The sequence below is a fragment of the Mustelus asterias genome, chromosome 5 (assembly GCF_964213995.1).
Source record: "Mustelus asterias chromosome 5, sMusAst1.hap1.1, whole genome shotgun sequence".
Classification (NCBI taxonomy): Eukaryota; Metazoa; Chordata; class Chondrichthyes; order Carcharhiniformes; family Triakidae; genus Mustelus; species Mustelus asterias.
The window spans coordinates 48787539-48859627 of NC_135805.1; positions in this window are offsets into that span (position 1 = coordinate 48787539).

The window sequence follows — 72089 nt, forward strand, 5'->3', positions numbered from 1 at the left end:
AAGGCGGCGGCTAAGAGGGGATCTTATTGAAACATATAAGATGATTAGAGGTTTAGATAGGGTGGATAGTGATAGCCTTTTTCCTCTGATGGAGAAATCCAGCACGAGGGGGCATGGCTTTAAATTGAGGGGGGGTAGTTATAGAACCGATGTCAGGGGTAGGTTCTTTACCCAGAGGGTGGTGAGGGATTGGAATGCCCTGCCAGCATCAGTTGTAAATGCGCCTAGTTTGGGGGCGTTTAAGAGATCCGTAGATAGGTTCATGGACGAAAAGAAATTGGTTTAGGTTGGAGGGTCACAGTTTTTTTTTTTAACTGGTCGGTGCAACATCGTGGGCCGAAGGGCCTGTTCTGCGCTGTAATGTTCTATGTTCTATGTTCTAAAACACTAAGGTGCTTACAGTCCTCTCTAACTCGTGCAGTCCTTCACCCGGGCCATCTCAGAGCAACTATAACTTCCTCATCTTACGCTGCCTCACACTACGCCTCAGTGACTCCTCAGAATGTACATCGGAGGTGGAGGGGGCCAGCTGCCGGCCTCGCCCCGTGGCCTGCAATGCGCATGGCGGGCGTCCTCTGGGGGCCCTGGACCTTGAGGGCCCTGGCCGGCTTCCAGGTGTTTGGGATATTTCCATGACGGCACGGTAGCACAGTGGTTAGCACTGCTGCTTCACAGCTCCAGGGACCTGGGTTCGATTCCCGGCTTGGGTCACTGTCTGTGTGGAGTTTGCACATTCTCCTCGTGTCTGCGTGGGTTTCCTCCGGGTGCTCCGGTTTCCTCCCACAGTCCAAAGATGTGCGGGTTAGGTCGATTGGCCATGTTAAAATTGCCCCTTAGTGTCCTGAGATGCGTAGGTTAGAGGGATTAGCAGTTAAATATGTAGGGATATGGGGGTAGGGCCTGGGTGGGATTGTGGTCAGTGCAGACTCGATGGGCCCAATGGCCTCTTTCTGCACTGTAGGGTTTCTATGATTCTATGATTCTATGATGACACCCGCTTCATCCCACTGCCCCTGAGATGCCCCAGTGTCAGGAAGGGGGGAGTCGGAAGGTTGCCATAGCCACAGTCTCCTGGCTGGAAGGCCCCGGCGTGGGCTCGCGCCCTTCCTCCTCCCTTGGGGTCCCTTTTGGCCCCTGGGTCACTCCATGGTTCACTGGTGCCACTTCAGTGACCTCCAGAAGCTCCGGCATCACCTGGCACTGCCAGTCCTGGAGGACCACCTGCATCCTACCCATGGCGGTCGACCCCTCCGTGGTGGCCACTTGAGTCGTGTGCCATCTCTCAATGGCCGCAGCATGTGCCCTCTGAGAGAGGGCCATGCTCTGGAAGCCCTCGGTTATGGCCCTCTGAGACTGGGCCACCTTCTCAAGGGTTGCTGCTATTGCCCGCTGTGTCTCAGCGCTGTCCCGCTGGGTCTCCTGCAAGCTCTCGAGCCTCTCAGCCACGGGCCGCAGAATATCAAGAAGCCTGCTCAGTCCCTCCGCTGTTGCCTGCTGTGACTCGGCCATTGCTTGGAGTCTGCCACCCATGGTGAGGATCCCCTGCCCCAGGCTTTCCACTGCAGACCCCACCCTTGCAGTGTTGGCCTGGGAAGCACCCATGACAGGCAATAGCTGGTCCACCTGGAAGCTTTGGGACTCCTCCCAGCGGCCTCGCAGTTGGTCCAGTGTGGCCGTCAGCCCCTCCTGCATTCCCTGGCTCTGTTGCTGCATCTCCAGCCGCTGAGGGAGATGTGATCTCAGAGGCCCAGCATGTAGCCTGGGGCCAGCTGAATCCTCGCCATGGATTCAGCTGGCCCCCGCATACCAGAGGCCTCGGACGTTCCCTCCTCCACCCGATGTACATCAGCAGATGTGTCATGCTCACCGGAGAGTGACCCAGAAGCCTCAACACTAACTGGACCCACTGACGTGTCTGTTTCTGTGATGGTGAGTTGTGAGGTAGAAGCTGACGGATAAACGGTGCCACCCTCGGAGGTCCCTTCACCCATATCCTCCGAGGACTCGTCCGAGCTCCTGTTCTCGGGGTCGATGGTAGCTGTAGCCGGGGCCTGCGGTCCAGAAGGCCCTGGGTCATCAGGACCTGCCCCTGAAACACAGGACACAAGGTTAAGTGCAAGGGAGGGAGAGGAATCCGGGATGACAAACACATGAATCACACGGCTCCCTGGAACATAGAACACTGAACCCAGACAGTTACATCACAGGGACAGGCCCTTCGGACATCCAACCCTGTAGTGACCAGGCTGCCCATCTGATTTTTCTGCCCCCATATGCCTCTGTTCCCATCCCATCCAGATAGCTGTAGACATGCCCCTTAAATGTCCCTATAGTTTCCGCTTCCACGACCTCCCCGGGCAGTGAGTTCCAAGCACCCACTATCCTCTCAGTGCAAATAAAATGCCTCATACACCTCCTTTACACCTTGCCCCTTGCACCCGAAACCCGTGCCCCCAAAGGTTTGCCTCGACGTGAGTGTCGGAATGACAGGTGCTCACGTCTGGATGGCAGACCGACCATGCTGTCGCTGGCAGCCCGCGTCTCCGCTTCCTTTGCGAGCTCCAGCACCCGCTCCTCGTACGGGGTGAGGACCCGGAGGTCTGCCTCACCACACCCTGTCTGCGACCTCACCCGAGTGTTGTGCTCGGTCTTCCTCTGTGGAGACATAAGGAACCATGAAATAAATGGTGGCGTGACTCATGCAGAGAATCAGGTGGTGACCCTTAGAGGGCAGACACAGTGAGGCTCATTGGGGGGAAAGGAAGGAGGTGCCTGGGGGCTGGGAGCATGCAGGGTGCTGGAAATAGGAGGACCTGGGGGAGATATGGGGAAGCATGCTGTATGGGGTTCAGTACCCACCCTTGCTGCACGGATGAGGTCATTGAGTTTCTTCCGGCACTGCCTCACGGTTCGGGGGGGCCAGTGTCCTGGCACTGACCGCGGCGGCGACTGCCTCCCAGGCCGCACAGCCATCAGCCCCCCCTGGTTCTGCGTCCTCCTGGGAGGAAGAGGGTGGCCCGCCTCACCACTGCTGCATCCAGCAGCCTCCCCAGGTCGTCATCGGAAAATCGGGGGGCTGGTCGTCCGCTCATGATCCCGTGCTGCCTGCCTGTCCATTCTGGGGCTTCTTATGGAGCTGCCCTTCGTTAGGGCAGATCAGCTGCAGGCGGTTTGACAGAGCATTCCATCAAGCTCCATGCAGTTTGCTTGTTAGCACTGAGGGGAAAGCAAGTGAGCACTTGCAGGTGCGCTGCTGGGGAGGGGGGAGGGTGGGCGGGGGGGGGGGGGGGGGGGGGGGGGGGCGGGGGGGGTGTGCGGCGGGGGGCGCCTTCAGCAGTATAGACTGCAAAAGTGAAAATGATGCAATTCAAATATCCAAGCTTTTGAATATCCTAGAGGTTTATGAGTTGACACCAGGTATATTTTACGAAGGGGATCCTTCTGATTTATATATATATATCTCGATACTTAATGAAGGTTTTAACCAGTACTGGGTCAACTGGGCTAAAGGCAGGATTTAGACATCTCCTTCGAAGATATTTGTTTATGAGACTCGTAACTGGTAATAGCAGGCACAAAGGTAATGTCATCATGTGGAGCATTATATGTGGAACATTGAAGATGAGTTTGAAGCTGAAGAGAGATACGTGAACAGTTGAAGTGTGAGACACTGCAGGAACACCACTGGAAGCAGTGCAGTGAGATTAGTTTTGGATTGGTTTAGCAAATAACTGGCGGACAGGATGGGGGGAATGTTCTCTGTCTGTACTTTTAGTGCCTGTGGTTCTGAGAGTTAGTGATAATTTTAACTGACGATATCAGACAATACTCCGAGCCAGCACTCTCGATGGTATCAAACAATTGTGGAATTGGGAACATTAAGACGTTCTCAAAAGGTGGATTATTTCGACCTTATCTCTGAGGGTTTAATACTGTTCTGCTTTCCCATCCTCCTGGTTTTGTCTCAAACCAACTACCCCAGAGGGCTCCTTCCGAGTTATCTTTTCTTCCTCACGTTTACTTTGTAGATCTGGTGATCACAGCTCGTTTTCATTCAAAATGTCTTTATTTATCACAGAAAAAAAGGAACAACTTTAACCAGAAAGAAAAGCCCAGTACAAATATACGTTTAAACAATGATTTTAGTCGATCGGGTGCGATAGGAGGAATGTGCAGCCGGCAGTGGGTTTGAGTGAGGCAGCATCAGCGGACTGCCTTGTCCACTTCTCCGCTTTTTTTTTCCTTCCCGCCCGGGCGCGCTGCTTCAGATTTTTTATCGAACTGCGCGCTGGAAAGAGGATTCTAGGCGCAGATCTATTTGACGCTCAGATTCGCCACTTAGACTCAAAATGGTAAAATCAGGCCCATAGAGTCATAGAGGTTTACAGCATGGAAACAGGCCCTTCGGCCCAACTTGTCCATGCCGCCCTTTTTTATTTTAACCCCCTAAACTAATCCCAATTGCCCGAATTTGGCCCCGATTCCTCTATACCCATCTTACCCATGTAGCTGTCTAAATGCTTTTTAAAAGACAAAATTATACTCGCCTCTAGTACTACATCTGGCAGCTTGTTCCAGACACTCACCACCCTCTGTGTGAAAGAATTACCCCTCTGGACACTTTTGTATCTCTCCCCTCTCACCTTAAACCTATGCCCTCTAGTTTTAGACTCCCCTACCTTTGGGAAAATATATTGACTATCTAGCTGAACTGTGCCCCTCATTATTTTATAGACCTCTATAAGATCACCCCTCAGCCTTCTATGCTCCAGAGAAAAAAGTCCCAGTCTATCCAGCCTCTTCTTATAACTCAAACCGTCCTGGTAGCATCCTAGTAAATCTTTTCTGCACTCTTTCTAGTTTAATAATATCCTTTCTATAATAGGGTGACCAGAACTGGACTCAGTATTCCAAGTGCGGCCTTACCAATGTCTTGTACAACTTCAACAAAACGTCCCAACTCCTGTATTCAATGTTCTGACCGATGAAACCAAGCATGCTGAATGCCTTCTTCACCACTCTGTCCACCTGTGACTCCACTTTCAAGTAGCTATGAACATGTACCTCTAAGTCACTTTGTTCTGTGACTCTCCCCAACGCCCTACCATTAACTGAGTAAGTCCTGCCCTGGTTCAATCTACCAAAATGCATCACCTCGCATTTATCTAAATTAAACTCCATCTGCCATTTGTCAGCCCACTGGCCCAATTGATCAAGATCCTGTTGCAATCGGAGATAACTTTCTTCACTGTCCACTATGCCACCAATCTTGGTATCATCTGCAAACTTACTAACCATGCCTCCTATATTCTCATCCAAATCATTAATATAAATGACAAATAACAGTGGACCCAGCACTGATCCCTGAGGCACACCGCTGGTCACAAGCTTCCAGTTTGAAAAACAACCCTCTGCAACCACCCTTTGGCTTCTGTCAAGAAGCCAATTTTGTATCCATTTAGATACCTCACCCTGGATTCCGTGAGATTTAACTTTATGCAACAACCTACTATGCGGTACCTTGTCAAAGACCTTGCTAAAGTCCATGTAGACAACATCAACTGCACTGCCCTCATCTACCTTCTTGGTTACCCCTTCAAAAAACTCAATTAAATTTGTGAGACATGATTTTCCACTCACAAAGCCATGCTGACTGTCCCTAATCGTTCCTTGCCTCTCTAAATGCCTGTAGATCCTGTCTCTCAAAATGCCTTCCAACAATTTACCCACCACAAATGTGAGGCTAACTGGCCTGTAGTTCCCAGGCTTTTCCCCGCGCCCTTTTTAAACAAAGGCACAACACTTGCCACTCTCCAATCTTCAGGCACCTCACCCGTGACTATCAATGATTGAAATATCTCGGCGAGGGGACCCGCAATTTCCTCCCTAGCCTCCCACAATGTTCTGGGATACACTTCATCAGGTCCCGGGGATTTATGTACCTTGATGCGCTTTAAGACTTCCAGCACCTCTTTCTCTTTAATATGTACACTCCTCAAGACGTCACTATTTATTTCCCCAAGTTCCCTAACATCCATGCTTTTCTCAAAAGTAAATACTGATGAGAAATATTAATTTAGGATCACACCAATCCCTTGTGGATCCACACATAGATTACCTTGTTGATCCTTAAGAGGCCCTACTCTCTACCTTGTTACTCTTTTGCCCTTTATGTATTTGTAGAAGCTCTTTGGATTCTCCTTTGCCTTATCTGCCAAAACAATCTTGTGTCCCCTTTTTGCCCGCCTGATTTCTCTCTTAATTCTACTCCTACACCTCCTATGCTCTTCCAGGGATTCACTTGATCCCAGCTGCCTATGCATGTCATGTGCCTCTTTCTTCTTCTTGACCAGGCCTCAATATCTTGAGTCATCCAGGGTTCCCTACTTCTGCCAGCCTTGCCCTTCACTCTAAGAGGAATGTGCTTAACCCTGAACCCTGGTTAACACACTTTTGAAATTGCCATTTACCAGACGTCCCTTTGCCTTCCCACAGACTCCCCCAATTAACTTTTGAAAGTTCCTGCCTGATACCATCAAAATTGGCCTTGCCCCAATTCAGAATTTTAACTTTTGGGCCAGACCTATCATTCTCCATAGCTATCTTAAAACTAATAGAATTATGGTCACTGGTTCCAAAGTAATCTCTCACTAACACTTCTGTCACCTGCCCTTCCTTATTTCCCAAGAGGAGGTCTATAGTTTTGTCCCCTCTCTAGTTGGGCCATCCACATACTGAATGAGAAATTCCTCCTGAGTACACTCAATAAATTTCTCTCCATCCAACCCTCTCGTACTATGGCTGTCCCAGTCAATGTTGGGAAAGTTAAAATTTTTTACTATTACCACCCTATTTTTCTTGGAGCTATCTGTGATCTCTTTACATATTTGCTCCTCAATTTCCCTCCGACTATTTGGGGGCTTATAGTACAACCCTATCAAAGTGATTTCCCCCTTCTTATTTCTTAGTTCTATCCATATAGACTCACTGGCTGAATCCTCGGATATATCCCCTCTCAGTATGGCCGTGATGTTTTCCCTAATCAAAAGTGCAACTCCCCTTCCTCTCTTACCTCCTGTTCTATCTTTCCGATAGCATCTGTACCCTGGAACATTGAGCTGCCAGTCCTGTCCCTCCCTTAGCCATGTTTCAGTAATTGTTATAATATCCCAGTCCCACATACCCATCCATGCCCTGAGTTCATCTGCCTTGTCCGTCAAGTCTCTTGCATTGAAATAAATGCAGTTTAATCTGGACTTTCCTTGCTCTCTGTCTTGATTTTGCCTGATCACATTCATCTACCTAATCTTCCTATTCCTACTCTCACTAGCACGTAGCACCGGTAGTAGTCCTGAAATTACTACCTTCGAGGTCCTGCATTTTAGTCTTCTGCCTAACTCTCTGTATTCACACTTCAGGACTCTCATCCCTTTTCCTACCTATGTCGTTGGTACCAATATGTACAACGATCCCTGGCTGCTCACCCTCCCCCTTAAGAATGTCCTGCAATCGCTCAGAGACGTCCTTGACCCTGGCAGGGAGGCAACACACCATCCTGGAGTCTCGATTGCGGAAATCGAGGCACCGTGACTGCACCTATGCAAATGTTACCTGCAACCACCAATCACCTTTGCCGCTCTGCTGTCCTCACCTGGACACTTGCCTCCACTCGAAGTGGGAAGGTGTCTCTTGGAAATCCACCTTCTGGTCACAATGACTGCACCTATGCAAATGTTACCTGCATATAACCATCAACACAGTTGGAAGCTTCCATCTTAGCCAGGATGATAAAGATAAATTTCACTCTTCATTAGATTACCAAAGCAAAGGTGACTGTGTATTTCTTGTCCTAGCTCCTTTCAAACAACAGTCACCTACATGCCTCAACAAACAAAATAATTTAAGAATGTATAAATTACTTAAATTAATTACGAATATTCAAAACATAAGTGGAAACTTTAAACACATTCAGCTTCCTTCAGGTGAGTTGAAGGTTTAATGTGAACTTTCTGCAATCGGGAGCTGGAAGAAGCTGGTTTCCAGTATCAAAAAATTCTTTCAATTATTTGTAATCTTTAACCATTCTTTTTCAGGCTAATGGAATTTTGTTTATATGATAATTATTTTAATCCAATTATTTGTTTTAATAACATGACATGACAAGACATTCCCTTATTAATCTCCATGAATCCCTTTGGAGTATACGTAATAGGCTCTGACTGTCATATTTTCTGAACTGTCACCATAAGTACAACATTACAATCACATGGACACATGGGTTGACTTCTGGACAGGCTTATTCTGGATAGAACCAAACTCCAGATCTATTATTAATGTATTATCCCACCAGCGCTGGAAAATAAAAGTGAGTGGAAAGTATTATTCTGATGTGTGTTACCCTAACTTTTGATGCAGATGTTCCTAGTGTTTTAAGCAGTTACCATGGAAACAATAGGAAAGGCATAACTTGGCTGTCATCAATCAGTTTATGGAAATAATGATTTATTTGGCATTAGCTGGCTGTCAGGCATTTCTTATTTGCGTATGGTGCGTCTGCTAGACTGGTGGATCGAAAATGTCACAAGGATGCATTGTATTTCTAATAATTTCTGGTCAGAGAAACGCACTCTTCCATCGTATCAAGTTGCATTACAATTGAGGAACATTTGTACAGTCTGTTGTTACAAAGCTGGAAGGAAGTTCAATCCACTAAATTAAGTAATGTAAATTGTCTGTACAGTGAAGAGGCTGCTGAGAGAATGGAATTTGTTCTCTCTATTGCTTCTCAATGACATTTGAATCCCATGTTCTACATGACCATTGAACTGAAGTGTGCAACTTTTTGTTAATCTCTGGGTAGAATTATGTTTTGACAATTAGATTCTGTTTTGCAGAATGTGTAAAGATTATGTGCTGCTGGCGAGAAATCCAATCTTGGAATTTTGTCACTTTTCAAAAGTCGAATTACTTTCCTTTGAACGACTCTTAACGACACAGAGACAGGCATGTTATCCCAATCCCCCAAACTCGGTAAATCGTAGAATCATAGAGTGATACCGCACAGAAGGAGGTACCAGCTCTTTGAAAGAACTACCCAACCAGTCCCCCACTCCTGCTTTTCTTCTACAGCCCTGAAACATATTCCCACTTCAGTTATTTATCCAATTCCCTTTTGAGAGGTGTTTAAATGAATTTGCTGCCACTGCTTTTTATAGCTGTGCATTCCAGATCATAATAACTCACTGAGTGAATAAGTGTCTCCTCTGACCTGTGGTTCTTTTGCTGGTTAATTTAAATCTAAGCCCTCTGGTTACTTCTACTCTTATCAAAACCATTCATCATTTTGAATACCTCTATCAAATTCCATGTTTAAACCTCTCTGCTATGAGAACAAGCCCCGATTTCCCCATTCTCTCCCAGGTAAGTGAAATCTTCATCCATGGTACCCTGGTAAATCTCCACCGTATCCTCTCCAAGAATTTGACATCCTCCTGGAAGTGAACATAATACTCCAGTTGGAATGAAACAGTGATCTATAAAGTCCACAGATGTGCAGGTTAGGTGGATTGGCCAAGCTAAATACGTAGGGTTACAGGGATAAGCGTGGGCCTCGGTAAGATGCTCTTTTGGAGAGTCATCACATGCTTGATGGGCCAAATGGCCTTTTTCTGCACTGTAGCGATTCTATAGTATTCTATTCAATGGTATAAAGGTTTAGTGTATAGCTTTCTTGTTAATAGCCTTCTCAACTTGTTCTTTGAAGCCTTGTGTAGCCACACTCCCAGATTTCCCTGTCACTGCATTCATTTTAAACATGGATGTAATTCTGTGTGTGTGTATGTGTGTGTGTGTGTATGTGGGGGGGTGGGGGTGAAGGGGGGGAGGGGGGGGTGGATTTGGTGGCAGGTGGGGAGGGTAGAGACCAAAAGGATCTCAGACTCCAAATACATCCACCAGTAAAGTTGTGTCATGGGTTAACAAACCAAGCACTCAACTTTATTTCAAGAGGAATAGAATTGAAAAGTAAGGAAGTTATGCTGGACCTGTATCAAATCTTGATTGGACCACATGTAACAGTACTCCATGTTGTACTGGTCCCACATTATAAAAAGGGTATAGGTGTACTGGGGATAGTGCAGAGAAGATTTTCAGGAATTTATGCATATACATATCAACAAGAGATTGACTAGTTGGATTTCTTCTGTCTTTTTTTTAGAATGAACTAATAGGGATCTTTAAAATTATGAAAGGTTTTGACTGAGTGGATACAGAGAGAATGAGGTGGGAAGAATGAAACCATGACAGTGTATCTGGAGTAACTGGGGAAAAGCACCGGAAGACAAGGGTATGCAGATAAGGAGACCAAAGATCCAATATATGGATTGTTAGTTTGCGCTTAGGAAGAGGATCAGAATGCATGTGTAGAGATTGTGGGTGAAGAGTTGGGGCAAGTAAATAGTTTCAGGTATATGGAGTCAATGGTGGCAGAAGATGGAAGTACAGAAATGGAAATTGAGCAATGTATTAGCTCTGGATGGATTAATTGGAAGAAGCGCAGTGGAGTGTTATGTGATAAAAAAGTATCTTTTAAACTGAGAGGGAGGAACAGTTATGAGACCGGCTTTGTTATATTGTGCAGAAACTCAGGCACACCAAGAAAAGAGTATCAATGACTTGATAATAATGAGGCATGGATGCTGAGATGGATGTGTGGTTTAATGAGAAAGGACAAGATCAGGAACCAGCACATCAGGGAGTCAATAAAGATTGTGATGAAAGAAAGTAGCTGAGAAGAGATTGAAATGTAATGATCATTTGTTATAGAGATAGAGAGTAAATGAGATGAGATGAGATGATATGAGTGATGGACAAAGGGCTGCCAGGAAGAAGGAGAAAAGGAAGGTTTAGGACCAGATGAAAAGATGTGGCAGTGAAAAACTTAAGCAGGATTGGAAGAGAAAAAAGTAACTGACAGGAGAAGATGGAGAAGCACCCAACATTGTGGTGATCCCAAGTAAAATAGAAGAAGCCGAAAGAAGAAGATACAGAGAATATGTTTCCTTCTGTGGAGAAAGACAGAACTAGAAGCCATCAAGATAGTCACCGAGAAATCCAGTAGGAATTCACAAATAACTTCCTTACCCAAAGAGTGATGAGAATGTGAAACTTGCTGATGCAGAGAGTGGTTGATGTGAATAGTATTAGATGCACTTAAGGGAAAGCTGGACAATCATATAAGCCTCCCATCCATAATCTGCTTTATAGTATTGTTGATCCATTGACACTGTCTATACTTCCCGAAGCTTTGGAAAAAGAGCCAGCATAATTAAGGACCCGATGCACCCCGGACATTCTCTCTTCCACCTTCTTCTGTCGGGAAAAAGATATAAAAGTCTGACGTCACATAACAACTGGCTCAAGAACAGCTTCTTCCCTGCTGCCTTTTGAATGGACCAACCTCGCATTAAGTTGATCTTTCTCTACACCCTTGCTATGAATGTAACACTACATTCTGCACCCTCCTTTCCGTTTCTACGTACGGTATGCTTTGTATAGCACACAAGAAACAATACTTTTCACTGTATATTAATGCATGTGACAATAATAAATCAAATCAAAAAAACATAATTTACTTCCCACCAATCTGAAAATAATTAGAAACATAGAAACATAGAAAAACTACAGTACAAACAGGCCCTTCGGCCCCACAAGTTGTGCCGAACATATCCCTACCTTTTAGGCCTACCTATAACCCTCCATCCTATTAAGTCCCATGTACTCATCCAGGAGTCTCTTAAAAGACCCTATTGAGTTTGCCTCCACCACCACTGATGGCAGCCGATTTCATTCGCCCACCAACCTTTGTGTGAAAAACTTCACCCTAACATTTCCCCTGTACCTACCCCCCAGCACCTTAAACCTGTGTCCTCTCGTAGCAGCCATTTCCACCCTGGGAAAAAGCCTCTGAGAGTCCACCCGATCTATGCCTCTCAACATCTTATATACCTCTATTAGGTCTCCTCTCATCCTTCGTCTCTCCAAGGAGAAAAGACCAAGCTCCCTCAGCCTATCCTCATAAGGCATGCCACTCAATCCAGGCAACATCCTTGTAAATCTCTTCTGCACGCTTTCAATCTTTTCCACATCCTTCCTGTAATGAGGTGACCAGAACTGAGCACAGTACTCCAAGTGGGGTCTGACAAGGGTCTTATATAGCTGCATCATTATCCCCGGACTCCGAAACTCAATCCCTCGATTGATAAAGGCCAGCACACCATACGCCTTCTTAACCATCTCCTCCACCTGCGGGGCCGATTTTAGAGTCCTATGGACCTGGACCCCAAGGTCCTTCTGATCCTCTACAGTACTAAGAATCTTTCCCTTTATATTGTACTCCTTCATCCCATTTGACCTGCCAAAATGGACCACTATGCATTTTTCTGGGTTGAAGTCCATCTGCCACTTCTCCGCCCAGTCTTGCATCCTATCAATGTCCCTCTGTAACTTCTGACATCCCTCCAGACTATCCACAACCCCACCAACCTTTGTGTCGTCGGCAAACTTACCAACCCATCCCTCCACTTCCTCCTCCAAGTCATTTATGAAAATGACAAACAGCAAGGGTCCCAGAACAGATCCCTGGGGCACACCACTGGTGACCGACCTCCATTTAGAAAAAGACCCATCTGTACCCACTCTCTGCCTCCTTTGGGCAAGCCAGTTCTGGATCCACAGGGCAGCAGCCCCTTGGATCCCATGCCCTCTCACTCTTTCTAGAAGTCTTGCATGGGGGACCTTATCGAACGCCTTGCTAAAATCCATATAAACCACATCTACCTCTTTCCCTTTGTCAATGTGTTTAGTCACATTTTCGAAGAATTCCACCAGGCTCGTAAGGCACGATCTGCTTTTGACAAAGCCATGCTGAGTATTCTTGAGCATACTAAACCTCTCTAAATGCTCATAAGTCTTGTCCCTCAGGATCTTCTCCATCAGCTTACCAACCACTGAGGTTAGACTCACCGGTCGGTAATTTCCTGGGCTATCCCTGTTCCCCTTCTTGAAAATAGGAACCACATCTGCAATCCTCCAATCCTCCGGCACCTCTCCCGTCTCCATCGACGACGCAAAGATCATTGCCAGAGGCTCTGCAATCTCTTCCCTCGCCTCCCACAGTAACCTGGGGTACATCCCATCCGGACGCGGCGTCTTATCTATCTTGATACCATTTAAAGATTCCAGCACAACCTCTTTGTTAAAGTCCACATACTCAATCTTTTCAGTCCACTGCAAGCCTGCAGTACATCCACCCAGGTCCTTCTCCTCTGTGAAAACCGAGGCAAAATACTCATTAAGCACCTCTGCCATTTCTACTGGTTCCGTACAGGCTTTCCCACCTTCACCTTTTATAGGCCCTCTTCCTTCACGTCTCATCCTTTTACTCTTCACTTGTTCGACATTACAATCTACTTTCTGTCCCTTATCCAGTTTCATATCCATATTAACAATATGGGGAAAATTTTCCTGTCCTGCCCACCATAGGAATTGTACTGGGCGGGGAACACACCATGCAAAGGTCCATTGACCTCAGGCAGGATTTTCCGGTTTTGGCTGGAAAATCCCACCCAATACCTTCAATTACATAGGTTTACAATTTTGCTAAAAGTCTATTCCCAATTCCTAATCATTTGAACTCCTTTCGCTACAGGGCCAAATTTCAAAATTTGTGGATGATACGAAACTTGTGAGTAACATGAACCCTGAGGAGGATAGTGTAGAACTTCCAAAGGATATAGACAAGTTGGTGGAAAGGGCGGATGAGTGGCCAATGAAATTTAATGCAGAGAAATGTGAAGTGATTCATTTTGGTAAGAGGAATGCAGGAAAACAAATAAAATAAGGGGTATAATTCTAAAGGGGGAGCAGGAACAAAAGTACCTGGGTGTATATGTGCATAAATCATTGAGCATGACAGGATAGAGAGAGTGAGTGGTTAATAAAGCATAAAACATCCTATGCTTTATCAATTGGGATATAGAGTACAGAAAAAGCAACTTATGTTCACCCTGTAGAAAACACTGGTTAAGCTTCAACTATAGTATTGCATTCAGTTCTTTGAATTACTTCCAATGCATTCACATCCTTCCTTAAATAACATGACCAATTCTGCACATAATACTCCAGATGTGGTTTCACTAGTGTCCTGTATAACTGAAGCATTACCTACTTTTGTTTTCAATTCCCCTCACAATAAACAAAAACATTCTATTATCTTTCCTCATCAATTGCTTTACATGCACACTAGCCTTTTATGATTCGTGCACAAAGACATCCAGGTCCCTCTGCATCCCAAAACTCTGCAACCTCTAATTAGTTTAATAATATGTTTTTCTTTCATTCTTCCTTTCATATTTTCCCACATTATACTCCATTTGTCAGATCTTTGCCCACTCACTTAACCTATCTATATCTTTTTGTAGCCTCCTTACATATTCTTCACAACTTACTTTCTTACCTCTCTTTGTGTCATCAGCAAATTTGGCGACCATCCCTGCTTCCAAATCATTTATATAGATTGTAAACAGTTGAGGTCCTAACACTGATCCCTTTGGCACACCACTCGTTACATTTTGCCAACCTGAAAAAGACCCATTCATGCCTACTCTCTGCTTTCTGATAGCTAGCCAATCTTCTGTTTATGTCAATATGTCACCCCCTATAACATGAGCTTTTATTTTCTGCAATAACCTCTGAAGTGGCACCTTATCAAATGTCTTCTGTTAATTTAAGTACAATACATCCACTGGTTTCCCTTTATCCATAGCACATGTTACTCCTTCAAAGAACCCCAATAACTTAGCTAAACATGATTTACCTTTTATAAAACCATGTTGATTCTTCCCAATTATCTTGAGTTTTCTATCTCGCTATAGCCTCTTTAATGATTGATTCTGGCACCTTCCCCATGACAAGCTAACTGGTCTATAGTTTCCTGTTTTCTGCCTCCCTCCCTTCTTGAATAGAAGTGTGAATAGACTCCATCCACTCCCCCTACTGGCGAGAATCACCCTGTGCCTCATTTTTTTCTCGAAGTGGCATAAGATCATGTCCGAGAGCTCGTCCAAAAAATGGGCGTGATTCTCTTCCATTTTTACGCTCATTTGGCACTTAGAATCTTTTTTTGGTAAGATCATAGTCTTCTAGCTCTAGCCACTGACCATCCCTCTGCCCAACCACAGTTTGAGGCTGAACTGATGAGGGCAATTCTAACCCCAAAACTGGGAGAATTTGGGTCAGGTCTAAATCTTTTAAAAACTCACCACAACCCTGGAGAGTTCCAGCCTTAATGGAGGTGGGACAAGAGATGGATGACTAACTCACTCCCAAGAAGAGGGTCACTAATTTAAATACTTAATGAGTCAGCATGACTCAGATTTTTCCTCAGATCCAGGTTTAACTCTGGCTAGGCATGTTTAGATTAACTCCTGATCCAGCCAGGCTTTACTTTTCAACATCTTTTAAATCATCCATGGCCTCATCTTGCTCCTCCAGTTCTGGCCTCTTGCCCATTCTTGGTTTTCTCCACTCTGCAATTGGCAGCCTGTATTCAGCTGCCCAGGCCCTAATAAGCCCTGACTTCCCTCCTTTAGCCTCTTCACTTCTCTAGCTCTCTCTCCTCTTTTAAGTCACTCCTTAAAACATGATGTGGAGATGCTGGTGTTGGACTGGGGTGGGCACAGTAAGAAGTCTCACAACATCAGGTTAAAGTCCAACAGGTTTATTTGGAATCAGCCAAATTTGCCGATTCCAATTAAACCTGTTGGACTTTAACCTGGTGTTGTGAGACTTCTTACTGTACTCCTTAAAACCTACTTGTTTGACTGAATCTTTTGTTGCCAGTCCTGATATCTCCTTATGTGGCTCGTTATCAACCTTTTCTTGATAATCACTTTTCCAAAGCACTTTGCAAAATTTTACTGGATTGAAGATGCTCTATAAATGCAAGTTGTTGTATTTTTACCATTTACCTTTTGAAAATCCACATACTTAATATTAGCTGCATTACTCTCCCTGATACTTCATCAAAAAAACAAATCAAATTAGTCAAACATGATCTCCCTTTCACAAATCCATGGTGGTTGTTATTTATTAACCTGTTTTTTTCAAGTGACAATTAATTTTACCTCAAATTATTGTCCCTAAATGTTTCCCAATCACCAATATTAGGCAGATTGACCTGTAGTTTAGGGTATAACTCACCCCTGTTTTGAGCAGCTCTATAATACTTGCAGTTCTCCAGTCCTCATGCACCAGTCCATATTTAAAAAGGATTGGAAGATTGTGGCCGCAGTGCCTCAGTTATCTCCGCCCTCTTTTCCCTCAGCAACCTAGGATGCATCCCATTCAACTGGATGCCTTTTCTAGTTTGAGTGCTGCTAATCTTTTAACCTTTTATGATGTATGTATTAACAAGAGACATTATGATTCCCTTTTGCATTACTCATTAATCTATTCTTTTGCGCTGTCTTTTCTTCTCGTTTTTTTTCAGTTTGAATTGTACCTTTTGTATCTATCTTGATTCCTACTGTATCATGAGCCTTGAATTTATCATGTCCCCTTGTTCTGTTTACTTATAACCTTAGTCATCCAGGGAGCTCTAGTGTAGGATGCCTTATCTTCCCCTTCTTGGAGTGAATCCAAACTCTCACCTCTTTGAATGCTTCTTATTTCTTATTTACGTTTTTTAACCTGCCAATCTTTGATTCTGGTCCATCTGAGCCAGATCCCATTTTAATTCATTGAAATGAGTCCTTCTCCTGTTGTGTAATTTCGCTTTTGATTCTTTTCTGTAACTACTCTAAATTCAATGATATCGTGGTCTCTGCTTTCTCAATGCTCTCCACCTCCCATTCCCAACATGTTCCACTTGCCCTATTTCATTTCCCCAAACCAAATCCAGCAGTGTTTCCCTCCATGTTCAACTGGAAAAGTACTGAGCAACAAAATTCCTTTGTCAACTTTTCAGGAATTCCTGCCACCCATCCACAACCCATCACCGTTGTCCCTCATTATTATTTTCCCAGTCTATACTGAGCTAATTCATGTCCCTCATTATCACTGCACTATAATTCTTGTATCAAAAATGGAAAAGGTAGTGAAAAAATATAGGATTAAAACGCCGAATAACTACAATACAGTGTTTTAAATAGTTATAAAATACAGAGCACGTGGTACTCGGCTGCTGGTATTCTGCCCCATTGTGGTGAACCATCGTTGGTTCCCACTAGATAGTACCGAGCCAGGGTCTGGCCAGTACTACAAGTATGTATATATGTTGCTGGTGGGGTTAGGGATGGGTTGTTCTACTTGTTGCTGTTGGGGTTAGGGTTGGGCTGTTACACCTTGTATTATAGCTATTGTGGTACATCCTAGTCGGGCTCCGCCTCCTGGGAGAGGTATAAAGGTCTCTGCTCTGTCTGGGACCCCTCAGTCTGGGATCGTGTATATAATTAGTAGCTGCCTTGTTACATCAAATAAAAGCCTTTATTTCCTGAGCATCAAGCCTCGTGTGTGATAACGCGCATCACCCATGCAGAAATGTGAAGGTGAATTCCAGCCTCAACAAAACCAAGGAATATTAATCATTTACTTAAAAGTTCAATCCATTTTCGGCAAATATTTATTAAAGGAGAAAGTAACTCTCGGCATAAATGTTGTCATCAATAGGCACTTACGCAAAATAGCTGTTTTATTTAACTTCTGTTTTAAGTTGGCTGTAAAACATTGCAGTGGGATCTATGGGTAAGATCAACACTTTAGACCAATGCACTTCACTTTGGAGCAGTTTTACCGGGATCATTGACTGTAGTGAAATCTTCAGGTCAGCAAGAAGATGCTGTCTGTGTAGTTATGTTACAAACACAGCTGCACACTGTTTAGAGCAGTCAACATGTAAGTCTATTTGTGACGAAAATGCCCTGTGAAATGTGTTGTTTACACACTGATCGACATTCCCTTTAAATGGAATCTTGTTTAAGTGTAAACATTTCTTGTTTGTGCAACATTTCTTGGGTTAACGTTTCTTATTATTTTATTTTGCTTGGACCAATGGAATGGCTACAGAACTGATACACTTGCTTGTATATAACACTGCCTTCTATCCATCGAAATATAATAGAAATATTTATCTTGGGATATTTATGTCCATCACCATGTGAACTTAATAGATCTCCATAGGCTAAAAATTCAATAGAGTTGGTTTTTGGGCAAGGGGATTGTACTGTGGGCGATACGGTGGCACAGTGGTTAGCACTGCTGCCTCACAGCACTGGGGACCCGGGTTCAATTCCGGCCTTGGGTCACTGTCTGTGCAGAGTTTGCACAGTCAGAGTTTTAACAACACCAGGTTAAAGTCCAACAGGTTTATTTGGTAGCAAATACCATTAGCTTTCGGAGCGCTGCTCCTTCGTCAGATGGAGCGGAAATCTGCTCTCAAACAGTGCACAGAGACACAAAATCAAGTTACAGAATACTGATTAGAATGTGAATCCCCACAGCCAACCAGATCTTAAAGATACAGGCAATGTGAGTGGAGGGAGCATTAAGCACAGGTTAAAGAGATGTGTATTGTCTCCAGACAGGACAGCCAGCAAGTCCAGGAGGCAAACTGTGGGGGTTACTGATAATGTGACATAAATCCAACATCCCTGTTTAGGCCGTCCTCATGTGTGCGGAACTTGGCTATCAGTTTCTGCTCAGCGACTCTGCGTTGTCGTGTGTCGTGAAGGCCGCCTTGGAGAACGCTTACCCGAAGATCAGAGGCTGAATGCCCGTGACCGTGCGGAGTTTGCACATTCTCCCCGTGTTTGCGTGAGTTTCCTCTGGGTGCTCCGGTTTCCTCCCACACTCCAAAGATGTGCAGGTTAGGTTGAGTGGCCATGCTAACTTTACCCTAGTGTCAGGGGATTAACAGGGTAAATGCATGAGGTTATGGGGATAGGGCCTGGGTGGGATTGTGGTCGGTGCAGACTTGATGGGCTGAATGACCTCCTTCTGCACTGTAGGATTCTATAATTCCATGATTTTATGATTCTACTATGTAATTACCATGCCTGGTTGAGGTGTTGTCTGCTCACTGCAATGATTGTAGCAAGCAGTCCAGTGCTGAAGGTACTGCTCACTGACCTACGCGTCACCTAGATCATGATGTCAAGCTGCGTGCTACATCGTTATGAATGGCAGCACGTTACACCTACGTATACCAGATGTCAATGTTACCCTATACAGAAATTGGAAGGAATTCAACTCTATCAACATTCAGTTAATGCATGACCTGCAAATCAGGCAGATCAATGACGGTACCCTGGCAGCACTCACGATATTTTCATTCTGCAGCACTCCACTCTGGAGGATGCATTTGAGGGTGACAATGATCATCCGCTGATACACAGCTCATGGGCTCAGATGCACAAACTACATGCACTTCTGTAGCACACAACAATGAAAGCCATATTGCCACACAGAATGTGATAGAGTAGGCCACTGGGGTACTGAAACCCCAAGAGATCGCCCATTTAAAGACAGAGATAAGGAGAAATTTCATCCCTCAGAGAAGTGGATCTGTGGAATTCTTTACTGCAGCGGGTTGTAGAGACTTGGTCGTTAGGTTTTTGCAAACCTGAGATAGACAGATTTTAAATCAATAAAGCAAACAAGGGTTATGGGAATGAGGCAGGAAAGTGGAGTTGAGGATTATTTGGGGTGGCATGGTGGCACAGTGGTTAGCACTGTTGCCTCACGGCGCCAGGGACCCAGGTTCAATTCCGGCCTCGGGTCACTGTCTGTGTGGACTTTGCACGTTCTCCCTGTGTCTGCATGGGTTTCCTCTGGGTGCTCCGGTTTCCTCCTACAGTCCAAAGATGTGAGAGTTAGGCTGGTGGCCATGCTGAATTAAGCTTAGTGTCAGGTGGATTAGCAGGGTAAATATGAGGGGTTACGGGAATAGGGTCTGGATGGGGTTGTGGTCGGTGCAGGCTCGATGGGCCAAATGGCCTCCTTTTGCACCATAGGGATTCTATGACATTATCATTTCAGATTTGGCAGAGTAGATGCAATGAGCCAAAAGGCCTACCTATTTCTGCTCCTATTCTCTGGAAACAATGCTTCTACCACCTAGACTCTTCTAAATGAGAGCAAGAAAGAAAACTTTGAGCACATTTTGTCGGTCCTCACGTCTCATCAGTGCAACAAATGGAAAAATGCAGGTTTGCAGCTCGGAAGTTGCTAATCATTGAAATTGCAGGAGTATATTTACATCTGTGTACAAAGCTAAAGAATAATCCGAACTAAATTATGGTTGGTTTATACATAAGAAAATAAATCCCGAAAATGCGGAAAATCTCATCAAGTCTGACAGCATCTGTGGAGGGAGAATAGAGCCAATGGTTTGAGTCAGGATGACCCTTCGTTAGAGCTGAAGATCTGGATAATCATAGGAATATGTCTGTGGCTATGCCATTCCTACCAATTACAGACCCCCACCCACAGCCTCACCAGAAAAAGTCTTGTCTAATTTTCCTTGTCTTCAGCTCTGACCAAGGGTCATCCTGACTTGAAACTTTGGCACGATTCTCTCTCCATAGATGCTGTCAGGCCTGCTGAGATCTTCCAGCATTTTCTGTTTTCCAGCATCAGCAGTAATTTGCTTTTATATAGAAAATAGATCCTTCCATCTTTCTCTGTGGTAATTGTTTGGAATGAATTTTTGGTATACAGCAGGCTAGCTTATTTTGTATTTGAAACTTTGTAACACATTTCTTAATGTGGACAACAAAACAGAAGCCTTATTTTAAAATCATGGCTCTGAAATCCCAAATTGACACACAAGACCAGATCTGGGACCTGAAAAGTGCAAGTTTCAAACAAGATATTAAACCATAAAGCTCCACCACCCTTTTCAGACTTGGTAGTTTTTCTGGCTACATGCGTCAACAGTGTTTAGCAAGTAACAGGGGATATGATGGCCTAGTGGCCTAGACTATTAATCCAGAAACTCAGCTAATGTTCTGGGGACACGGGTTCAAATCCCGCTACAGCAGATGGTGGAATTCGAATTCAATAAAAAAAACATCTGGAATTAAGAATCTACTGATGACCACAAAACCATTATAAATTGTCTGGCTCACTAATGTCCTTTAGGGAAGGAAATCTGCCATCCTTACCTGGCCTGGCCTACGTGTGACTCCAGAGCCATAGCAATGTGGCTAATTCTCAACTGCCCTCTGAACAAGGGCGACTAGGGATGGGCAATAAATGCTGGCCAGCCAGTGACGCCCATGTCCCAGGAATGAATTTTAAAAAAGCAGTTCTTCTAAGTATTTTGACTTCATCATTATTCCCCTTAAGAAATGCCTTCCTTCGTAATACTCTGACATTTTAACAAAAACCACAGTCTGTATTGTACCGCTCTTCTATGTGTGGCTGTAACTATTCACACTGCACTGAAAGTTCATGAAAATAAAAAGTTGAGGGAGGACAGGCACTAGATAATGGGAAGTAACTGAACCAGAAGAGAGAACATCACCATGGAGCAGTCAAAGGGTTATGTAAACAAGACAATGATTCAGCTCAGAAACAGAACACTCAATGGGATGCCAAGACAGGAAATTGAACAATAGCATTAATTGCATGCCAAAAACAAATTGCACATATATAAAAAGGGAGGTGAAACGGAATGATTTTATTTTATTGCATTACTCATTTTAAAATGTATTATTTAACATGTTTTATTACAAAGCGCATATCAAACCTCAGAGTCACTATTCACATTCACAAATCAAAACTACGTACTTCAAACTAGACTGAAATATGTATTCATTGTGGCACATCAGGACAGAAATATCTGACTGCAAAGGGTTTGTGAATACATTCAGACCAGTTTTCTTGCAAATGTGATGGGAAATGACTGTTTAAATGAAAACTCTATCGGCTTCAGGTAGCATCTTCCCATGTAATTGTTGGATCTGTGCTGGGAGAACTGACCTACGATGAAAAATGTTGTGGGGGTAACGCGCCCCTGCGCCATAAAAAGTGACAAATTGTGTCACACTGCTTTTTTTACCCAATGTCACTTGAGTTATTTCAGCAGCTGTAGCACATATGAATAACAACCTCCCCACTACCCCACCATCCAATCACCGCCCATCATTAAAATGAACTAAATAGTGGTGTACTTCACATGATAGTGTAGAATTCCTAATATAAAACTTTTCCTATGCCACAGGCAGCTCTTATTAGTGAACAATGTGTATGTCCGTTCCTCGGCAGTGTTCTGTCAGCACCTGCAGCACATGTTTCATATTAATTTAGGATGTGGCTTCTGGAGTTTTTAGGGTGAACCAATCTTCTCTACATGAGCACTCCCAACACAAACGTGCAGAACAGCTGGAGCAATAACACAAACAGCTGCGGATCTCCAAGACAATCTGCCACCATTTACAAACTCCAGAGTCAAAAGCAGGCACGGAGTTTAGTGGGGGTGGATGTTAGAAGAGAGCTAGACACCAGGGATGTCTGTGAAAGGGGGAGAAGAGTAGAATCAGACGCTGGCTAAGATCATGATCAAAATGTTGATGTCAATCCTGGAGCAGCTCTCATTGCAGGGTCATCTGTAAACTCATTCTGAAGTTGATGACATCCCTTCTTTGACTTTAAAGCTTTTTGCTCACTGCAGTCTGCTCACTCACTACACAGAAAGGAACTAAGTGCGTTGAACAATATGAGAAGCTAGAGAGGAGAATGAACCCAAGTTTTTTTTTATTCATTCATGGGAAATGGGTATCGTTGGCTGCGCCAGCATTTATTGCCCATCCCTAGTCACCCTTGGAAAGTAGTAGAAAGTCAACCACATTGCTTTGGCTCTGGAGTCACATGTAGGCCAGACCAGGTAAGGACGGCAGATTTCCTTCCCTAAAGGCATTAGTGAACCAGATGGGTTTTTCTGACAATTGACAATGGTTTTATTTTTTAAATTAAATTTAAATTTTACTATCTGCCCTGGCGGGATTGAAACATGGGTCGTCAGATCACTAGCTGAGTTTCTGGATTAATAGTCTAGAGATAATACCACTAGGCATTGCCTCCCCTGAGAAACGGGACAGTGATGGCTGGGATTGCAATGACAATGTTGGCACAACACTCAGCAGGCAAAATATTGAGTGCAGTAAGAAATGAACTCATAGAATCCCTACAGTGCAGAAGGAGGCCATTTGGCCCATCGAGTCTGCACCAATTCTGACAAAGTAACTTAACCAGGCCCTATTCCCCTGCCCTATACCTGTAACCCCATGTATTTACCCCCTAATCCACCAAACCTGCACATCTTTGGAGAGTGGGAGAAAACCAGAGCACCCGGAGGAAACCCACACAGACAAGGGGAGAATGTGCAAATTCCACACAGACAGTCACCCAAGGCTAGAGTTGAACCTGGGTCTCTGGAGCTGTGAGGCAGCAGTGCTAACCACTGTGCCACCAATGTCCAGCATTGGATTCCAACATTGCTTAAAACTTGATAAGCACTCCAGTAAGGATTCAGGTCCTTTCATTTCATATCAAAACTGGCTTGAGCTGTCTCACCTATTGGGCAGTCAGTTTCTGGGGTGGGGCAAGCGAGGAATTCTTCCCAGGCACAGAATACTGCACTACTGGTGTACAACTGTTTTTTTAAGTGCCTTGATGTAATTCTGCACTAGAATTAGCCTAGTGGTTTATTCTAGTGACAAGCATTTGAACCAGACATGAAATAAACCAGAAACAGAGGCAGTAGTTGAAACTGAAGGATAAAATCACCCTCTAGCCAACTTCCACTTTGATATAGTATAATGGTGTACAATTCTGATTAACACAATTCAAGAACATGCAGTGTAAAATGATGAGCTTTACCGTAAAGGGCCTTATCAGCAATGTTATAGATGTTCTCTTTCATCCTCTCCTGAAGGCATCGGTTCTTGCAAGAGTATGACAGCCCTCGATTATCTCCACCAAACAACTACATTGAGCCTGAACAGAGAGGCTGACAGACTTTCTGACTGGGAAGAGCACATTAGATGAATCCAATCAGTCAGGCAATATACAGTGAGACGTGGATAGTGATCAGGAATAGGAACTTTGGCTAACGTCGTTCCGATCCCTATGACCCAAAAAGAAACAATCTGACTAAGATCAGATTAATTCAGAATAACAATTTAATTTGCGAATCCCCTTCGTGGTGACGAGAGGATTTTCACAGTAACTTCACTGCATTGTTAATGTAACACTAATAAGTAAACTTCAAAACATGGTGGTTCATTGATCCATTAGTTCATGGTGCAAATCAAGTCATCTCAGAAACTTGCCTTATTCTTCCAAAAACAAAATCATTTTTATAGCGCGTCGGTTGGCCATTTTGTTCCTGTGTTTCTGTACAATTCAATACAATCCAGATGAAAGTTACTCGATATTATAGTTTCCCTACAGAACAGGTTGTGAAATGGTTCTCTTTTAAGCAAGTGCAATAAGTCATTTGGATCAGTTCATGGCACTCCACGCTAAGGGCAGTGCCACTGCCCAGTTAAGTGTCTGACTTGCATTTGATTTGGTTGGGGACTTAACTTTCCCCAAGGGAGATGACACAGGGTTCTTGCAACCAGCAAACAAGATGTATCACCTCCATTAAATATCTCCCATCAGCTTAGATCAGCTCATTACAAAAAAATTTGCATGTTAGAAAGGCCAGTTCAAATTAATTACAATTCAAAAGTCTTATTTGTCACCATAAATGTCAACAAAAGGCTCATAACAATACGCTGAAGAAAACCATCAGTATTAAGTCTCTGACCTGCATATAATTTATGATACCCATTTCATTCAAAATATAAATATTATGCAGGCAGTCACTTTGCTCAGTCAGCTAATTCAGCTTTTTGAGCTTTGTTTTGTTAGGGAGGCTGTGTCTAAAGCGGTTCTGGTGGTCCGTGTGTCATGACCTGAATTTGTACAGTCACTTCAGAAACTTCTTCACCCAAAGAATGGTTAAGATGTGGAATTCATTATAACCTGGAGCGCTTTAAGCGAATAGTATAGATGTATTTAAGGGGAAATTAGTCAAGCATATTAGGGAGAAGGGAATTGAGGGTTACAGTGGTAGATTACGATGAGAAAAATTGGGAGGATGCTTGAGTTGAGCATGAACACTCACAAGGATTGTTGGACAAAATGGCTTATTTCTGCCCCATATATCATAGGCAATCCTACATAACCGCTGATTTGGCTTGGGACACTCTGTACATGAAGGCAGTCATAAAATATTATTTGTTTCATTTTATCATAATTAAGAAGGCTTTCTTTCATTACAGCAGGAAAAATAGGTTTCATAAAAGCATATATAGAACATCTCAAACTGTCTGTGTGGAGTTTGCACATTTTCGCCCGTGTCAGCGTGGGTTTCCTTCCACAGTCCAAAGATGTGTGAGTTCGGTTGATTGGCCATGCTAACTTGCCCTTTAATGTTGGGGATTAGCAGGATAAATACATGGGGTTGAAGAAATAAGGCCTGGGTGGGATTGCTGTCAGTGCAAGCTTGATGGGCCAAATGGCCTCCTTCTGCACTTCAGGAATTCTATGATTTAAACAAATTTTAGGTTTCCAAAATCTTTTACACTGCAGAGTCAAGACCACTCAAAGCAAAAGTTTTCTCTATAACTCTCCATCTCACCCCCATCCCCATCCCCATCCCCCGAACACACACACACAACCAACATGGGCCATGATTGTTCAATTAATTAACCATTAATCAACTGCAAAGGTTGTTGAAAAACTTTTAGTGATCAATTAGTTAGCAGAGTGCTCTGATGTAACCTTTTCTTTTGGCCCTTACATCATTCTGATGGCTTCATCATTATTGTCTCATGAGTCATGAGCTGCTGAACTACAGCTTGCCTTTAAAAATTAAAGCAACCACACGGAAGGTTCCTATTTCTCAAATGAAAGATTTAAAAGTGGAAAAAAAATCTTTTAGGAAATTATTAATCGTTTAAATATAATGATTTATGTAGGGCTGCACCAAGTCCTACATTTCTATTATGCATATTTGCACGTACGGGCTGATAAATCTAACCTCTGGGGATTGCATTTTGTGGGAAGATTCTTGTTCAGCGACTTTGGTTTGATTCCAGTCATGGTTTCACAACTTAAACCAGAAACTGTTCATTTATAACAGTAAAACTGTTGAATGCCATTAAAGTCCACTACCCAGTAGTTGAGATAACACACCAGGCTGTGCTCTGAAGCAAAACACAATGCATTATCAAGCAATTAGTTCCAAAAAAAATCACTTTATCATGACACCAGCATTCTGGAGGAGCTCCCATTACGGAAACCTTTACATCATGCAGATATCTTTATTTCATGTCCCACAATGCACTCATAGAAATAAGAATAAAGTCATATATCTTCTACATAGCAAGTTTTTGAATGCTGAACAACGTCTGATAGGATAACTAAATATTAGTTTCGCTTAGTCTAGCAGTATAGTAATCTGCTTTTTTGATAGCAATAGACATAACAACCATGGACATCATTGTAGAGATATGACTTCATGTAAGTTGTGATTGAAACAGTCTCAAAGATGTTGCTATGCTGCAGGTACTTGTCTGAAACTGGTAATTGGTAAGTGTCACTTGGGACTGACAGAAATTAGTTATACTGCTGGCTCAAATTGCCCTCTGGTGAGGGAAAACCTTACTCACTAACCCCTGAATGGTGATGAAATGAATGTTAGCCGTTATATTGTGTGAAGGGTGTGAAGGTGAAATGGTCCTGTGTGTGCTCTCAGACAAGGTGACTAAATGCAATTTAAGTGATTTCAGACTGAATTACAGGACACTGAGAGTTTATGTTGGTGAAAAGCCAAAACCACTTTGTATCGACGCAGTTCTGTTGTGTAAAACTTTGGTCAGAACCCTTTTGGAGTAAATGAATTCAGTTTAGGCACTGCACCTCAGGAAGGATATACTGGCCTTGGAGGAGACACAGCGCAACTTCACCAGAATGTTACAGGAACTTTGGATTAAACTACGAGACAGATTTCATTGAATTGGTAAGCATTTCCCTGAGTTTAAAGATAGATGGGCAAGTTGATTGAGGTACTTAAAATATGAAAAGGGTTCAGTAATGTAGATGCAGGGAAACTGTTTCCTCTCCCAGGCAAAGCAAGAACGTTGGCCAAAATCTTGATGAGGCATTGGGGTCTCGCCGGCAGAAAACCAGGCTGCCTCTTTTTGGGAAGGTCCAGCAAACCACATCAAACAGTGTCGAGGCCTTGATACCCTGAAATCAAAAATCCAGGGGCAGAAGTCTCTTCTAGTGAGAGCTGCCAGCCCATTGATGCTGGCTGCTTTAGTATTCAGCCACGCAACTGAGGAGGCTGTGGCTGAAGCAGGAGGGATAGGTGCAGAGTCCCAGGAGCACGGAGCGACCCAAGCCACAGGTAAGCAACATGTGTTGTGGGGGGGGGGGGGGGTGGGCACAGTATTTCACGGGTTTGGGGTCATGGGGAGAGGGGTACCAGGGGTTAGCAGCAAGGTCGGAGATTGGCTCTGTGTGGGCTCCCACTTCCCCATGCTCAGTTGCTCGATCAAGGATGGAGTGCCTTTGATCAAAGGCTCCCCACTGGAGGTGACAAGCTGGCTGCACAGTTTTATCATCCTGCATTCTGTGTGGCGACTGCCCCACCTGTAGTTGGTTTAATACCAGCAGTGGCAGGATGAGGCTCTTAAGTGGTCAATAAATTAACTACTTCACTTCATTCTGGCGGAGGCAGAAAGGCGGCAGTGTTCCTGTACACCAACATCCCAGCTAAGTAAATGTCCGTCCTGTCACCAAGCTCACCACCAGCAAGAGCAGAAGATCCCAGCAAGGGGAAGGAAATAAAATTAGAGTCTGGCCATATGGAAGAGAAACCAGGAAAAACTTCTCCCAACAAAGGATAGTAGAAATCTGGAATTCTGCGCCCAAAAGGCTATAATGTTGGAGGTCAGTTTTTCCAAGACTGAGAGTAATGTCAGCTATGGTTAAACTGAACTCCAGTCCAAAGATTTGAGCATAAAACCTACACTGACATTGCGTGAAGTGCTGATGGAGTACTGCACTGTTGGAGCTGCCAATTTTTGGATGAGACTTTAAAGTTCCATCTGCCCCCACAGGTGGATATGAAAAAAAATCCCATGACATTAATTGAAGCAAAGAAGAGTAGTCCTCTCACTTCTCTAGCTAACATGTACTCCTCAACCAACATCACTAACATAAATCATGTCATTTTGATTGTTTTTTATTCATTCGTGGGACATGGTCATAGTTGGCCAGCATTTATCGCCCATCCCTAGTTGCCCGAGGACAGTTCAGAGTCAACCACATTGATTTGATTTGATTTATTATTGTCACATGTATTAACATACAATAAAAAGTATTGTTTCGTGTGCACTATACAGACAAAGCATACTGTTCATAGAGAAGGAAACGAGAGAATGGCTGTGGCTCTGGAGTCACACGTAGGCCAGACTGGGTAAGGACAGCAGATTTCCTTCCCAAAAGGACATTAGTGGGTTTTTCCGACAATCAACAATGGTTTCACGGTCACCAGTAGATTCTTAATTCCAGATATTTTTTATTGAATTCAAATTCCACCACCTGCCGTAGTGGGATTCGAACCTGGGAGCCCTAGAACATTAGCTTAGTTTATGGATTAATAGTCTAAAGATAATATCACTCGGCTGTTGCCTCCCCTGTTTGTCTGAGCTTGTTGTGTGTGAATTAGTTGGCGTCATTCCTGCATTAGAACATAGAACATAGAAAAAATACAGCACAAACAGGTCCTTCAGCCCACAAGTTGCGCCGGTCATGTCCCTACCTACCTAGGCTTATATATAGGCTTACCTCAATCCTATTAAGCCCCATGTACTCATCCAGAAGTCTCTTAAAAGACCCTATCGAGTTTGCCTCCACCACCACCTACGGCAGCCGATTCCACTCACTCACCACTCTCTGAGTGAAAAACTTACCCCTGACATCTCCTCTGTACCTACTCCCCAGCACCTTAAACCTGTGTCCTCTCGTAGCAGCCATTTCAGCCCTGGGAAAAAGCCTCCGAGAATCCACCCGATCTATACCTCTCAACGTCTTGTACACCTCTATCAGGTCACCTTTCATCCTTCGTCTCTCCAAGGAGAAAAGACCGAGCTCCCTCAGCCTATCCTCATAAGGCATGCCAACCAATCCAGGCAACATCCTTGTAAATCTTCTCTGCACCCTTTCAATCATTTCCACATCCCTCCTGTAATGAGGCGACCAGAACTGAGCACAGTACTCCAAGTGGGGTCTGACGAGGGTCTTATAAAGCTGCATCATTATCTCCCGACTCTGAAACTCAATCCCTCGATTAATGAAGGCCAGCACACCATACGCCTTCTTAACCACCTCTTCTACCTGCAAGGCCGATTTAAGAGTCCTATGGACCCGGACCCCAAGGTCCTTCTGATCCTCTACACTGCTAAGAGTCTTACCCTTGATATTATACTCCTTCATCCCATTTGACCTGCCAAAATGGACCACTACACATTTATCCGGGTTGAAGTCCATCTGCCACTTCTCCGCCCAGTCTTGCATCCTATCTATGCCACGCTGCAGCTTCTGACATCCCTCCAACCTATCCACAACACCACCAACCTTCGTGTCGTCGGCAAACTTACCAACCCATCCCTCCACTTCCTCATCCAGGTCATTTATGAAAATGACAAACAGCAAGGGTCCCAGAACAGATCCCTGGGGCACTCCACTGGTGACTGATCTCCATTCAGAAAAAGACCCATCTACAACCACTCTCTGCCTTCTGCAGGCAAGCCAGTTCTGAATCCACAAGGCAACAGCCCCTTGGATCCCAAGCCCTCTCAATTTCTTGAGAAGTCTTGCATGGGGGACCTTATCGAACGCCTTGCTGAAGTCCATGTAAACCACATCTACCGCTTTTCCTTCGTCAATGTGTTTAGTCACATTTTCAAAGAACTCCACCAGGCTCGTAAGGCATGATTTGCCTTTGACAAAGCCGTGCTGACTACTTTTGAGCATACTAATCTTCTCTAAATGTTCATAAATCCTGTCCCTCAGGATCTTCTCCATCAACTTACCAATCACTGAGGTTAGACTCACCGGTCGGTAATTTCCTGGGCTATCCCTATTCCCTTTCTTGAATATAGGAACCACGTCTGCAATCCTCCAATCCTCTGGAACCTCTCCTGTCTCCATCGACGACGCAAAGATCATCGCCAGAGAGTCTGCAATCTCTTCCCTCGCCTCCCACAGTAACCTGGGGTACATCCCATCCGGTCCCGGCGACTTATCTATCTTGATGCTATTCAAAATTTCCAACACATCCTCTTTCTTAATGTCCACATACTCAATCTTTTCAGTCTGCCTCAATCCTGTAGTACAACCACCCAGGTCTTTTTCCACCGTGAATACCGAGGTAAAATATTCATTAAGCACCTCTGCTATTTCTTCTGGTTCTGTACAGACTTTCTCACCTTCACCTTTTATAGGTCCTATTCCTTCACATCTCATCCTTTTACTGCATTAAAACATACTGCATTAAAACAGTGATGACACATCAGAAGAAAGTACTTCATTGGCTGTGAATTGCTTTGGGATGTGGTGAGGTTGTGAAAAGCACTATATAAATGAAAGTTCTTTATCCCTTCAGTTTTCTGCTAAGGCAGGATAGCAAGGGATATGGAGCTCGGGCAGCAAAATGAAATTGAGCTCCAGCCATCATCATCGTTGCTGTCATCAGTTTCCCTTCATTGTCAAAGATGGCCATTTCTTGCATTCACAGAGTCATCTGTTGTACATTTTAACGTGGCTGTGGAGCTTGATTGCAGAATTGCACGGTTTTCCATAATGCAGACAGGGATGAATTGTCTGATTTTGTTGGGTCTGCCCAGTCTTTCCAGTTTGCCTTTTGTCCTTACCTGCATTTGTTACTATTCGGGGGAAGCAATTTCACCACTTGAGATTGTTCCCTGGGTCATTCCTTCATGTGCTGTTTTCTTCCAGTCTGTGGTGATCGTGCCACATTTAGTGAGATTTACATTCAAGTAGTTATATTACAAATACCAGGTTTCTATGTCATTATGTTTTTGGACTGTTTAATTTAAGGTAAATTAGAGTAGGAAGTGGGGTTCATGTCACCTGCTCTGAATCCTGTTTGACAACAAGCCCGGGTGGCTTGGGACAGTGAGACCCAAATAGTTCTACTGGGGAAGCAAGTGCCGCATAGTGACACCTGTATACAATGGCAAGAGCACCTATGCTGAGTCTGGATGGGCTGTTAGTCTCCAAATCTCACAGGGAGGTGTTTGGAATGTCAGCTTTTGTAAATGGTTATACATTAAACTGTCTATTAATTTCAAGATATATTGGAGCTGAGGGGCTAACGAAAAGATCATTAGCATTTCTTTCTGTATACGAGGTCCATGTCATAGATGTTGCCATGGAGATGAGCTTTCTGAAGTCTATAGTCGGCTTGAGTTGCAGCTTTTTCTAAGAGATCTCTGACTCTTACAGATAATGATCAGTCTAGAAGAATCTGCGAGAGTCACATTAAAGATACCAAGTTCATGAGGATTGAAGCAGAATGTAAATTCAGATCTCTTTGAAAGTTATCAGTCTCTTTGAGGATCATAACAGAATCCCTGAACCTTATCTCAGCCTACCTCACTGGTAGTGTCCAAGTTTAATTTGTGAATACGTGATTACCTTCGGGATTTTATTATCAGTCATATGTATGACATGTCCACTCCATCTGAGGTAGGCTCTGATGATGAATGCTTCAATCCCAGGCATTTCTGCTCCTTTAAGTGTCTTAGCATTGGACACTTTGTCCTCCCACTTGATGCCTTAATGTCCCAATGCATCTCATGTGGAACCTGTCCAACAGCTTAATCTGTCTGGAGCAGGTAGTCCATATCTTACAGGAAGATAGGAGGGTAGATATTAGCACAGCTTTCAACCAGCAAGTTTTGCTCCAAGCATGATACCTCCACAATCTCTTGAATAATGGGCAAATGCTGAGCTTGCTCCGGCAATTCTATTTGCCACTACACTGTTGATGCAGACAATCCTGGACATTGTTGAAGTTATCTACAACCTTCAGGGTGTGTTATTAATAGTTATAGTTGGTGGGATATAGTCATAATTTTCTAGTGGTTGGTGCATGCCTTAAGCTGATGGTGAGGCCATAGTCATCAGTTAGTATTGGAAAACAGTCCATGATCAGAGTGTGACATGAGGGCACAGTCATCAGCAAACAGCAATCCTTGTATATTATCTCTGGTACCTTATTGAGGATTTTAGTCAATACGATTTGAACATATTTCCATCTGTTCTGAATTGAATGTCTATCCCATTCAAATTTTCTTTAAATGCCCCAGAAAGCATGGTAGAATATACTGAAGAGTACAGGGGCCATGACACACCCCTGTTTCACACCACTTGTCATACCAAAGCAATCTGTGTATTCATCTCAGTCAGAGACTCTAGTAATCATCCCATCGTGAAACAGCTGTATCGGATTTAATTCCACCAAGGCATCCAAATTTGACTAAGGCTTTCCACAAATCCCCTCCTTTACCATGTCAAAGGCCTTCACCTGGTCAGTCAAGGCACAGTAGAGTCTATCTTTTTGCAGCATTTATTTTGTATTTTCTGAGGGTGAAGAGGGTGCAAGCAACTCTGTCTCTCCTGAAACCACCTTGAACTTCTGGTGATCTAATTCAATGGTGAAACAGGTTCAAGGTGCACAATGGCCTACTCCAGTTCCTGAGTTCCTACTTGGCTTACATTGTTATTGTAACAAACCGAGAAATGTCTGTTGTTGATAACCGTGGATAAATACTTCCAAGAGTTACCTCACGTTCCATTTCCTGTTAATTAACATGGATTAAAATCTCTGTAAATATACTGCACAAAGGCCTGCATACTCACTAGGTCCTGACCTAAATTTAGAATTCCTTGATAAGCTTGTAAGGGCCAGAGCCCCTGCCAATCCCAGACAAGGGTTTTGACGTAGCAGAGGGTGTGGGTCCAATAATAGGGACTCCCAATGGCTAGACTTCCTGAATCCTTGGCTGCTATTGGGATGCAGTATTTTATTGATGACAGTTTACTTGGTGAGACCTGGTAGACTGATCAGCTGTATGACGGGATCATGCTCCAACTTTGAATAGAAGAGTTAAAATTTCTTGTCACAGTTCTTTAAATCTTACCCTCTTAGAAATGGCAGATGTCTAAGGATTTTGGGAGAAGGTTGGAAGTAGTTAGGGGGAGAAACTGATAGTTAGCAGGCATGATAATTAGCAGGTATGTGACCTCAGACTTTTGTATCTTTTTCCCGAAGGAAGAAAGTGGAAGAGAGAATGTCCGGGGTGTGTGGGGTCCTTAATTATGCTGGCTGTTTTGCCGAGGCAGCGGGAAGTGTAGACAGAGTCAATGGATGGGAGGCTGGTTTGCGTGATGGATTGGGCTACATTCATGACCTTTTGTCGTTCCTTGCAGTCTTGGGCAGAGCAGGAGCCATACCAAGCTGTGATACAACCAGAAAGAAGGCTTTCTATGGTGCATCTGTAAAGGTTGGTGACAGTCATAGCTGACATGCCAAATTTCCTTAGTCTTCTGAGAAAATAGAGGCGTTGGTGGGCTTACTTACCTATAGTGTCGGCATGGGGGGACCAGGACAGGTTGTTGGTGATCTGGACACATAAATACTTGAAGCTCTCAACCCTTTCTATTTCGTCCCCATTGATGTCGACAAGGGCATGTTCTCCTTTACGCTTCCTGAAGTCAATGACAATATCCTTCATTTTGTTGACATTGAGGGGGAGATTATTGTTGCTGCACCAGTTCACCAGATTCTCTATCTCATTCCTGTACTCTATCTCGTCATTGTTTGAGATCCGACCCACTACGGTGGTGTCGTCAGCAAACTTGAAAATCGAATTGGAGAGGAATTTGGCCGCACAGTCATAGGTGTATAAGGAGTATAGTAGGGGGCTGAGAACACAGCCTTGTGGGGCACTGGTGTTGAGGATGATCGTGGAGGAGGTGTTGTTGCCTATCCTTACTGATTGTGGTCTGTGGGTTAGGAAGTTCAGGATCCAGTCGCAGACGGAGGTGCCGAGGCCCAGGCCATGGAGTTTGGAGATGTGTTTCGTGGGAATAATAGTATTGAAGGCTGAGCTGTAGTCAATAAATAGGAGTCTGACATAGGTGTCCTTGTTATCTAGGTGTTCCAGTGTTGAGTGCAGGGCCAGGGAGATGGCATCTGCTGTGGGCCTGTGGTGGCGTTAGACAAACTGTAGTGGATCCAGATAATCCGGGAGACTGGAATTGATTTGTGCCATGACTAACCTTTCGAAGCACTTCATAATGAACCCAAGTGGGCCCAAACATTCAAGTAAATCTGAGATCTTGTTGGGGCCAGTTTGACAGGACCTGGCAAGGGGGTTAGTGTGCATGTTGGACTGGGCAGAGGGGAAGGATGGATGATGGATGTGAGGAGGCAGAACTGTGAGCTTAACTCAATAGGCATAGGGTCGGGGGGGTGGGGGGGGGGGGGTGGCGCAGCCTGCCAAGAGATAAACCCCCCTCCTCCTTTAACTGGTCAGCAACATATTATGTTACCCTTGCCAGGCTGCATGTCGAGTGCCGGCCTCTCCTGCCATCCATTAAATCAAAATGGGGGCAGGATGATGCCCTTAATTAGGCATTAATTCCCCAGTTAAGAACCTGAATTGAACACCTGTGCTCCCCAACCCTCCCCCCCGCTCCACTACTTTTAAAATTGCAGCAGGGGCAGTTAGGAAAACAGCGGGCACCGAGGGCATGTGTCCAAATTTACTGATCCATCCATCTGCTTTTCTGCCTGGGAGCTGGGAAGGGGGGAGTCCTGGGTGGGTGAGCCTTGATGTTTAACCTTTGGCACATCTAGGACAGAGGGCGCGAGCAGGGCAATGGCCAATATTTATTCCAGGATGTACCCACTACGGAATTTTGACTCTAAGTAATTAGTTGCTAATATTAAAAATGATAACGTTTTAGGCTGCAGTGTGATCTATCAAACTAACAGTCAAGTAAGGATGCACCACCAGGGACAATGGATAATCAGCTTATTTCATGTGAGGAATTACAAAGGTTTCTTTTAAGTTACCAAGATTCTCCTCACTGTGCAATGAACTGACTATTTTACTATTGCACATTATTTATTCTCTTTGTCCGTAAGGGCTTTGTATTTATTTGAATCAAATAACTTATGTGTGATTTATGCATTTGTATTTAGTTTTAAAAGGATTATTGCAAGCACAGAGGGAGCTTCGGTGCTTCTCGTGTCATTTGAGCTGCTTCTCAGTTCTTTCCAGATGTGACTAACTATCTTGAAAATACTCTGAAGGGATTAAGTATTAAATTCATGAGCAACCCTGGGCCAAAATGCAGCTGTTGACAGGGCTTGTACATTTCTTGAGTCAGTGTAAGCCTAATAAATTAGAATATGCTTTCAGATTCGCTGTTAACCCTGTACAAGGGAAAAGTTATTCTAAGAGAGAAAGATGTGCATTCATATAACACCTTGCATGACCACAGGACAACATAAAGCACTACAGCCAATAGAGTACATTTGCTTTGTAGTCAGTGTTGTAATACAGTAAACACGGCAACTAGTTTGCATGCACTTAAGGTCCCACTAACACCAATATGATAATGATCAGATAATAATCTCACTTTTTGATATTGATTGAGGGATAAATATTGGCCAGGATGCCAGAGCTAACCTTCTTGCTCTTCTTTAAAATAGTCTCCTGGAACCTTTTATGTCCATCTGCTGGGACAGTTCCGGCCTCAGTTTAACATTGCTTCTAAAGCACACTCTCTCATTAATGCAATGGAGTGTAAACCTAGAGTGTTTGCTCAAGTCCCAAGAGTAGGGTTTGAAGACACAACCTTCTGACTCAGAGCTGAGAGCAATACCACTGAGCCGTGGCTGACACTAACCATTACAGCCAAAGTATCTTTCTTCAGTAAAGTAGTCAGTATTTCATACCTGAACTGTGAGATTTGTGGTTGGTAGACCTGAGTTATAATTGTTATGATTCCCATAGAGACTGATAACTTTTTTAAAAGTATGAATTCCCAGTAGGAAAGGAAAGAACCAAAGTTCAAAATGCTATTTTTAAGACTTTTACTGTAACAAACAAACTAAAATCAATATAGATCAGACATTAATTAACTGGCAACTAATACACCAAACTAAAGAAAAGGTAGTTTTGCATTATCTAATTAACACAACTGAGATACGCCTTGCAAAGCTCTCTCACTGTGCGCCACAAGCTATAACTGTAACACAACATTCTCCACTCTCTCATTTCCTTCTCTATGAACGGTATGTTTTGTCTGTATAGCGCGCAAGAAACAATACTTTTCACTGTATGTTAGTACATGTGACAAGAATAAATCAAATCAAGTCAAACATCTGGCAGGTATGCAACATTCCAAGAACAGGTCCACAGTAATTCCCAGCTCTCCAGCAGGTTCATTGCTCCATTCCACGCTCAGCTGAAACTTCTTAGAACATTGTGCTACTCAACCCTAATTTTTCAGATCCAATTTTTCCCAGCAAGCCCAACTCAAAGATTTCCTTTTCTGTGAACCTCCAAGAGCCCATCTGATCAGTGCTGCAAAGTGGTCACCCAGTCTGGGTTTGATCTCGCCAATTGAGAGGAAGCCGCATTATGAGCAGCAAATACAGTTGACTAAATCAAAAAGCAATGTAAGTAAATCGCTGCTTTACCTGAACGCCGCATGGAGTTCAACAACTTCAGACCATGAACTCTGTCTTCCATTTTGATTTTTGTTTGCCAAGTGCCAGTCCATATTTTGCTTTTGCTTTCAGACTGAGCTGACTTTCATTTTGCTATTAAAACCTACTGTGAGCTACGCATTGTTTCCTTACTACAACCATTACCACAACATTTGCCTTTTGTTCCATGACATCTTTGATATTCAATCTCTCCTACCCTTGACTTTCCCTTCTGTTCCACCTGACTGCACCACTCCCTCTGCACACCCCCTCCCCCACCACCTTTTCCTACAGCAACAAACCAATCACATTTCTACCTCATTTTAGTTCTGAAGAAGGGCCATATTGGACTCAAAATATGAACCCTGTCTCTCTCTCTCCACAGATGCTGCCAGATCTGTTGAGTTTCTCCAGCATTTTCTGTTTTTATTCCTGAGAGTTAACTCTGCTGATGCAGTCAGATCATTTTTAGATCAATTCAGACCATTTTTAGATTTGAAATTTGATTGTTTTTACCATTATCATTAATTGTAGTCATATAGCAGCCAGGCTTCTGAAAAGTAATTTATAGTACAGACTGGTAAAGGATTTTAATTCCAAAAATGTTACCTCACATGTGCAGAACATTCTTCAAAGTGCAGTTGTCATGCAAATAGGGTGGCACAATGGCACAGTGGTTAGCACTGCTGCCTCACAGTGCCAAGGACCCGTGTTCGATTCTTGCCTTGGGTGACTGTATGGAGTTTGCACATTTGTCCTGTGTCTGCGTGGGTTTCTTCCGGGTGCTCCAGCTTCCTCCCAAAGATGTACAGGTTAGGTGGAATTGCCGGGCTAAATTGCCCCTTAATGTCCTGAGATGTGTGAGTTGGGGGGATTAGCAGGGTAAACACATGGGGTTATGAGAATGGGGCCTGGGAATCTCTGTCGGAGAATTGGTGCAGACCTGTTGGGCCGATTGGCTTCCTTCTACACTGTGAAGTTGTATTCAGAAGATTTTAGTAGATAGGAAATGATAATCACCTATTAGCCGAAGAGTTAGAAATCTTCAGCTATGTTCTGAGTATTGCTGCTGGGGGTAATGATATGAGTTGTTTCTGCCTGTGTAAGTTTTTAACTTGTATTTTAAGAAACAACAAATGAGGGATTAAAACAGTCCTGTGTTCTGCTTGGCCGTGAAGTTTCCTTTGGCAAGATTTGCCAAAGCTCAGTGTAAACAGTGTAAAGAATAAGGAATTTTAAGTGCAAATTATGCTCAGCACAACTCGAGTTATTGCAATGTTTTGCATTAGCTTAAAAAACATTACAATGGGGAAGCTGGTCCATAAAATTGGCTACACCCCAGATCTAATTAATCACCATTGTGAGTTTCCACTAATTACACACATCTACAGGCCTTTAAGGAAGCTCTTAAAATTAACCTGTTTCTTTTGGGTACAAAGAAACTAATAGGAATGTTTTAAAAGCTTATGAATGGAACTTTAATTTACATTCCTGGGAAGCTGATTATTGTATCCCAATATAACCAGCAAATAGTTCTGTATTGTTTTTTAATCCTGTTACTTAAAATCAGATAGCTTGACACTGGGAGGAATCATGGACAGGAGTTTTTGCCAGTAGTTCAAGAGCCGGTGAGACCTTCACATTGCCTCTTTTTTGGGAAGGCCCACTGCATCTTTTGCTACTCGAGCACTTAACAAGCCAGTGGCGGCCCTTACCCCGGAATCACAATCCCAGGGGTGGAAGTCCCGCTTGCTGAGAAGTGCTGGCCAATCAGACACCAGGGCCGGAATCTTATGGCCATTCATGCCGGCGGGATTTTCCCATCCCGCTGCAGTGAATGGAGATTTGACTGGGCGCCAAATTCTCCAACCTCGCTGCAGTGGGTGTGAATGGCTGGTAAGATCGCGCCCGAGGAGTTCTTCTTTACTCAACAGTACCACTTGGGGTGGGGTGGAGGGGGAGTATCTGAGGGGGGGGGGGGGGGGGGGGAGGTATGCGGTCTGTTGCTGCTGGTACTACACCAGCCTGAGGTCTGGGATCGAGGAGAGACCCAGGCAGAGGTGAGTGATATTGGAAGAGGAGGGGTGATGGGATGCTGGCCACACCAGGGGAAGGGGAGGGAGGGCCATTAGCAGAAAGAAAGTGGATTGGCCCTTTGCGCGCCCTCCTTCTTTCCAATGCCAAGTCGCTCAATTGAATTCTCAGTACCTTTGAACGAAGGACCCCCCCCCCCCCTCTGAAGCCCACAAGCAATCACACCGGGACTTGGTTGTCATGTTTTATGCAAGTCCTGCCCACCACTGTGTCAGTAGTGGAAGCCCTTTCAGTGGGTGTCACTTGGCAGTGGAGCAGAAAGGCCAATCATGGATGTTCCCACCCTTGGTGCAGTGGGAATATGGAGGGGTCCCTGCCTGTCAGCCTGATTAAATGCCCTCCCACCCCCAACCCCACCACCAAACTCAGGACAGGACTCATGATACTGCCCCCTGCGATTAAAAATCCTTACCTTTTGTGAAATACTATTTTCAGCTTTATCCATCAAACCACAGGAAATTCTTCTTCAGTTCTCTGCCTGAAGGCAGATCTGACTCTTGGAATCCACCCCCACTAGAATGTGGATTGAACTCCATGCTGTTGGCGCCAGTATGATCCACATTAGCCATCCAGCCACTGGCCCCAAGGCGTCTAACACTTTTGCACACATGTTGTTGCCTGGAACTGATGGTAAAGGCTTGAATTCTTTTCCATCACGGATTTATAAGGACATTACCAAGACTGGAAAGTTTGAATTATAAGGGGAAGCTGGATAAGCTGAGATTTTCTTCTCTGGAGTGTAGGAGAATGAGGGGTGACCTTATAGAGGTTTATAAAATCATGAGGGGCATAGATAAGGTGAATAGTCAAGGTCTTCTCCTCAGGGTAGGGGAGTCCAAAACTAGAAGGCTTAGGTTTAAGATGAGAGGGGAAAGATTTAAAAGGGACCTAAGGGGCAACTTTTCCACACAGAGGGTGGTGCGTATATGGAATGAGCTACCAGAGGAGGTGGTAGAGGTGGGTACAATTACAACATTTAAAAGACATTTGGACAGGTACATAGATAGGAAAGGTTTAGAGGGTTATGAGCCAAATGCAGGCAAATGGGAATAGTTCAGTTTAGGAAACCTGGATGGCATGGACGAGTTGGGCCGAAGAGCTATATACCTCTACGACAATGGCTGACCAGGAATTTCTCCTGTTCTTATTAATGTGTGTTGGAAGAATGGAAGAAACACAAACAGATCAGCCATGGTCTTATTGCACCAAGTTAAAATCTAACAGGTTTATTTGGAATCACGAACTTTCGGAGCACTGCTCCTTCATCAGGTAAGTCAGGTGAGCAGCGCTCCAAAAGCTCGTGATTCCAAATAAACCTGTTAGACTTTAACCTGGTGTTGTGAGACTTCTTACTGTGCCCACCCCAGTCCAATGCTGGCATCTCCACACCATGAACTTATTGAATATCGGAGCAGACAACAACATGTGTGTAAAAATGTTAGACGCCTTTTGGGGCTAGTGGCTGGATGGCTAATGTGGATCGTACTGGTGCCAACAGCATGGAGTTCAATCCACATTCCACTGCTCCTATTTTGTGTGTTTGAATTTCAGTTTGTTTGGTCACATTATAAATGCATCTTCATTGACCATCAAGTCCTGGAGTGGGGCTTGAAACCCAGACCTTCTGGCTCAAAGGCATGGATACTACTATTGCACCAGTAGATCTTCCTGACGTGTGTCAAAAAATATTTTTAAAGCAATTCAAAACAATATGCTACATCTTAACAGATTTGACATCGAATGAAATGTAAGCCAGTTAAAATGGAAACTCTGGTGAAAATACATTTCTCAAAACTGGTGTAATCTTAGGTGCAATTTTCACACAGATCATTGAATACACCCAAAGTGTGTATACTACCCCTACTATGTTTGCAGTTTGACCTAAATATTTTCATTAAAAGTATAGTGGAGAGAATGAATGTTAAATATAGACACTCTACATCATCATCGATACAAGATCTCTTGATAACAGAGTATGCTGAGAGATAGTTCTATGTGAAGCCTCATGCTAAACCTTGAAGTGTACTCAGTTAGCAGAATGTTCAGTAAAAGGTGATGCTTACCAAAAGCTTTGCCTCCAACAGCCTCTATCAGTCCAGACCGAGGACAACCTCATCTAAAACTCACAGAAAAGCAACATTCCCACTACAAGGACAAGAACAATGTGTATTGAATGACTGAATATCCGCAATATGTACATTAATGCTGAATATCTGCACCATGTACTTTAATATGGAATATACACACCATGTACTTTAATACTGAATATCTGCACCATGAACATTAATACTGAATATCCACACCATGTACTTTAATACTGAATATCCTCACCATGTACTTTAATACTGAATATCCTTATCATGTACTTTAATACTGAATATCCACACCATGTACTTTAATACTGAATATCCACACCATGTACTTTAATACTGAATATCTTCACCATGTACTTTAATACTGAATATCCACACCATGTACTTTAATACTGAATATCCACACCATGTACTTTAATACTGAATATCCACACCATGTACTTTAATACTGAATATCTTCACCATGTACTTTAATACTGAATATCTGCACCATGTACTTTAATACTGAATATCCGCACCATGTACTTTAATACTGAATATCTGCACCATGTACTTTAATATGGAATATACGCAGCATGTACTTTAATACTGAATATCTTCACCATGTACTTTAATACTGAATATCCACACCATGTACTTTAATACTGAATATCTGCACCATGTACTTTAATACTGAATATCCACACCATGTACTTTAATACAGAATATCCACACCATGTACTTTAATACTGAATATCTTCACCATGTACTTTAATACTGAATATCCACACCATGTACTTTAATACTGAATATCCACACCATGTACTTTAATACTGAATATCCACACCATGTACTTTAATACTGAATATCCACACCATGTACTTTAATACTGAATATCTTCACCATGTACTTTAATACTGAATATCTGCACCATGTACTTTAATACTGAATATCCGCACCATGTACTTTAATACTGAATATCCGCACCATGTACATTAATACTGAATATCTGCACCATGTACTTTAATATGGAATATACGCACCATGTACTTTAATACTGAATATCTTCACCATGTACTTTAATACTGAATATCCACACCATGTACTTTAATACTGAATATCTGCACCATGTACTTTAATACTGAATATCCACACCATGTACTTTAATACAGAATATCCACACCATGTACTTTAATACTGAATATCTTCACCATGTACTTTAATACTGAATATCCACACCATGTACTTTAATACTGAATATCCACACCATGTACTTTAATACTGAATATCCACACCATGTACTTTAATACTGAATATCTTCACCATGTACTTTAATACTGAATATCTGCACCATGTACTTTAATACTGAATATCCGCACCATGTACTTTAATACTGAATATCCGCACCATGTACATTAATACTGAATATCTGCACCATGTACTTTAATATGGAATGTACGCACCATGTACTTTAATACTGAATATCTTCACCATGTACTTTAATACTGAATATCCGCACCATGTACTTTAATACTGAATATCTGCACCATGTACTTTAATACTGAATATCCACACCATGTACTTTAATACTGAATATCCTCACCAGGTACTTTAATACTGAATATCCACACCATGTACTTTAATACTGAATATCCTCACCATGTACTTTAATATGGAATGTACGCACCATGTACTTTAATACTGAATATCTTCACCATGTACTTTAATACTGAATATCCGCACCATGTACTTTAATACTGAATATCTGCACCATGTACTTTAATACTGAATATCCACACCATGTACTTTAATACTGAATATCCGCACCATGTACTTTAATACTGAATATCTGCACCATGTACTTTAATACTGAATATCCACACCATGTACTTTAATACTGAATATCCTCACCATGTACTTTAATACTGAATATCCACACCATGTACTTTAATACTGAATATCCTCACCATGTACTTTAATACTGAATATCCTCACCATGTACTTTAATACTGAATATCCTCACCATGTACTTTAATACTGAATATCCACACCATGTACTTTAATACTGAATATCCTCACCATGTACTTTAATACTGAATATCCTCACCATGTACTTTAATACTGAATATCCTCACCATGTACTTTAATACTGAATATCCTCACCATGTACTTTAATACTGAATATCCTCACCATGTACTTTAATACTGAATATCCTCACCATGTACTTTAATACTGAATATCCTCACCATGTACATTAATACTGAATATCCACACCATGTACTTTAATACTGAATATCCTCACCATGTACTTTAATACTGAATATCCACACCATGTACTTTAATACTGAATATCCTCACCATGTACTTTAATACTGAATATCCTCACCATGTACTTTAATATTGAATATCCTCATCATGTACTTTAATACTGAATATCCTCACCATGTACTTTAATACTGAATATCCTCACCATGTACTTTAATACTGAATATCTTCACCATGTACTTTAATACTGAATATCTTCACCATGTACTTTAATACTGAATATCCGCACCATGTACTTTAATACTGAATATCTTCACCATGTACTTTAATACTGAATATCTTCACCATGTACTTTAATACTGAATATCCGCACCATGTACTTTAATACTGAATATCCGCACCATGTACTTTAATACTGAATATCCGCACCATGGAGTTCAACACTGAATATCCGCACCATGGAGTTCAACACTGAATATCCTCACCATGTACTTTAATATTGAATATCTGCACCATGTACTTTAATACTGAATATCATAGAACATAGAACATTACAGCGCAGTACAGGCCCTTCGGCCCTCGATGTTGCGCCGACCAGTGGAACCAATCTAAAGTCCATCTAATCTACACTATTCCAATATCGCCCATATGTTTATCCTATGACCATTTAAATGCCCTTAATGTTGGCGAGTCTACTACTGCTGCAGGCAGGGGATTCCATGCCCTTACTACTCTCTGAGTGAAGAACCTACCTCTGACATCTGTCCTATATCTCTCACCCCTCAATTTAAAGCTATGTCCCCTCGTGCTAGCTATCACCATCCGAGGAAAAAGGCTCTCACTATCCACCCTATCTAATCCTCTGATCATCTTGTATGCCTCTATTAAGTCACGTCTTAACCTTCTTCTCTCCAACGAAAACAACCTCAAGTCCCTCAGCCTTTCCTCATAAGACCTTCCCACCATACCAGGCAACATCCTAGTAAATCTCCTCTGCACCCTTTCCAATGCTTCCACATCCTTCCTATAATGCGGTGACCAGAACTGTACGCAATACTCCAAGTGCGGCCGCACCAGAGTTTTGTGCAGCTGCAACATGACCTCCTGGCTCCGAAACTCAATCGCTCTACCAATAAAAGCTAACACTCCGTACGCCTTCTTAACAACCCTATCAACCTGGGTGCCAACTTTCAGGGATCTATGCACATGGACACCGAGATCTCTCTGTTCATCCACGCTACCAAGTATCTTACCATTAGCCCAGTACTCTGTAATCCTGTTATTCCTTCCAAAGTGAATCACCTCACACTTTTCTGCATTGAACTCCATTTGCCACCTCTCAGCCCAGCTCTGCAACTTATCTATGTCCCTCTGTAACCTGCAACAATCTTCCGCACTGTCCACAACTCCACCGACTTTAGTGTCATCCACAAATTTACTAACCCATCCTTCTACGCCCTCATCCAAGTCATTTATAAAAATGACAAACAGCAGTGGCCCCAAAACAGATCCTTGCGGTACACCACTGGTAACTGAACTCCAGGATGAACATTTCCCATCAACCACCACCCTCTGTTTTCTTACAACTAGCCAATTCCTGATCCAAACCGCTAAAGTACCCTCAATCCCATGCGTCCATATTTTCTGCAATAGCTTACCGTGGGGAACCTTATCAAACACTTTACTGAAATCCATATACACTACATCAACTGCTTTACCCTTATCCACCACGTTGGTCACCTTCTCAAAGAACTCAATAAGGTTTGTGGGGCACAACCTACCCTTCACAAAACTGTGTTGACTATCCCTAATCAAATTATTCCTTTCTAGATGATTATATATCCTATCTCTTATAATCCCATCCAAATCTTTGCCCACAATAGAAGTAAGGGTCACTGGTCTATAATTACCAGGGTTGTCTCTGCTCCCCTTCTTGAACAAGGGGACAACATTTGCTATCCTCCAGTCTTCTGGCACTATTCCTGTAGACAATGACGACATAAAGATCAAAGCCAAAGGCTCTGCAAACTCCTCCCCAGCCTCCCAGAGAATCCTAGGATAAATCCCATCCGGCTCAAGGGACTTATCTATTTTCACACTTTCCAGAATTGCTAACACCTCCTCCTTATTAACCTCAATCCTGTCTAGTCCAATAGCCTGTATCTCAGTATTCTCCTCGACAACATTGTCTTTTTCCTGCATGAATACTGACGAAAAATATTCATTTAGCGCCTCTCCTATCTCTTCAGACTCCACGCACAACTTCCCACTACTGTCCTTAACTGGCCCTAGTCTTACCCTAGTCATTCTTTTATTCCTGACATACTTATAGAAAGCTTTAGGTTTTCCTTGATCCTACCTGCCAAAGACTTCTCATGTCCCCTCCTGGCTCTTCTTAACTCTCTCTTTAGGTCCTTCCTGGCTAACTTGTAACTCTCAAGCGCCCTAACTGAGCCTTCATGTCTCATCTTTACATAAGTCTCCTTCTTCCTCTTCACAAGAGATTCAACTTCTTCAGTAAACCACGGTTCCCTCGCTCGACCACTTCCTCCCTGCCTGACAGGTACATACTTATCAAGGACACGCAGTAGCAGAGTTGAATATGGTTGCCATCACAAAGGAGAAAGTGCTAGAGAAACTAAAAGGTCTGAAAATTGATAAATCTCCGGGCCCAGATGGGCTACATCCTAGAGTTCTAAAGGAGATAGCTGAAGAAATAGTGGAGGCGTTAGTTATGATCTTTCAAAAGTCACTGGAGTCAGGGAAAGTCCCAGAGGATTGGAAAATCGCTGTTGTAACCCCACTGTTCAAGAAGGGAACAAGAAAAAAGATGGAAAATTATAGGCCAATTAGCCTAACCTCAGTTGTTGGCAAAATTCTAGAATCCATCGTTAAGGATGAGATTTCTAAATTCTTGGAAGTGCAGGGTCGGATTAAGACAAGTCAGCATGGATTTAGTAAGGGGAGGTCGTGCCTGACAAACCTGTTAGAGTTCTTTGAAGAGATAACAAATAGGTTAGACCAAGGAGAGCCAATGGATGTTATCTATCTTGACTTCCAAAAGGCCTTTGACAAGGTGCCTCACGGGAGACTGCTGAGTAAAATAAGGGCCCATGGTATTCGAGGCAAGGTACTAACATGGATTGACGATTGGCTGTCAGACAGAAGGCAGAGAGTTGGGATAAAAGGTTCTTTCTCAGAATGGCAACCGGTGACAAGTGGTGTCCCGCAGGGTTCAGTGTTGGGGCCACAGCTGTTCTCTTTATATATTAACGATCTAGATGACGGGACTGGGAGCATTCTGGCCAAGTTTGCCGATGATACAAAGATAGGTGGAGGGGCAGGTAGTATTGAGGGGGTGGGGAGGCTGCAGAAAGATTTAGACAGTTTAGGAGAGTGGTCCAAGAAGTGGCTGATGAAATTCAACGTGGGCAAGTGCGAGGTCGTACACTTTGGAAAAAAGAATAGAGGCATGGACTATTTTCTAAACGGTGACAAAATTCATAATGCTAAAGTGCAAAGGGACTTGGGAGTCCTAGTCCAGGATTCTCTAAAGGTAAACTTGCAGGTTGAGTTCGTAATTAGGAAAGCAAATGTAATGTTGTCATTTATCTCAAGAGGCTTGGAATACAAAAGCAGGGATGTACTTCTGAGGCTTTATAAAGCACTGGTTAGGCCCCATTTGGAGTACTGTGAGCAATTTTGGGCCCCACACCTCAGGAAGGACATACTGGCACTGGAGCGGGTCCAGCGGAGATTCACACGGATGATCCCAGGAATGGTAGGCCTGACATACGATGAACGTCTGAGGATCGTGGGATTATATTCATTGGAGTTTAGGAGGTTGAGGGGAGATCTGATAGAAACTTACAAGATAATGAACGGCTTAGATAGGATGGACGTAGGGAAGTTGTTTCCATTAACAGGGGAGACTAGGACGCGGGGGCACAGCCTTAGAATAAAAGGGAGTCACTTTAGAACAGAGATGAGGAGAAATTTCTTCAGCCAGAGAGTGGTGGGTCTGTGGAATTCATTGCCACAGAGGGCTGTGGAGGCCGAGACGTTGAGCGTCTTCAAGACAGAAATTGATAAATTCTTGATTTCTCGAGGAATTAAGGGCTATGGGGAGAGAGCGGGTAAATGGAGTTGAAATCAACCATGATTGAATGGTGGAGTGGACTCGATGGGCCGAATGGCCTTACTTCCGCTCCTATGTCTTATGGTCTTATGGTCTTATGGTCTTGAACAAGCTCCACGTTTCAATTGTGCCCATCCCCTGCAGTTTCCTTCCCCAACCTATGCATCCTAAATCTCACCTAATCGCATCATAATTTCCTTTCCCCCAACTATAGCTCTTTCCCTTCGGTATATACCTATCCCTTTCCATCGCTAAAGTAAATGTAACCGAATGTGGTCACTATCACCAAAGTGCTCACCTACCTCCAAATCTAACACCTGGTCTGGTTCATTACCCAGTACCAAATCCACTGATGGCCTCGCCTCTTGTTGGCCTATCGACATACTGTGTCAGGAAACCCTCCTGCACACATTGGACAAAAACTGACCCCTCTAAAGTACTCGAACTATAGTTTTTCCAGTCAATATTTGTAATTTAATACTGAATATCCTCACCATGTACATTAATACTGGATATTTATGGTGTTATGAAAAATAGCTCACAGTGTAATGTATCCTGGTTAAAGAATTTCTAGTGTCTGACCGGGCACACCTTCCTCTCTCTGTTCTACTTATTTTATCCGCTGTACTAATGTTCAACAAGTTTTATTCATTTTCTGAGGTGTTGCAATTCCTTCTGGCTACTGCACTAAGATAATCCAGTAAACACGTTTGACATGTGTAGTTCGGTTTGTACGGTGAGAAATGCTTCCTATATCTTTAGAATGGCTGTCTATATTTATTCACCTTCTACTTCGTTAATCACTTTTCTAATTTTCTTCAGGACTGATACTCTCTTCCAGACTTCCCTCCAGGCTTGTTGGGTGGCCAGCAGTGTATTTATCATGGACAAAATTACCTCCATTATAGGTTGTCCCCTCTGCTTGCTGTTTGGTTGCCTCTTTCTATTAGTCTCATATCGTTAGACTGTGCAATCACCTGCACAGTTTCATTTGTAAACTGGGCTTTCAGCCTTCTGTCCATTTACTCCAGAATTTGTATACTCCACACAGCATTAGTGCACTGTGCACTCTTTATGCCACTGAATAGGCTGTTTAGCTGCTTCGGAACAATATTGCAAATTCAGGAAAAGACAAAAGGTAAATCTTGTGCATTCGTGGCATTATGTTAAAAATGCTTGGAAACAAATTGAAATGCATTGGCTATTGGCATAGGGAAAAATCCCCTTCCTTTCAAACTAAACATCAACAGACATTTTCCATAAAACGTCGTATGGTTTTTGACAAGGATTGTACGTTAGCTCTTAGGAGTCATTAACCTTTCAGAAATTGAGCCGTGTGTATATGTAACCTCTAAGCCTCATCGGCAATAACATGCAAAAAATATAGCAAGAGTGCAGGGTCAACCAGCAAAAAAGAATCACAATCTGCTTTGAGAAACTTGGCGTGATAAGTTCCTGATCCCAATCTAACTCCCGGTGATGGGGGATGGGGTGGCGGGAGGGCACAGGGATGCACAGAAGTACAAAGATTTCACACGGGGGCAGGAGGGGAATGTCTGCCCACAGACAAACACATTCCTTACATTTTGAGGCCGGATGGATGACCTTGTTTAAGTGCCACCAGCAGACTTTCAAAATCAGCAGTAAGTGGTGTAAAATCATGAATCCCCGAGGCTAGTTGTCCCCCGGCATGGAGGAGGTAGAAGGATTTTCTTTGGGAGTTGCTCTGCCTTCAGGATTATAGGTTCGAAGTGAGTGGAGATTTGATGACAGGTTTCTTTGTGGGCCCAGAGAACACACATTGTCCGCTTGGGATTCTTATGGCCCTGATGTTAGTCTTCACCTGCTGGGAACATGACAGCAGCTTGCCAATTCAGATCATCAATTAACATTAGAATCAGATCCCATTTGTGTTATTGGGACCCACAATATATTTATAAAGAAGAAAGACGAAGCCTGTCTACTTTGCATGGGTTTTCTCGCTACCTGCTTAGTGAAGCAGGTTAAAATTCAGAATGGTGAGGTGCTGGTGCTTTTCCAGCAGGTAAACAGTTTGTGTGATTTTACCTGTCCACATGTTTATTTTCCACTGAGTGGGTAGGGTTAAAATTGCTCCTGTAATAGATTACCTGGCCACCTGGAAATTGTTGTATATACTGGAAGCACTTAGAATCATAGAATCACTACAGAAGGAGGCCATTGAGCCCATCGAGTCTGCACCGACAACAATCCTACTCAGACCCTATCCCTGCAACCCCATATATTTACCCTACTAATACACCCAACACTAATGGACAATTTATCATGGCCAATCCACCTAACCCGCACGTCTTTAGACTGTGGGAAGGAGCCAGAGCACCCGGAGGAAATCCACACAGACACAGGAGAATGTGCAAACTCCACACAGACAGTGACCCAAGCCAGGAATCGAACCCAAGTCCCTGACGCTGTGGGGCAGCAGTGCTAACCACTGTGTCACTGAGCCGTCCCTGGGGAGGGCAAAATAATAAACAAAGTATTAAAGTTTTTTTTCCATCCATTCATGGAATGTGAGTTTCACTGGCTAGGGCAGCATTTATTGCCCATCCCTACTTGTCCATGAGAAGGTGGTGGTGGCCTTCTTGAATCGCTGTAGCCTATGTGATATAAGTTAGCGCACAGTGCTGTTAGGAAGGGTGTGAACTGATGAATTAGGTGCAGGAGTAGGCCGCTCGGCACCTCGAGCCTGTTCCATCATTCAATAAGATCATGGCTGATCTGAATATAACGGCAACTCCACATTCCAGCCTATCCATAATAACATTTCACCTCCTTGCTTATCCAGAATCTATCCAGCTCTGCCTTAAAAACATTCAAAGACTCTGCTTCCTCTGGCTTTTGGGGAAGAGAGTTTCAAAGACTCACAACAGCCCTCTGAGAGAAAAAAAAACCCTCCTCATCTCTGACTTAAATGAGTGACAAGATTTTGACCCAGTGACAGTAAAGGAATGACAATCTAGTTTTAATCTAGTTCCAATCTAGTTTTAAGTCAGGATGATATGTGACTTGGAGGGGAACTTCCACGTGATAGTGTTCCCAGATATCTGCTGGCTTAGTCAGTCTAGATAGAGGTCACAGGTTTGGAAGGGGGTGTCTTAGGGGCTTTGGTGAGTTGCTGCAGTGCATCTTGAAGATGGTACACAATGCTGTTATTATGCATCAGAGGTGGAGGGAATAACTGTTGAAGGTGGTGGATGGGATGCCAATCAAGTGGCTGCTTTGTCTTGGATGGTGTTGACCTTTATGAGTGGTGTTGGAGATGCACTTATCCTCCCAACTTGTGCCTTGTAGATGATGGACAAGCTTTGGGGACTCAGGAGGCGAATTACTCTCCACATAATCCCCAGCCTCTGACCTGCTCTAGTAGCCATAGTATTTATATGGCTAATCCAGTTCAGTTTCTAGTCAATGATCATCTCCAGAATGTTGAGAGTGAGAGATTTAATGATGGTAATGCCATAGAATGTCAAGGGGCAACGGTTAGATCGTCTCTTATTGAAGATGGTCATTGCCTGGCACTTGTGTGGGTGATGTTACCACCTATCAGCCCAACTCTGGATAATGTCCAGGCCTTGTTGCACTTGGACATGGACTGCTTCAATATCTGAGGAATTGTAAATTTTACTGAACATTGTGCAATCATCAGCAAACATCCCTACTTCTGACCTTATAATGGAGGGAAGGTCGTTGGTGAAGCAGCTGAAGATGGTTGGGCCTGAGGAATTCCTGCAGCGATCTCCCGGGCCTGAGGTCATTGACTCCGACAACCACAACCATCTTCCTTTGTGCCAGGTATGACGCAGAGATTTCCCCCTGATTCTCATTGATTTCAGTTTTGCTAGGGCTCCTTGATACTGCACTCAGTCTCGATTTCAAGGGCAATTACTCTCATTTCACCTCTTGAGTTTAGCTCTTTTATCCATTTTTGGACTAAAGTTATAATGAGGTCAGGAGCTGAGTGGTCCTGACAGAACCCAAACTGAGTGCCATTGAGCAGGTTATTGCTGAGGAGTGTTGCTTGATAGCACAGTCGATGACATTTTCTGTCGCTTTGCTGATGACTGAGAGGAGTCTGATGGAGTGGTAATTTGTCAGGTTGGATTTGTTCTGCTTTTTCTGGACAGGACATACCCAGGCAACTTTCCATGTTGTTGAGTCGTTGTTGATTTGGTAGCTCTACCGAAACAGCTTGGCTAAGGGTGCAGCTATTTCTGGGGCACAAGTCTTCAATATTATCGCACAATAATGTCAGGGCCCACAACCTTTGTGGTATCCAAGCCTTTAGCTTGGGCACACAGGTTGGCACTGCTGCCTCACAGCACCAGGGACCTGGGTTCAATTGCGGCCTCGGGTCACTGTCTGTGTGGCGTTTGCACATTTTCCCCATGTCTGCGTGGGTTTCCTCCGGGTGCTCCGGTTTTCTCCCACATTCCAAAGATGTGCGAGTTAGGTTGATTGGCCATACTAAATTGACCATAGCCTCAGGGGGATTAGCGGGGTAAACATGTGGGGTTATGGGAATAAGGCCTGGGTAGGATTATAGTTGGTGCAGACTCGATGAGCTGAATGGCCTCTTTCTGCACTGTAGGGATTCTATGAAATGTAGCCAATTTTTGTTATCAATTTAGCCACTTTTGTGGAGTGAATTGAACTGGTTGAAGACTGGCATCTCTGATGCTGGGACCTCTGGAGGAGGCTGGAATGGATCATCCACTCGGCACCTTTTGCTGCAGATTGCAGCAAACGCTTCAGCCTGATCTTTTGCACTGATGTTCTAGCTCCTCCACCATTGATGATGGGGATATTTGTGGATTCTCCTCCTCTGGTGAATTATTTAATTGTCCAACACCATTCGGAGCTGGATGTGGCAGGACTGCAGAGCTTAGATCTGATCCATTAGTTCTGGGATTGCTTAGCTCTGTCTACTGCATGCTGCTTCCGCTGTTTGGCCTGCATTGTAGCTCCACCTTGGGCAGAATATTTTCAAAATTAGGCAGAATGGTGCAGCGGGTGGGAAATGTGGCAAAGAAGCTACCAGCCCCTCTGTATTGTTCAGCACATTACCAATAGTGCGTGTCTCATGAATCACACTGTCGCAACTTAGTTTTTAAAAGATGGGAGGGTGCCCTGATACAAAATATTAAACTTAGGACACTCCTACACCAGAACATCCACCTCCCAAGGAACCCCTTTCATACCCCTAATGGAACTCCCCCCACATGGAACCCCCCACCCTCACCCCCACAAGGATCTCTACCTGCTCCTCCACGGAGCAACCCTTCCCACCACAGAACACCCCCCCACCTACCAACCCCCCCCCCCCCCCACCACAAAATACATCTCTGCCGCAGAATGCCCTCCCCCCCACCTTCCATAGAACACCTCCCCCCCCCCACTCCCATGGAACACCCATTATCCATCCACACAACACCACCCCAAGGAACATGACCCCTGACACTGCCCGAGCCAGGGCCAGGGGACAGTACCAGGATACTGCCGGGGGCTGTTCCACCGTACAATGCTAATGGACAGTGCCAAGATGCTGTCTGGGATTCCCATTATGTCATTGATGGTGGGAGTGGAGAATGAGAATGGGAATCCCTGCTGTTGTCAACCACATTTTGGGACCCCTGTGCAATTTCCCATTCCTGCTGCCATTTCCAGCCCCTGAAAACCAGAGCACAGAATCCGCCCATTTTTAGTAATGCCTGGTGTTTCTCCTGGAATGCCTTTCTGCACTCTTCATTGAATAAGGGTTGATCCCTGGCTCAATGAACAATAGAGTGGGGGATATTTTGGGCCGTGAGGTTACAAATTGTGGTTATGTGCTGCTCTGCTGCAGCTGATGGCCCTCAGTGCCTCATGGATGCCCAGTTTTGAGTTGTTGTTCTGTTCAAAATCTATCCCATTTATTGCACAACACACCGGGAGGGTAACCTCAATGTGAAGATAGAACTTGGTCTCCACAAGACTGTGCAGTCACTCCTACCAATATTGTCACAGACAGGTGTAACAGGTAGACTGGTGTAGGATAAAATTAAATATATTTTTCCCTCCTGTTGTTTCCCTCACCACCTGCTGAAGATCCTGTCGCGCAGACTCCAGAACTCGGCCAGCTCACTCAGTCAGCAATGATACTGAGCCACTCTTGGTGATGGACATTGAAGTCTGCCACCAAGTGTACATTCGGTGCCCTAGTCACCCTCAGTCCTTTCTCCAAGTGTTGTTCAACATGGAGCAGTACCGATTCATCAGCTGACCGTTGGGGGTTGGGCGGGGAGGTGGGAGTGGAGAAGGTGTTGAGGGTGGGATGCAGAAGGTGGTAGTTAGCAGGAGGTTTCCTTACTTATGTTTGATCTAATACCATGAGTCTTCATTTGATGTTGGGGACTCCCAGGGCTTCTCCCTCCCGGGGTTTTGTGCACAGTTTTGGTCCCCGTATTTGAGGAAAGATGTAGTGGCATTGGAAGAAGTCCAGAGAAGGTTCACTAGATTGATTCCAGAGATGAGGGGTTTGTCATATGAAGAGAGATTGAACAGTTTAGGACTATATTCTCTGGACCTTAGAAGAATGAGGGGAGATCAAATTGAGGTATTCAAGATGATAAAAGGTATGGATAAAGTCGATGTGGAGCGAATGCCTCCATTGGTGGGATATTCTAGGATGAGAGGTCATAGCCTGAAAGGTTGTGGGAAGAAGGCAGGAAAATGGGGATAAGGAGCATATCAGCCATGATCAAATGGCGGAGTAGACGCGATGGGCCGAATGGCCCAATTCTGCTCCTATATCTTATGAACTTATGAACTCCTGACATTAAACTGCCATGCTGCCATCTCTGGTGGTGGTGTCTGGAGCATTGCCTGTGATGTATGATTCAGTAATTAGAATTATGTCAGACAGTTGCTTGACTGTGGACCAACTCTCCCAATTTTGGCACCACCCAGGAGTTGGTAAGGACAACTTTGCAGGATCGGGTGTCATTCCCAGTGCTTAGATCGATGCCAAGTAGTCGGTTTGGTTTCATTCCTTTTAGGCTTCATAGCGGTTCTCCTTCTCTAAAGGGGCATTAATAAACCAGATGGGTTTTTAACAGGTTTCGTCATCACCATTAGGTTAAATGAATTTAAATTCCATCAGTTACCATGGTGGGACTCAAATACATGTCCCTCAGAGTATAACTTGGATTATTTGTCCAGTGACATTACTACCATATCACTGCCTCTCCTTAGAAACAATGGCTTGTAGAAACTATGGATTCCGAGCCCTAAAAGTTAGAGCACAAATATTATTCAGATTCCTCTTCAACCCCCCTCCCCCCATCAGAACTTATCAGTGCTCATTTTACATTGGTTCAGTTTGATTTAAGGTTTGTTCATTCCTACTTTATACAACCGTTGAATTGTTAAATACAAAGTCAGTCCACATTCATTTTTCATCTGTATAATTACTCCACTATTTATGTGAAATGATTTCTTTTATCCACCACTGTGTTCAAAATGTTATTTATCTCACAAGTCTAAATAGCTTCAGTGGGTTTGTCTAGTCTGAAGTGGAGTTCAGGAAAGCTGCAGGAATCAAACACATAAATCTAACAGTGTAATGATGCAGTAATTAACAATGCTCGATTCCCACAGCTATTGTTCTCGGTCCAAGTTATGAAGGAGACCACCAAGGAAACTGAGCTTTTCTTTAATGAATCCCAAGCTTTACAGGCCTGCCAAAGGAGGTGCTTAAACTGAGGTACTATGAGAAACTGATCCTTTGTCCTTTCATGTTGATTGTACCTCCTACTTGATTGAAGTATATGGCATTCTGAGTTGTCTTGGTAGGATGGACATGGAAAGGATGGTTTCCTCTTGTGGGCGAGTCCCAAGCTGGGGGGGGCACTCTTATGGAATTTGGGGTCGATCTTTTGGGACAGAGATAAGAGGAAATTATTTTGCTCAGGGGGTTGTGTGACTTTGGAACTCTTTGCCTCAGAAGATAGTGGAGGTGGGGGTCATTAAATATTTTTAAGGTCGAGCTAGATTGATTATTAAGTAAGCAAAATGCTTTGGATGCTGGAATCTGAAACAAGAACAGAGGATCCCAAAGAGAAAATGCTGGAAAATCTTAGCAGGTCTAGAAGCGTCTGTAAGGAGAGAAAAGAGCCGACGTTTCGAGTCCAGATGACCCTTTGTCAAAACTAAAAGGCATAGAAAGTGGGAGATATTTATACTGCAGGGTGAGGGAATGAAAGATGAGTATTGGCCACAGAAACCTGTTGGATTCAAAGCACAAACAGATCAGCCATGATCTTATCGAATGTTGCAGAAAGCTCAATGGGGCCGAATGGCATACCACTGTTCCTATTTTATATGCTCGAACCCTAAGTGGCTGGGAATCAGAACAGTAGGTCAGCAAGTGTAGAGACTGAGGGTGAGCATGGGACCAAGGCCAGGCTAGCTAAGATGAAGATCAGGCTGAGGGAGGTCAAACTCTGGGCTTGGGGGTCTGGAATGCATCTGCTTCAATGCAAGGAGTATAACAGGTAAGACAGATGCCTTGATTCATGTGCGGAACTTGGATGTGGCTGCGGTAACGGAGACTTGGTTAAAAGAGGAACAGGACTGGCAGCTAAATGTTCCAGGATATAGGTGTTTTAGGCCAGACAGAAGGGAAGGCAAAAGAGGTGGGGGAGTTGCAATACTGGTTAGGGAACATATTACAGCTGTGATGTGGAGATGCCGACGTTGGACTGGGGTGGGCACAGTAAGAAGTCGCACAATACCAGGTTAAAGTCCAACAGGTTTATTTGGTATCACAAACACCTGATGAAGGAACAGCGCTCATGAAACCTGTTGGACTTTAACGTAGTGTTGTGAGACTTCTTACTATTACAGCTGTACAGAGGGAGGACACCTTGGAAGAATCATGTAATGAGACACTGTAGATAGAGCTCAGAAACAGGAAGGGGGCAGTCACTATGATGGGGGCGTTCTACAGGCATCCTAACAGCCCATTGAAGAATGGATATGTAAGCAGATGCTGGACAGGTGTAGAAATAGGATTGTTGTAGTGGGAGACTTTAATTTTCCTCGTATTGACTGGAAATCCCTTAGGGTTAGGGGTCTGGATGGTGAGGAATTTGTTAAGTGTGTTCAGGAACGTTTTTTGGAACAATATGTAGATATTCCGTCTAGAGAGGGGGCTATTCTGGACCTGGTGCTTGGGAATGAGCCCAGCCAGGTCATCAAAGTTGCAGTGGGGGAACATGTGATGAACAGTGACCACAGTTCCATGCGTTTTTGGATACTCATGGAAAAGGACAAGTGTTGTCCTCGGGTTAAGGTGATAAATTGGGGGAAGGCTAACTACAACCGGATTAAGGAGGATTTGGAGGCTATCATTTGGGAGAGGCTGTTTGAAGGTACATCCACATCTGGCAATCTTTTAAGACAGTAAGAAGTTTAACAACACCAGGTTAAAGTCCAACAGGTTTATTTGGTAGCAAAAGCCACACAAGCTTTCGGAGCTCTTAGCCCCTTCTTCAGGTGAGTGGGAATTCTGTTCACAAACAGAGCTTATAAAGACACAGACTCAATTTACATGAATAATGCTCTAGAGGGTTTGCATACCCCTCCGAGACACCATCAATCAATGTGTCCTTCTCCTTTGCATAGTACTCATTAAGGATCTCACCCATTTCCTTTAGTTCTACACATAATTTCCCTCCTTTGTCCTTGAGTGGACCAACTGTTTCATGGGTGAGATTCCACATCAATCTTTTAAGAAGCAGTTGATCGGAGTGCAGGGCAGTCTGTGAAAAGGAAGGACAGGAATGGCAGGATTCGGGAACCATAGCTGACCAGGGAAATAGAGATTCTAGTCAAAAAGAAAAAGGACACATACATGAGGTCCAGGCAACTAAAAACAGATGAAGCACTTGAAGAATACAGGGGAAGTAGAAAAGTGCTCAAACAGGGAGTTAGGAGGGCAAAAAGTGGTCACAAAATATCCATGACTGGCAGGAGTAAGGAGAATCTCAAGGCATTTTATACATACATTAGGAACAAGAGGGTAGCTAGAAAAACAGTTGGTCCACTCAAGGACAAAGGAGGGAAATTATGTGTAGAACTAAAGGAAATGGGTGAGATCCTTAATGAGTACTATGCAAAGGAGAAGGACACATTGATTGATGGTGTCTCGGAGGGGTATGCAAACCCTCTAGAGCAAGTTATCATTACAAGGGAGGAAGTGTTAGGTGTATTAAAGAGCATTAAGGTAGATAAATCCCCAGGGCCAGATGGCATCTATCCCAGATTACTGAGGGAGATAAGAGAGAAAATTGCTGGGCCTCTAACAGAAACCTTTGTTTCCTGGTTGGTCATAGGTGAGGTCCCAGAGGATTGGAGGATAGCCAATGTTGTCTGGTTATTTAAGAAGGGTAGCAAGGATAACCCACATAATTATAGGTCAATGAGCTTGACGTCAGTGATAGTGAAATTGTTGGAGAAGATTCTTAGGGATAGGATCTATACACATTTGGAACTGAATGGTCTTATTAGCGACAGACAGCATGGTTTTGTAGAAGAGAGGTCATGTTTCGTTAATTTGATTGAGTTTTTTGAGGAGGTGACAAAAATGATTGATGAGGGAAGGGCTGTGGGTGTTGTCTACATGGATTGTAGTAAAGCATTTGTCAAGGTCCCTCATGGCAGGCTGGTGCAAAAGGTCATATCACACGGGATCAAGGATGAACTAGCTAGATGGATTCAGAACTGGCTCAGCCATAGAAGACAGAGGGTAGCGGTGGAAGGGTGCTTTTTAGAATGGAGGTCTGTAACTAGTGGTGTTCCACAGGAATCAGTGCTGGGACCTCTGTTGTTTGTAATACATATAAATGACTTGGAAGAAAACGTAGCTAGTCTGATTAGCAAGTTTGCGGATGATACAAAGATTGCTGGAGGTGCGGATGGTGATGAAGATTGTCAGAGAACACAGCAGGATATAGATAGACTGGAAAATTGGGCGGAGAAATGGCAGATGGAATTTAATCTGGACAAATGCAAGGAGGTGCATTTTGATAGATCCAATTCAGGTGGGAGCTATAAAATAAATGGCAGAACCATCAGGGACATAGGAATACAGAGAGATCTGGGAGTACAGGTCCACAGATCCTTAAAAATGGCAGTAGAGGTGGAAAAGGTGGTAAAGAAAGCATATGGCATGATTGCCTTCATTGCCTGGGCATCAAGTATAAAAATTGGCAAATTATGTTACAGTTATATAAAATGTTGGTTAGACCACAATTGGAATACGGTATTCAGTTCTGGTTGCCACACTAACCGAAGGATGTGGAGGTTTTGGCGGGAGTACAGAAAAGGTTTACCAGGATGCTACCTGGTATTGGCTATCAGGAGAGGTTGAATAAACTGGGATTGTTCTCCTTGGAAAGACGAAGGCTGAGGGGCAACCTGATAGAAGTTTATAAAATTATGAGGGGCATAGATAAGGTGAACAGTTGGAAGCTTTTTCCCAGGGCAGAAATGACAATTACAAGGAGGCACAAGTTCAAAGTAAGGGGGGAAAGGTTCAGTGGAGATGTGCGGGGAAGTTTTTTACACAGAGTGTGGTAGGGGCCTGGAACGCACTGCCAAATGAGGTGGTTGAGGCAGATACGTTACCGACATTTAAGACTTATCTGGATAGACACATGAACAGGTGGGAAATAGAGGGATACAGGTGATAGTCTAGCTAGTGCAACATGACCAGCACAGGCTTGGTAGGCCAAAGGCCCTGTTCCTGTGCTGTACTATTCTTTGTCTTTGCTTCTTTGCATGTACTGGAATAATGTTAGGATTCCAAACAGTGGAGTCACTGACATAACTTCTTTTTATACAGTCTCCTTTTGTATCCTTACCTCTAATGTTTGCTTTTCTGAATCCTTCTTCTGTGGTCCAATTTCACCTTCCTTTATAAAATGAGGCAAAATACTTATTTAGTACCTTAACCATTCCTTTAAATCCCAGTACAAGATGACCACATTCATCTCTAACTGATCCATACTTTTTTGACTATGCACTTTACTTTTGTTTGCCAATATGTTTTCTTCCTATTTTCCAACACATTAATCAGCAGTCTTCATCATTCTTGTGCTTGTTTGTAAATTCCTTTATGTCTGTTTTCCTCCTGCATCCTCTGTGATCAGCTCAAACCACATATACCTCTTTCCCCATTCCTCCAACACTAGTCCATTTGCTGCTTCCCAATCCAGCTTTGGCAGTTGTTCCTTTCAATACAAGATACTGCCTCAGTATGCCTGCCTTTCCACATCCACCTTCTTCTTTCAAAAACCTTCAAACCTATCTTTCCTTTGACATTGCTTCTGTTTCCTGTTAATTCCCATCTTCCTGCTCCTCTCCCTTTTACTCACTTTGTTTGGCCTGCTTGTCTCCTTACCAAGGATGGCAGTAGAGCTCCCATAAAAGGTTTACCACCAAAGTGCATTGGACATCATTGAAGGACTGGGGTTTTAGTCCATGAGGTGAAAGAGTAGGGTGGGCCTGTGGCCAGACCACACTGAGGACTGTGAGGCTAGCCATGTGAAGCATCAACAGCTCTAACAGAGCTCTGCAAAGTTTATGCAGGAAAGATGTTTACTTTGGCTGGGGAGTACATACAGATGGATCACGGCCTCGGACTAATGCCAAGGCCATCTAAGATTGAAAGCTGTCGGAGGTCCTGGAGTGGCTACAATTCCGCAATCCATAGTGCAGGTGAGTCACTCTCAGTGCATAGACACCAAAGGAACCTTGAAACCACTCGGCATGATAAAGCTGTTAAGAGATATGAGTTTACTGTGAGTGAGTGAGTCAGTGAGTGAGTGAGTGAGTGAGTGAGTGAGTGAGTGAGTGAGTGAGTGAGTGAGTGAGTGAGTGAGTGAGTGAGTGAGTGAGTGAGTGGTGGAACACAATTTTCCCTTATCAGTCTGCTTGGAGGAGCCGCCTCAAGGGGCCAAATGGTGTTCTTACGCTGCTCCTTTCTGTGGACCTATCTATTTGATTCTCTCTGCCAGGTTCGCTTCTCTTTGGGAGCAAGTGTGAGGGTGACATGAGTGTACTCCTGTCGAGTTTAATATGAGATTGATTCCGACTTTCCATGCCCATGGACATTGTGAGGGCATGGAAAAATCACAGTTCAACTTACAGGTGCCCGAGGTCATAGGAAAATGGAGTGCCATGCACATTCTAATGTGTGCATTTTGCACCAGGGCATGGCATCGTTGGATAGTTTAGCACATGCAAAAGATCATAGCAACAACAGGGCAACTAGCACAACTTAATTAAGCTATCATCAATCAAAGTATTTTCAAGAAAAGTATAATATCTATAACCAAAAGGTTCTGGGCTCTTCCAGCCAGCCTCTACACATGACTTGGCAACATCCTGGCCCTGGTCAGCTCCATTCCCCACACTGCCCTCATCACTGGAGGAGAAGTCTCAGCCCTCCATGTTTCCCTTAAAGCCCAGACATCCCCCTTTCTAGCACTAAGTTGTGCTGGGCACAGAAGACAATGATAATCGATGGCACTCTCTATGGTGAGTATTGGAATCCCCTGCCTGAGTGGTCCAAATATCTGACTCTCATCTTTAGGAAGCCTTTCGTCTGCTCAATAGTGGACCCTGGTGGAGGCATGTGCATCACTGTAACTCTCCTCAACAGAACTCCGCAGACAGTGAACTGTGTCATCAGCCAGGGTCTTCTGGGGGCATTCCCTGTCCCCAAGAAGCCAACCTTGCATTCACTGAGGTCCTTCAAAAACCTGTGGCACCTGAGAATGGGTCAGATCATGGGCATTGTGTCAACTCCCTGGGAACCAAGCACAAGCATGCAATATTTGCCTTCTGTGATCAAATATCAGCTGCACGTTTAAAGAGCAGAATGCTTTTCTATTGATGAACATGATAGGCAGTGGTGACCTTCAATGTCACTGGCATGGGATTCCCTCCAAGTCTTGTGGCCGCAATTCATCATGGAAAAGCTGGCAGATGTGTGCAACCACATTCTGGGAAATTCTGAAGTGCTTCTGGCATTGCCTTTTACTCATTTGTAGATAGCTGCATTGTCTGCAATATACCCCATCAGACAAATGGTTGCCATCACAGTGGACAGTTTTTGTCAGCATCCTGACCTTCTTGAGGCCTCGCTACCTCTTGTTGTTCAGGCTGTTGCTTCTTCTGGCCCTGTTCCAACCTAAAATGGGCCCTTCTTTCCTCATCCGGATGGGCTCCGTGAAAAGGCAGGGTTGCCTGGAACCTGCATCATCTAAGCCTATTTAGAACTGTGGATGAATTGAAGTAATGCATTTGGTGAGAATATTCTTTACAGATTTGCCACCACCAAAGAGTCATGAAATCAGTGCTCAGCCCTGTGCCTGGCTTGGGTCTGGGTGAAGCAAATCCTGGAGAACCAAAGGTTCCTCTCATTCACACATAACTCCGCTTAAAGACATTGCTCTTCGACAGGTCCTGGTGAGAGCCATACGCAAGACCCCTCCCCATAACACAATTCTGCTTGCCTCCACCACCCTCGAGACTCTATCGAGAGACTATTGCCCTGGCAGAATAGAAAGATTAACTACATGAGCACTTGTCAGCCATAACCATTCACCCAGAAAGATAAAGGTTTGGAGTTGGGAGGTTTCTGCCATCCATTAACAGTGTCCATTGGAGACATCCAACTACTTCCTCCCTCCCTCCCTCCCTCCCTGCCTCCCTGTCTCCGACAATAGCCAATTGCAAATGGCACAGAATGAATGACAGTTCCAGTTCCACACCTCACTGGGATCTCAATGTTATGAGACCCGAAGACTCAAGAACAAACATTCTGCTGTTTGGGCTTCACCAAAGACAGGAGAAAACAACTGAGAACTGAGTGTCATCCAGTTTTATCATGATTATTAGGGTTTCCTTTCGGTTGGCCTTGAACTCCACTCACCGGAAAAGACCCTCCTCCTACTTCAAGGTACTATAGTTTTTCATGGACTATGTTGCATTCTGGAGAATAACAAAATGGTGCATGTTAGCTGTAAGACTCCACAACGTCTACTATCCCCTTGATAGCCACCAACTCCCCCCCCCAACACTCTTGACCCACTCAATATTACCATTCCGCTTTGCTCTGTCAGTCTTGAACCTCCTCCCCTGTCCCTTGCACCTATTATCATCCACCTCCACATACCTTCCCTCCCCTCTGAGCCCACACACACATTACTATTCGCTCAAGCACCTTGACCCCTCTTATTATGTAAGCTATCAGTTTTTCCCGCTTCTGCAAATCCACCACCCCGCCCATGAAACCATCAGTCACCATCTATCACCTTGGACCTACCACCCTACCGCATCCCACACACCAGCCCCTCCATCCCCCCCACCCCATCTAGCCACCACCACCTCCTCCACCCCCCCACCCCTCCCTCCCGGCACCAAGTGTGACTGTTCCCTTGGCTGCCCAGTGCCAACATTTCAAGCCCTGGACCACACAGTTGACAGCACCAACCCTATTTTCTAGAGCCATCTGTCTCCCACCATCCTTGGCCCTACCCCCATCCAGTCACAGGGTCCCCAGACCCAACAAGAAAGGCCCTTCCCTCCACACCACATTGCTTGCATTTCCTCGTTGCCTCCTCCCCTGCTCCAGACAGTGTCCTCCTCCACTACCCCTTTACCTGCCTCTGATGTCCAGCCTCTGCTCCACCCTTCCATCTGCCCCCTCTTCCTCGTTCACCTGCCTCTGACGCCCAGCCTCTGTCCATTCTTCCACCCTACCTGACCCTCTCCGCCCTTCCCCTGTCTCCCAGCCTTGAAGCAGCTTGTGGTACTGGCACTGGATGTGAGTCAAATTCTGAGCGGTCCCCAAGAAGGAGAAAGCAGCATCTACTCACCTCAAAGTCATGGAAGAAGTCAAGCTCGCCAGGTTAATGCCACTTAATGCCAGTTGTAAATCTGAAGCTTCTAATTTCTTACTCAATTTGCTGGAGGAACCTAATTCCAGTCGAGGTGGTCCTTTAATGAGCGTGTATGACATGCTAATACAGCCTTCTAAGCATAGTTCACCTGGAAGCTCAGATCAACTTTAACCCACCTTTAAAGTCCCGAGAACAGAATTGTTCCAGTTTATCCCAAAGCCGGGTAAGTGACCTTTGACCTCACGCCAAATTAAGTTCCATATCCGCCATGGATCCTGCTGCTGGTGGGACCAATAGGTTCTGCCCAGTGTATGAATAGCTGAGGGGAGGTAAGGCAAGTCTGAAACCACAACCTGAGGGGCTGGGAAAGTGGAACACCAGACAGCAGCCTGAGAGAAGAACAGTAACCTGGCAGCAAGGTTTCACACTGTCCCACGGAGCAGCACCATAATTAAACAGAGGAATCTGCCCCGACCTCTCTGTTATCAAAATTTCACAGAATGATAGAGAAGCCAGCAACATCCTACAGTGAGGGAGTTGCCATGGTGGCAATGGACACATATGGTCTCCCATCTACTGAAAGGGGAGATATAACGGGATAGGGGAAGGAAATAGTTAAGGCTATAAGAAGAGGCTGAGAAGAAGGTGTTGAAGAACTGGCACAGGATAAGACAGATTTGTCACTCATTACTGGCAATCAGAAAAATATCTCAGGGGACAGGCAGAAACTATATCCTCAATCCAAATCAGATACTCTTTCACAGCTCAGACACCAATTAATATTGGTAATTAGCCTGATGATCGTTTTTCAGTTATTAATGAAATATAAGCATTTGAACGCTCTCAGTTCTCTTTTCTATTTATGTTATGTTCAGTCTAAGCATCACCTACATAAACAAAAGTCGGCAGAGCATTTACACTTTATGGGATTGAAATTTCTATTCAGTTATGCTGCTGTAACCTGGCAGTGGGGTTGGGAGGGCAATGACTTATAGGAGAAGTCGTTCTATTGCCTTCAGCAATCTTATCCTATTTCTGCAATTTTCAACCAGAAGTGGTGTTTAAAGAAAGTTTATTTATTAATGTCACAAGTAGATTTACATTAACACTGCAATGAAGTTACTGTGAAAATCCCCTAGTCGCCACACTCCGGCATCTGTTCGGGTACACTGAGGGAGAATTTAGTACGGCCAATGCACCTAACCAGCACGTCCTTCAGACTTGGGAGGAAACTGGAGCACCCAGAAGAAACCCACGCAGACACGAGGAGAATGTCCAGACTCTGCACAGACAGTGACCCAAGCTGGGAATCGAACCTGGGTCCCTAGCGCTGTGAGGTAGCAATGCTAACCACTGTGCCACCATGCTGCCCTCTACAGTATATCTTCCCAAATATGGACAGGTGTATTGCAATGAGGTGGAAATGACATCTGTTATTTGTGCCTTAATAGTGATGGGCACTGGGAAAGACATGTATTCATGTATTAAGATTTGCAGAGGCACTCAAAGATTAGAGAGCTGCTATGTCTAATACAATCAGTGGCAGAGTGACTAATTATACTCCTCCAACCACAATTGCCTGCGGTCACCTCTTGATGTACTTACCTGATGGCAAGGAAATCAGTGCCATGGTGGCAGAAAACTTTTATTTTGACCTCGAAGGAAGCAGCAGAAATGGTAACTCAACAAATATAGAAATGCTGTGTGGTGATTGTCTCTTTAAGGGCAACACAGCCCAATTGGGACAGAGAGTGTGTAATCACCCCAGGGGGTGGAGTCCTATCTTGGAAGGAAGACAGTCTGAAAACATAGGGTGGGATTTTATGGCCTCGCTCGTTCCGAAACCGTAAAATCCCACCCCGATGTCAATGGACCATTTTATGGTCCACCCCTCGCCCGCTCCAATTCACGTGGCAGGTGGGATGCGAAAATTCTGGCCATAGAATCCATAGAATCCCTACAATGCAGAAGGAGGCCATTCGGCTCATCAAGTCTGCACCGACCCTTTGAAAGAGCATCTCACCCAGACCCTGCACATTTATCATGACTAATCCACCTAACCTGTGTATCTTTGGACTGTGGGAGCAAACTGGAGCATCTGGAGGAAACCTTTGCACACACGGGGAGAACATGCAAACTTCACACAGTCACCCAAGGCCAGAATTGAACCTGGGTCCCTGGCGCTGTGAGAAGACATGTAGGGGCTGTGTCAGATGGTTAGCTGCTCCAGGGCAACTGGGGGGCTGCCAGCCTCTGTACAGCTTTCCCTTATTAATAAATACCCTTTGTGTTCCTACGTGCATCATTACAGTGCAGCTGGGCAGGAAGCGGATCACCTTACCATTGCGCCAACCCCACCCAGGATGCTGTCTCAGAATCTGTCAAGTCCACAAGTGTAAAAACCTTTTGCGACTGCTCCAACAATATCTTATTTACAAGATTTTCTGGACAGCTGCAATGTTCAAAATACATGCAAAGCCACACTGAACAAAATTTTGCCTGACACCTTGTGGTTGGGGAGGGAGAGCAAGAAATACTCTACCTATTTAAAAATAGTTTGGCATTGAAGAACTTTACAATTCCCTCTTAGGCATCCATATCAGATTTTATTGTTAGTCTGACTCAACTCCGTTTGAATAGTGTGGATGATTTTCACTATTATTTTCAATGTATATAGGGATATATATATAAAACAGATATCACCATACATCTTGGAGGCATTTTTCTTTTTACAAATTCCATTATTATGTAATGATCATCCATTATTCCTCAATAAATTGTGCATCGGAAGATTATTAAATACATCAGCTTCCTGTTTGGCTCACTGGTTTAAAAACTCTATTGGAAACACAATCCATATGTTCTGTCCCAGGTCCAGAGTATACAGATTTTGTAGAGTGTCTGTATAGAAAAGCATAAACTTACAATTTTAGGGAACAGATGTTCACTTTCATTTCCCAAAAAGCTCACTTTTCATGGTCAGGTCAAGCAAGTATTTTCGAGCTTTCAAAACAGTTCGAGTCATCTTTTTCATTTGTCATGATTCTTTTTCTTAAACAGATACCAGAAACCTAGTGGACCATAGAATGATACAGCGCAGAAGGAAGCCATTTGACCCATCATTCCTGTGCTGGCTTTTTTAAAAAAGCTATCCAATTTCTCCTATTTTCTACTATTTTCTCATTGGCTTTGCAAATTTTACCTTTTCAAGTTTATACCCAATTCACTTTTGAAAGTAATTCTTGAGTCCACTTCCTCCACCATTTCAGGAAGTGTAATTATCCATTCATGGGACATGGGCATCACTGGCTGGCCAGCATTTGTTGCCCATGCTTATTTGCCTGAGGGCAGTTGAGAGTCAACCACATTGCTGTGGGTCTGGAGTCATATGAAGGCCAGACCGGGTAAGGGTGGCAGATTTCCGTCCTGGAAGGACATTAGTGAACCAGGTCACAACAACTTGTGCAAAGTTTCTTATCTCGCCTCTCATTCTTTTGCAAATTTTCATTAATCTGTATCCTCTGGTGACTGACACTTCTTATAATTTCACCTTAGCTACATAATCACAAACCCTGATCACGCTGGACACCTCCATTAAGTCTCATATTAATCCTCTTTGCTCCAAGGAGAACAATCACAGCTTCTCCAGTTTTGTCGCATAACTGATCTAAAGTAAAGTTTATTTAATAGTCACAAGTAGGCTTACATTAACACTGCAATGAAGATACTGTGAAAATCCCCTTCTAGTATCTTTCCAGTGAATCTTCTCAACACCCTGTCCAAGGCTGTGAATTCCTTCCTAAACTAGAACCATAGAAAATTACAGCTCAGAAACAGGCCTTTTGGCCCTTCTTGTCTGTGCCGAACCATTTTATGCCTAGTCCCACTGACCTGCACTTGGACCATATCCCTCCACACCCCTCTCATCCATGAACCCATCCAAGTTTTTCTTAAATGTTAAAAGTGACCCTGCATTTACCACTTTATCTGGCAGCGCATTCCACACTCCCACCACTCTCTGCGTGAAGAAGCCCCCCCTAATATTCCCTTTAAACTTTTCTCCTTTCACCCTTAACCCATGCCCTCTGGTTTTTTTCTCCCCTAGCCTCAGCGGAAAAAGCCTGCTTGGATTCACTCTATCTATACCCATCAAAATCTTATACACCTCTATCAAATCTCCCCTCAATCTTCTACGCTCCAGGGAATAAAGTCCCAACCTATTCAATCTCTCTCTGTAACTCAGCTTCTCAAGTCCCGGCAACATCCTTGTGAACCTTCTCTGCACTCTTTCAATCTTATTTACATCCTTCCTGTAACTAGGTGACCAAAACTGTACACAATACTCCAAATTCAGCCTCACCAATGCCTTATATAACCTTACCATAACACTCCAACTTTTATACTCGATACTCCGATTTATAAAGGCCAAACTATGGTGCCCAAAATTGAAGACAATACTCCAGCTGAGGCCTATAACCAGTGATTCAGGTAAGTTGATCATGACTACCCTGTTCCTGTGCTTAATGGGCATAATCATGACAAAATGGTGCTCATGAGGTGGTGAGGTCAGTAGTGGGTGAGGAACCCGTTGGTAATTGAAGGGGCTTTGCCGTGGCTGCTTAAGTCAGAAATGGAATTAGCATTGTGCTTCCAGGTTTCCTGGCCAATCATAATGCGAGCATGATGATGACCTGCACTCTACCAATGAAAGCTGTCTGTTTAAAGGGGCCCTGACAGGGTTAAGAAAGGCTGTAGAAAGGTTTTTCGCTGAAGAAATCTGAAGGCAAAGGGAGACCTGAGAAGGTTACTGACATGAGTTATGACTGGTCTCCCACAGCATGCACCAGGTGGGCAAACCTACCAGAGAATCTCAAATCGCTCAAGGGGGAGAGGGATATGATTGGGCAATATGCTCGCACTGCCCCCAGCATTAGAACATAGAACATAGAACAGTACAGCACAGAACAGGCCCTTCGGCCCACAATGTTGTGCCGAGCTTTATCTGAAACCAAGATCAAGCTATCCCACTCCCTATCATCCTGGTGTGCTCCATGTGCCTATCCAATAACCGCTTAAATGTTCCTAAAGTGTCTGACTTCACTATCACTGCAGGCAGTCCACTCCACACCCCAACCACTCTCTGCGTAAAGAACCTACCTCTGATATCCTTCCTGTATCTCCCACCACGAACCCTATAGTTATTGCCCCTGAGAACTGCTCAATGGGGGGGTGAGGGTCAGAGGAGGTGGAGGGATGTGGGGTATCCTGCTTGGGAGGTGTGAAACGGTGGTTTCTGTGTTTACTTATTTACTTTCATGTATAAGGACAGCCTTCAAAAATGGCACCCTGATCTTTAAAAAATGAAGTTGCTGATTGAGCCTCCCCTGCCCATGATGTCATGGAAGATTTGTGAAGAGAAAAAGATTGGTCCCTCACAGTCAGAAACATGGGAATTTAAAATGGGGAGCAAATAAATAGCCGACCAACTAAATTCATACTTTGGTTCATATACCACAAATAATGTGCCAGAAATATTTGGGGACACAGGGGAGAGGGAGGAATTGAAGGAAATCAATATTAGTAGGGAAATGATTGGTTGGGGAAATTGATGGGATTAAAGGCCAATAAACCCCCATGACCCCATTTACATCCCAATGTAGTTAAGGAAGTAGTCGTAGAAATAGTGGATGCATTGGTGGTCATCTTTCAAGATTCTACAGACTCTGGAACAGTTCCTACAGGTTGGAGGGTAATTAATTTGACCCCACTATTTAAAAAGGGAGGTAGAGAGAAAACAGGGAATTATAGACCAGTCAGCCTGATGTCAATAGTGGGGAAAATTCTAGAGTCCATTATCAAAAAGTTTATAGCAGAGCACTTGGAAAACAGTGTCAGGATTGGACAGAGTCAGCATAGATTTACAAAAAGAAAATCATGTTTGACAAATCTACTGGAATTCTTTGAGGATGCAACTAGTAGAGTTATACGGAAGATCCAGTGGATCTGGTTTATTTGGATGCTCAGAAAGCTTTTGACAAAGTCAATATAAGAGATTTGCATATAAAATTAAAGCGCTTGAGATTGGAGGTAGTGTATTGAGATGGATAGAAAACTGGTTGGCAGAAAGGAAACAAAGAGTAGGAATAAACAGATCTTTTTTCCGAATGGCATACACTAACCAGTAGAGTACCTCCACTCCAGGGTCAGTGCTAGGACCCCAGCTATTCACAATGCATATTAATAATTTAGATGAGGGAACTAAATGTGATATCTCCAAATTTGAAGATGACACAAAGCAGGGTGGGAGGGTGAGCTGTGAGGAGGATGCAGAGATGCGTCAATGAGATTTGGACAAGCTGAGTGAGTGAGTAAATGCATGGCAGTATAATGTGAATAAATATGAGCTTGTCAACTTTGGTAGCAAAAAGAAGGCAGATTATTATCTGAATGGCTATAAATTATGAGAGGAGAATATGCAATGAGACCTGGGTGTCCCCATACACCAGTCACTTGAAGATAAGCATGCAGATGCAGCAGGTGCTAAAGAAGGCAAGTGGCACGTTGACCTTCATAGTGAGAGAATTAGCATACAGGTGCATTCATGTCTTGCTCCAAATATACAGGGCCTTGGTGAGGCCACACTTCGGATATTGTGTGCAGTTCTAATTTCCTTATCTGAGGAAGGATATTCTTGCTATAGAGGGATTGCAGCAAAGGTTTACCAGACTGATTCCTGGGATAGCAGAACTGATACATGAGAAGAGATTGAGTGGATTATATTCACTGGAGTTCACTGGAGTTGGGAAGAATGAGGGTTTATCTCAGAGAAACCCATAAAATTCTAACATGACTAGACAGGGTAGATGCAGGAAGGAAGTTCCTAATGGTGGAGGTGTCCAGAACCAGGGGTCATAGTCTAAGGAAAAGGAATAAACCTCTTAGGACTGAGATGAGGAGAAATTTCTTCACCCAGAGAGTGGTAAGCCTGTAGAATTCACGATTACAGAAATCAGTTGAGGCCAAAGCATTGTCGGTGAGATTCTCCGGCCTCCCAGCAGCATGTTTCAGATGGCAGGAGGTGGCACGCTGTTTGCTAGTAGCGGGATTCTCTGGTCCCACTGCTGTCAATGGGAATTCCCATTGACATCACCCCATGCTGGCGGGAAACCCATGGGTGGGGTTGCTCTGCTGGCAGGACCAGAAAAACCTGCCAGCATGAATGGCCAGAGAATGCCGGCCTGTATGTTTTCAAGATGGAGTTAAATATAGTTCTTGGGGCAAAGGAGATCAAAGGATATGGTGGTAGGTGGGGGAGGGGGGAATGTGGGATCGAGCTATTGATTTAGATGATCAGCCATGATACTGAATGGTGGAACAGGCCCAAAGGGCCAAATGGTCTTACCTCTGCTCCAATTTTCTATGTTCTAAAGGATCCATGCCTTGGATTCCTATCCTAAATTGCTATCAGTATGGTGTTGGGGCCGACGGCTTCAACACAGCTTTTCCCATTCACTGCGACATTCCTGAAAATGGGAAAATTCCACCCCACAATTATCTACGTTATCCTACACCAATCCCCAAAGTCTCTGCCTTCACTCCTAATTCACAGGAATAACTGTTGTAGTGTTTTCACCAATCACCCTGAACTTGTTCTGAGCTCTCTGTAGAGTGGTATATGAATCATCAAGAGAATACCTGCCTGCCATGGTCAATGAGGTATAGGACTCCTCAACACTTATGTTCTTTTTTTCAGGCTTTTCAACAGGAATGTGTGACAATGCATCTGCTGTAGTTTGTTGCTTTCCTTCCTCTGTTGAAGCATCTGGTCTCAATGTCACGAGATGTGATAAGTTGCTTTCAGCTTTCTAAGACCTCTCGATAAGTAAGAAAATTCTGTCCTGAATTCTTATGGTTTGTCTCGGCTTCCAATTCTTCCACTTTGCACACAAGTGGATTTGTACAAGCTTTCTCTTGCTTTTTGAATCACACACAAAGTTTCTGTGATTTCTGTTCCTTTATACTGTAGGATAGAAGTCAACTGCCTCTTGACCATTTGTTGAATGCCTCCTGGATGTAGGTGCACTGCTACTTCTGTGTCCTACAAACTGCACAATGACAGTCATTTTTCTCTATGAAACCTCATTGTCACGTTGACTAAATGCACAAATTTGCTTTTCACTTCTGCGTGTCTTTTAACTTTAATCACGTTAAATTTTCCCTCGACAATCGAAAATCTGATAGTCCCTTCCAAGATAGTCCCTTCCATAACAATGTGACCCCAAATTTATTTGTCTTTTGGAGCTCCATATTTGCAGTTCTATCTAGTCGATATAAATCATTAATGAAGAAATCTACATTCTCTGCCAGTCTTTGGCTATAACTATTGAACTTTTCTTTATCTATGATGGTCTTCTTTCTAAGGCTGAAATATGTATCACTGGCTGTTATAATTTCATTGTATGCTGTCATTTTTTTCATTTATGCCTTGCCTGACAAATATGTCGGGCGGGAATTTTCAGCTGCGCTCGCCCCAAGACTGGAAAATCTCGCCTGAGGTCAACGGACCTTTGCAAGATCCATGTCCCGCCCATTATGA